General features: G+C 39.6%; 1 protein-coding gene across 2 annotated transcripts; it reads left to right on the plus strand.

The window, feature by feature from the left end:
- Positions 1–3,457: 3,457 nt before the first annotated feature.
- TUNAR (transmembrane neural differentiation associated intracellular calcium regulator) lies at positions 3,458–51,384 on the plus strand. Of its 2 annotated transcripts, none has more exons than XM_087726078.1 (3): positions 3,458–3,809; positions 15,656–15,933; positions 50,574–51,384. In XM_087726078.1, exons 2-3 carry the CDS (start codon positions 15,895–15,897, stop codon positions 50,757–50,759), a joined length of 225 nt encoding a protein of 74 aa, XP_087582204.1. In that variant the 5' UTR covers positions 3,458–3,809; positions 15,656–15,894; the 3' UTR covers positions 50,760–51,384. The 2 variants fall into 2 exon arrangements, with proteins under 2 accessions (XP_087582204.1, XP_087582199.1); XM_087726073.1 differs by having other exon boundaries at positions 15,671–15,933.
- The last annotated feature ends 20,705 nt before the right edge of the window (positions 51,385–72,089 follow it).

Here is a 72,089-nt window from a genome sequence, read left to right on the forward strand (position 1 = left end):
GTGAAGCCACCTTCTGCCACTACCTCCTCCACCATCACCTGCTACTGCCCCATGTTGAAGACCCAGCCAATGTATCCGTTGCCAGGCCTACTGGTGCCACCACTACCCCCTCCTAGGGTGCCTGAACCAGCGCCGGATCCTCCCTGCTCCCAACAAGAGTAAAACAATTTCTTCATGGTCCCCAAAGTGCCAACCTGCCTACCCCCCAGCTTATTCTTCCTCTTCTTCAGCTAGAGGGGTGTCAGGCTTCCTTCCAGTACAGACACCAAGGGAGGAGGGAGAGAGAAGGTCAAATGGGCAAGAATGTCAACATCTAAAGCATTTCCATGATTACTATCAACTTGAAAAGAGGGGAAAATGCCATGCATATGTTTGCCAGAGTAAAAAGTCTCATATTTCTGTAACTGGGAAGTGAATGCGCATGTCCACAACCCTGCTGTAATGTCCTGTTGGAGAATGTGATTGATGACTTCAGGATGAGGGGAGGAAACATGGGGGTAAAGTTCAGATGCCATTAAGTGGGATTTAGTTTCGGCTCCACAGAAGTCCGCGCCAAAATGTTAGTCCTAATAAATGAATGGGGTTTTTTGAACTTTGTCTCAAGACTTGTAAATTAATTAGGTCAGTTCTTGGAAACTTCACAAAGAACTCCCTCCCAGGTGAAGGAGGCAATGAAATGAATGACTGAGGAGGGGGGAGGCAAGCTCTTCGGCTTCCCCCTCCATAAAGGGCAGGAGGGTTTCGCTCTCCTCATCCAGAATGGCAGAGCCCGGCTGCGATTCACTCTCAGACCTGGGCGGGCCACAGTGTTACCATCGCAGCTTCTGCTGCAGGTGCTGTGGCGGCCTTACAGTATCGCTACATAATAGCAGCAACTGGAGCTGGAAGAAGAGGAAGAGGCAGTGGTGGCAGGTGAGGAGCGAGGAGCGGTGGAGGCAGCCAAGAGCCGCAAGTGAGAAGACCATACCGAGCAGTTGCTGCCATTTCCCATCTCCATATGTTTTATATATCTCCATATACATTTTATCTCTGTATATCTCTGTATGTTTTAGCCTCCAGTCCCCTAACCAGCTTTGTTGCTGTTCTAGAGTCTCAACATCTTTTTTTACATTGTGGCGATCAAAACTGAATGCAAAACTGAATACTGAATACTTGCAGTATTCCAAGTGTGGCCTTACCAAGGCATTATGGAGTGGTATTAACACTTCATGTGATCTTGATTCTATCCCTCTGTTAATTCAGCCTAGAACTGTGTTGGCTTTTTTTGGCAGCTGCTGCACCTTTTATACCTCTCTGAATTTTAAAAGCTAATTTGTCAATTAAAAGGAAAAGTATATTAGGAAAATGCTGCACAATATAGATAGATAGATAGATAGATAGATAGATAGATAGATAGATAGATAGATAGATAGATAGATAGATAGATAGATATAGATATAGATATAGATATAGATATTTATACAAAATAATCTGCAAAATGTGTTGTGTTAAAATTTGTGAAAGGTGAATACATATAATATGACAAATATTTGCATAGTAGGAGAAACATGCAATACATATTTTAATTATTATTTACATAACTGCCCAACTCACACATAGGTGAATCCAGGTGGCTTAAAAAAAATTAATTTGTTTTTACAATATTATCAAACTGGTATGATAAAGGATTAATTGCAATCATGAATAGATAACTGAAAAATTGAGGAAAATCAAATAAGTAAATTGGCCATCTTTTCTTGATTATATTGGGACTGCTCTGTTTTATCTTGTATTTCAGACAGCAAAAGGGCAATTTTGTAGTCTGATGTTTTCAGGCTGCTAACATGGTGGGATTTAGAATTTCTTAATCAATTTCAGTCTATCTGGATATTTTATAGTTATGGAACAGATAAGACTATATAATATGGTTTTCCATTCATGCATGTCATAAAGATGTACTCAGATAAAAATTATCTCCTGTAATAATTTTGTTAATTCTACCAGATAAAAATGACAAGAAAATTATCAACTGTTAGTGCTTAAGAAATAATTTTTTCTGCTTTGTTCATTGCTTTGCTAACATACCTTATAATAGATAATATATATATATTGAATATATTGAAATTCTGTTTGAATATTACAATCATTTTCATAGATATGAAAATTAGAAAAGCCAATTTGTACATTTGTAGCACTGATCCGTAGAATCCTATTGGCACAAGACTTTGTGTCAGGGGTAAAATCAACTTACCTTCGCTACTGGTTCGCAAATGTGAGAGCGTGCATACACTCACCTCGCTCTCACGTTCCACCTCCGCACAGGCGCAGGATCTTCTGTGCATGCGCAGAGCATCAAAAACAGGGCGTGATGACATCTGGGCAGGTGGGTGGAATGTCCTGCTGCAACTGCTACCGGTTTGCTTGAACCGGATAGAACTGGCTGAATAGCACCACTGCTTTGTGTGCTTGATGAGGATCAGGTTACTTTCTTCTTTCTCCTCCTCCTCCTCCTCCTCCTCTACCACCACCACCACCATCACCACCACCACCATCACCACCCTTCTACTATGAAATAATAGACTTGGGTGAAAGTTCCCAAAGGATGGGAGGGGGCAGTCTCTACAACTTTCTCTAGGCGCCTCTTCAATTTAATTTTGATAAAGGGCAAAGCTGTGTTCAATCTGGCCTCTCTCCCCCGCTGCTGCCCTCTGATATTGCAGAGGCCACTATTGAAGTAAGACTTAGCAACCAGTTTGATTGCAATACCCCTTCCAGGCCAGCCCTGCTGTGGCCAGAAAGGTTGTTAGCTCTACCAATTAGAAGGCGGTAGTGCAAACAATCGCTATCAAAAAGAGAGTGAGAGAGAAAACCAAATCATTTTATCAGAAATCATATAATATTAATTATCCCTTCATTTGATATTTCAAAAGATCTTCTCATGAACTGAAACTTTGATGTTTACTAGTCTAATTATTTTAATCATTTCATCTCAGGATAAGCCCTGTAGATATCAGGGTGTATTGAAACCCTGAGAAAGGATATTACTCACAAGCTAATCTTGTTCTTTCTGCACTAAAACTGTGAGGCTTAAACATCAGCCAAATGAAAACATGCGTTGTATAAGCTTAGCTGATCCAACCGATTCTTTTCCTTGCTGTATTTCAACAGTTTTGTTTTGTTTTAAATCCCCCCCTCCCTAAGGAGTGTAATTCAAGGCAATCACAAGATGTTCAATCTCTCCCGCTGTTTTTTCTGCTGCTACTTGTTCCTTTTCCTTGTTATTCTGAATTGAATCTCCACATAGCCATGTGTATCTTTGCCTGCTTTCTTGCCTTCTTCAAACCCATGGGCTGCCTTCCAGTTTGATGAATACAAACTGTTTGATTTGGGAAATGCCCACGCCTGTGAAAGCATTTTGCATCTCTGAAGAGTTCAGATCCATTTGCTCCTCTTCCTTCTTTTTTCCAGGCAGGCAACACAGAAGCTGTATAAATAGCCAAGTCTGTGCTACCTCCAGTTTGAGATAATCCAAGCATCTCAGAAGCAAGACATACAGCAGGCAGAGCATCGAGCAGCTTCCAAAATGAAAGATGATGTATATTTCAGACTCAATCTCCTGAGCAATCTTGGGAAGCTTGGATGGATTACAATAATACTTCAGCAAGGCTGCTGATATCCATAAAGAGCTGTCACTAACCAGGCTGGATAAGCACTGGAGAGAATGTTATTCTTTCCACATCAGATTAATTTGAAGAGCTGATATCCTGGAAAGGATAAGACCTGAACATTCTGATGGATTAAACTTTTAAAACGCTTTGTTAGTGGAATGGGTGAGTGTTAAGGCTTCTTTTAATTTGCAAGAGGAAAAAGGCATGATATTCACTCTTAACAATCCACTATGATAACACTTTGGTAATTATTTCTGAATAGATTACTGTTGCCAGAGAGGTAGTTTTTTGCTATTATATCTTAGCCATGCTAAGCAAAGGTGTTATTAAGCTGAATAAGTTTGGATACTAGGTTATTAGACTGAGATAAATAAATTAATAAAATAATTTATTTTATTCTGAAATAAATCTTACTTGATGTGTACCTGTTTTTAGGTAAAAATACATGCGCTGAGCTGCATGATTCCAAATGTATATTTTCATTTTCTTTCTCAACCTTTGTTATACCAAAGCTTTTACGTCACTGGGTTTTCACACAAATCAGAATTCCATTCATTTCAACATTCCATTATTTTGAATGTTGACAAGGGGAATGGAAGCCCCAGATTAAAATGAAGTTTGTGAATGGGATTTATAGTTAATCTGTGTTACTTGATTCATCTCCGAAACTACTGAAAGACTAAAGGTCCATACTTTAAGAGTTCATACTTTTAAATAAAAAGATCATTAGACTTTTTTTGTTAATGAAGATTTTTTTTAAAAAAAACATGCACATATTGCTTTTAAAAGGTTGTATATACTGTAGTTTTGATCATGAGAGCTATTTTCAATATAAAAAAAGAATATTTGTATTTTAATTCAATTTTCATTTCAGTACCTTTTGTCATAAAATTATTATAAAACAAAGTTACTGTAGGCTGAAGATACCATTTTAAGACTGACTCCAGAGGAATGGCTAATAAGTAAGAGGCAATGTTGAAGATAAATGTTAACTGTATCATTATAAAATGGAAAACTATATTTGCTTATAAAAAGCAATATTTTTAAAATTAGCTTATATTTTAGTTATGAACTCTTATGAAATGTGAACACCAGCCTACCAACAGAGGAAAATTATAATTGAAGTGTGTGATTAGCTGTATGCTTAATTAACAGCAGATACAATATTACATTTTCTCCATTGGATAATGATTTAGCACCTCTGCTCATACATGTTTACAGTTCAAAAGTAACTTATGAGCAGTCAAAGAAAAGAGGTGAGATATTAAAACATAAAGATTTAAAAGAATTTAGAATGATAGAGAGAAATAAGAATCTAGAAGTGAAAGAGTGTCTTTGTTTGTATGGAGCAAATAAAAAAATATAATATTGCTCTTTATCAATATGACACTACAATATGAGAGTTCTGCAGGAATTTATTTGCTATTAGTTCATTTTCCTAATTAAATAAAAAAATATGAAAATGAAATTTGTTTAGTCCTCTCAATTTTCTAATGCATGTCGAACTCTAATCACATTTCCCTGGAAAAAAATCCATCGACAACCAGTGGAACATGTTTATTTTCAAGAGATGGTGCTTGAGGGAGTTGCATCACAGATTGAGCATGTTTACTCTGGCATACTCAGTGTGCTTTGGCTTGCAACTTTAGCATCCTTTCTGCAAACATTATTAAAAGAATTCATGCATGTGAGTTTATTAAAAATAGGGTTGAAAATGTAACTGAAAATGAAAATAGTTCCATAGAACAGACAAACCATTTAATGTTATTAACGAGAGTGGGTTCTTTAAAAGTAACCTTTAAAATTCAGTTTTCCACTCCTACTTCTAATGTACAGTCAAATAATTCCAAGTATTGAGATTAACTGCATTGAAAGTCTGGGTAAGATTATTTAGGATTATAAAGAGGGATGCAAAATATTTATCTCACAATCTCAGTTTTTACAATAATTTCTGATTTTGGTGGGGGGAGGGGCACTATATAAACTGATTTCTCAATTTGAAGCATAATTTCCTTTTAATTTTCTTGGAGGCTAATTCAATGCAGAAAAAAATGGCCCCAATTCTTTATAAAATGTTTCATCTGTACAAATTGCAGTGCATGGAAGCAGATTTTCCTCTTTATAATATGAAAGCAATAATGCCTACTAATACAAACAAGTGATAACAGACTCTTATAATACTAATTCAGTACAATGTGATCTTATCCTTTAGTAAACTGATATAATTTCCTCTTTGCTTTTTCTCTTAGGTATATGTGGTTAGATCAAATTTAATATGTGGCATTTATGTAACATATATAACTATTAGTTTGCTGAAGTTATTAAAACACGTTCATCTTTTCAAAGTGTAAATTGGCTTACGTTTAAAAGGATTTGAGGCAAACAATCACTCTTGAATTCAGGAAATTCACACCCTGCACGTCATGTCATTACATGATTATAAACAGGAGGATTATTGTTTCTGTCATGAGCTTCAGAAACAAAGAAAATACACCTGTCAAATTTAGAATAATTTGATCCACTTTGGAGGTTTCTATATTGTAATCCTGCAAATTCAACTAGATTATTCTTGCAGTTTTGCATGTCCTTTTTGTTATAAATAAATGGATGATGATGATGATGATGATGATGATGATGATGATGATGATGATAATGATGACGATGATACTACCATTTGGGTGGTCACTGTGATTGCATTTCAGCCCTATAACATAGTTCTTTCCCCTACCCCTAAAGTGGAGTACCATTAGTAGAGGAAAGTTCTGTGCATGTGGCAGGAAAGAGGGCATATAGCAGAATACTATATGGATACTTCTAATGGCAATGGACACCTTTGGACACCTCGAATGGCAATTAAGGATATGAGCATTTTAAAACCAAACTGATGAAAATATCATTTTTGCTTGTTTTGCCTCTGAGAGGCTGCTGTATAAAATCTAAGAAGAGACACCTATCACTTCAGCAAGTGATTTTTGAGCATAGTTTTTGTTTTGGGTGCTGCTTTAGGTAGCTGATTACAAATGTTCCATAGATTTTAGCTAGGCAGATTAATAAATCATTTGTTTAGGACACATCCCTCCACTCTGAAACCTCACCTGCAAATTTTAGGATATGATCTAAAGCCCTTTTCCTGGAGATGTTGTTGGAGAACTGATAGCAGAAACCATCTGCTTCCCTTGACTGATAAAGAAGAGTCCATCATAGAAATAACAGCTATCCAGTAAAAATTAAATACAGTGTTATATGGATATAAGTCCCAAACTGGATTGTCTTATGGTGCAAGCGGAATGGGATTAATCTATTTCCCCATGCATCAGTTCTAAATGGAAGCTCTGTCACTAAGAATTACTATTTATTGCTCGAAAGGAAACTAGAGGCATCATGTTAATTTTTAATGACTTTTCCCATTTTATGTAAATAGCAATTCTTTTGTAGGAATGAATTAGATCCAGCCATGGAAGTCTAGTTTCACCAATAAACAAATGGAGGCAATCAGTTTGTTTGTATAAAAAAAACGCTAGAGGAGAAAAAAACTGCATGCCATTCAGCTTATTAGGATAGTGAAGATATCTGGGATGATGTTGAACCAAGATTCAACTGTCAATCAAATCCGTTTTTGTACACAGAATGGAAGAGATAGCTCCATTTTGATACCCACATTGGAAGTGTGTTTTACATTAGCCATGAATTCACACAACATTAACTACATTGGTTAAGTTCATTGTTTTACTGATTATTTTAGTTTTAAAAAACAGAAATAAAACCAAGTATCTTGATAAAAAAAAACCAGCTTCACCATTACCACTATTTTTACTCACACTGACTCACAAAGCAGTAGAATAGTGTTCAAGCTACATATCCAGATGTAATTTTAATAGCAATTTAACATCCCAGGTCAGAAACAGGTTGTCATAAGTAGTACAGATAATGTGCTGAAACATTGAAGAAATAGAATGAAATACAAATTCGCAGAACCTGGATTGGTTGGTGAGCGGAAGGAGGAATTTTGAGAAGCTCTCAAAATTTCAGGTGCTTTTACAAGTCTTTATCTGAGCATCCTGAAACAATATTAAATTTGGTGGTTCAGTAAATGTCATTAAAACACAGTTGATTTAGATGATATTTTTTTTAAAAAATAGGTCAGAACTGCTTTGCAAATATTTCAGTTCAATCTACTCATCTGTCAATTGCAGTAAAATATATACAATTATTTGCTTTTTCCATAGTGTATATTACATTATAATATAATATATCATATTTTCATAGTTTATATTATAGTATAATGGATGGCTTGAGAGCGGAATTTCACAGATGATGTTGTATATCAGTAACTTCTTTCAAAAACTTCTGGTGTATCCAAGGTATCTCTACAACCAATCTCCTTTTTCCTAAATTGTTGGGAGACTGAGCTAAACTTTTTTTCAATAAAGCAGCCATTGTACAGGACATTACAATGTTAACTTGCTGAAAAGTACACAGTTTATCTATATATTTCCTACAGACAATAATTTTTAAACTATGGGGTAACTTTCTAGCTTCTTGTAAAGTTATCCTGCCCAGGTGTCAGGGTTCCAAATAGCATCCAAAACTAAATCAAAGTCCAAGGCTCAAAGTTCCAATCTATTAAGAGAGCCATGTTGGCACATTTTGGAAAACCCAAATATGAAAGTTTCCCGGTTTTCCCCACCTGGTTGAAAGTTCAAGATCTTGCCCCACACCCACAAGTCCATCACATGGTCCAATCTCCCACTGCCATGCTGGCAGTTCCACCCATCCAATTCTGGTCAGGTGCAGAGATGCAGAGACAAAGGATGACCTTGGCTTTCTAGAAAGAATTCTGTTATGGCTACATATTATGTGACTCTTTACAACCCCTCCCCCCATTTTTCCACAATAGAAAATGCATAGCAAAATAATAGAAAGTGTTTCAGGCCAAAGACCCAAAAGAAAAGATGACTGCAGGCCTGACACCAGGGTTGTTAATTGGTTTGACTTTAATTAGAAAAGTATAGAAGAGTTAAGATAATGCAAGAAATACTCTTGTCCATTGGTATCACAGTCTGGCTTTAAGTTAACATTGAATATTTTAATCATTTATTCACACTATATTTCACCCAGAAATACAGTATAATGGATACAATGACATTTTTAACTAGTGTTTTCTTGCAGGCAATTGTAGCCATTTGAAGTGCTAAAGCTAATTAGGGCCCAAAGTCTGCTTTGCCATTTCTCAGAAGTTTTCTTTTTTTTAAAAAGTCCCTTTTTTGGCCTTATTTTCAAAGAAAATCAGAAATTCTTTTTCTTTTACCAGCATTTGTAAACTTATTTTACCATGCTATTGGTGTTCCACATTATTCTGCTACCATAGAGCTTCTCTGGCTGTCCTCAATACTCAGCTTGGAAAAAAATTCCAGTGAATTGGGAGAAAGCAGGGAGGATGCAAATTGCTGGAAAGATTATTATATAATGAAAGAGACACCATTCAGACCCACCTATGAGTCACCAAGCATTGAAGTAAGTCCAAGATCACTCTCCACTGAGAAAATTTCACAGAGAAAATTTCAAGAACAAATCAAACTGAATGAGATCTGATGGGGGAAAATGCAGGTTTATTATTTTCTGTCTAGTACTAGAGAAGTCTCTTTCCACTTTATGGCTTAATCATCTGCAAACTTCTTTGATTCTCCTTTTCTCTGGAATCCTTTCTCAGCTTTTTTTTTCCCATGTCAGACTTGCATTTGATTTTATTCTCATAAATCTGTTCTGCTGAGGTAGCACCCACTTTGTATATTTATATGTACTTAGAGATGTAAAGTATTCTATGACAAATACTTTTTGAAAATATGCAGGAATTCTCATCAGAGCAGAGGGTTTCAATGCAAATTTCAGCGAAAGCATATCTGGCAACAAATCTGGTTTTATTGCTACATCATCAATGAAGAACAAATATGACTCTCCCATCACAGTTTAATTTTAAAAATATATTATTTCCAAGTCCTCAAGTTTATCATTTGATAAAAATCCAATATTTCTCTTCCTTAATTCATCTAGCTGATTTTCTTTTTAACGTATTTTTTTAAAAAAACTATCACTTAATTCTCTATTACAATAAAATCAGTCATTATTTCATATCTGGAGAAAGTTTTCTGCTTGTGCTAAAAAATTCAGTTAAGAGTGAATCTTAGTTAAGCCAAGCAGCCTTTAATATTTGGAAAAATTGGCCTATGTTTTGATGATTTGCTATTATCAGTTCTAGAAGGCATGGACATAACCAATAATACAATGAAGAATCTTATAATGGGAAACAATCATACAGCCTTATAGGTTGCTAAATCCATCTCTTTGTTCAATAAAAGAATCTACTAAATCATCCCCAGCCACCATTTGAAAGCTTCTAAATAGGATATCCATCACATAACAGCATGATTGTTAGGAAATTCTTTTTAATGTTTAGCCTTTCTTTTAAATTTAATCTATTGATCTTTTCCCCTAGAAAAACAGTTTTCCTCTTTTCTGGAGCAATTATTTAGTCATTAAACTGAAAAATCTTCCTCTGTGGTCTTCTTTTTAGTCAAACATGCACAATTCTGTTGATGATCCTTCATAGGACTTCTCCCCCTGATTATCCTAATTCTTTAAATGTGCTCCACAAATTTTCCTTTTTAACTGTGGTCCCAAGAACCGAACACAATATTTCAAGTGCAACTGAGGTACCAAATTTTTGTTCATATACTGCTAATGGTCCACTGGGATGTCTATATTCTTCTCATATTTACTCATGCCAAACCTGAACCTGTGCATTTGATTTTCCCAACCATGATGTAGCTCTTTATATTTGTTATAGTTAAACATCATCCTGTGGTATTTGAACTGACTGTCAATGTCATTTTGAATTATGCTTTGATTCGCTAAGATGTTAGACAACCTCCTTAGTTTAGTGCCAATTTAACACAAATTCCACTCCATTCAGTAAGCCATTTATAAAAATCAGAATTGATTTAACCACACATAAGAATTTCTTAAAAGAAGGCATCAAAATTTTGGTAGAAATATCATTAGGAGATTAAGATCTAAACAACACAATCTAGATGGTAGGGAAATGGCTAATTGAACTGATTAGAATTAAAGGCTGGCTGAATAGTAGTCGGAAAGGAAATTTTTAGAAGATGATTTTTGATATGTGCTTGGTTCTGGATGAATCTATATTTTCTCCTGAAATATCTGATTCACAATTTGAAGATAAAGCTTGGTCTGATTTTAAAAGTCTAAGAGATGCCATGGTATAAAACCATTTCCATTTTTTGAGACTGGCTCTTCAGTTATAACTACATTCCAAGAAAGAGATAGCCTGGAGATATTTATTTTGCACAGTGATGATAATTCAAATCTTCGTGCAATATTAGATACTGTAATTCCCATACATTGTATATGGGGCTATTTTTGAAAGCTATGTTAAAACACAGCAATGTCTTTCAAGGTTTGTGTGATTCTAAAAATGATGCTGTTGTATCAAAACATTGCTAAAGGACTACATTTGTACCCTTCTGTGCTTCAAAGCACCTTTTTAGGGACATGAAAAGCACCTTTTTAGGGGCACGAATACAAAGCAACTCACAAATTCCATTGCTTATTTTCATTTATATCCTGTTCCTGTCCTTTTTTTTAATGAGAATCCAATATTCCCTAAAGGGGCTTTCCCTTCATTTTATCTCAACCCCAAGAGACACTTTGAGCTTAGAGAGAGATTGCAGCTCTGTTTTTGAATAAAAAAATTGTCACATTTGTGAGAAGGTATTTAGGTATTCTTTTATATACTGCAGTGTGTGGTATTTTTACAAACACAGATTCTGAGTCAGGGATACAGAGTGTGGGGGTAAGCTGAGAAGTTATTTTTATAAAGGACTGCAAAATAGGCAGTCAAATTCAATCTATAAAAAAAGAAACATCTTGAATTGAAATTAAGACTGCAATATGTGGATGAAAACAAAACTGGATTCCTCCCCCCAGTCTCTCCCTCCTCCCATACCATATAAGACTCCTGCTAAAATAGAACAGCAGAAATGTAGAAAATGCAGAAAACATTTTGCTGAAACATCAGTTCTGAGTCGAAGGCTAAAGGATGCTTAGTGTCAGTGTTTCCCAATAGAATTGGCTCCAGTTTGTCAGTGAGGGCCCTGGATAAAATGCCTCCTTTGATTGGTTCCTAAAATTGTGAGACCTGTTGGCTTGCCTGGCAACCAGAATATTAAAACACTGTCACAAAGCAGCACTGTAGCCTTTTCCTGGAAAGCCTGCAGGTGCCATTTTAATTACCTTCCAAAGCATTGTGGGAAAATAAACGTTCCTCCTCCAAAGATTCACTGGGGGAGAGTCATTAAAATAGTGACTTAAAGTTGTTTGGCGCAAAGGAAGTGCCAGCTTGTTTATTATTATAAATAAATACAAGTATTTTTCAGGGTTCTAGGAATTGTCACCTTTATACTGTTGGCGATTGAAGTGTTCTGCAGCGTGGGAATGTTCCTGAAAGTATGAGAATATGATCTCATGACTAATTACTGAGGCAGGATTTATGAGTATAACAAGTTATTTATTTGAGGGAACACATTATAGGCAAAGTCCAGAGGCTAGGTAACTACAGCCTATCAGGAAGAAAAATCAACACCATGTGCCCCATTTGCTTAAGAAGTTAAGGTTAAAAAGAAGTGACAATCTGCTAGACCAGGGGTGTCAAACTCAAGGCCTGGGGGCCGGATTCAGCCTGTGGGGGTGCTTAAACCTGGCCCAGGGTGCCACCCTGGAAACAGTGAAGGACCAACCCACAGTGCCTCTGCCAGCGATAACAGGCTCCCGAGCTGTATTTTCAGCTATGATGGCCTCCTGCAACCTCTGCAAGTGAGAGCGGAGCTCAGGAAGGCTGCACACGGCCCTCCTGAGCTTTGTTTTCACTGGCAGAGGGTTGCAGGAGGCCATTGCAGGTGAAAGCAGAGCTCGGGAGCCCGATTTTGCTGGCAGAGTGCTCAGGCCACCACAGGAACCAACACAAGAGACATTGAGCTGGCCATGCCCCTCCTGGCCACACACCCTGAGGTCAAACACTCAATGAAGGCCGCATCCCTGTTGGCACAGTTAGCACAGTTTGACACCCCTGTGCTAGACAAAGAACAAGAACAAAGGATAAATACTTAACTCTGAACATAATTTCTCCTTCCCCCTTGTATTTAGAAGGATACAAGATACTGGATACAGGATACAAGATACTGAAGTATCAGTATCATTGGCTCAACACCTCCATCATATCCACGATTTCCCTAGATTATACAATTCAGTTTCCATAAATCCCAGATAGTAGCTAGTTTAAGTTCACAGCAAGGCACAGCACATTCTAAATTCATATGCAATTGAGGGAGATGTGTGACAAATGCTAATTACCGAGCTTTTCAGCTTAGTCTGCCATACAAATACAGCACAAATGCACCCAATGAAGGTATAGTTGAACAGAAAAAAGGGCAGTTGCAGGCAGAAAGCAATCTAAAGTTCAAGTGTCAGTGAATTATACAAGAAATGAGGAAGGGAAAAGAAAATGAGGAAAAGTCCTACACATCCCCAGCTAAAGGCTTTATACCAGATATTGTAGAGAACCGCAGTAATGTTAGGCAGTATTCATTTAGATAAAATATGAGTCCCATTCTAGCTAGAAGCAAGTTCTTCTATTGCTTTTATAAAGGAAGTGGGATCATAATGAAATATGAGCCACAATTAAAAGTTTCAGATGAAGTATATCCAACCTACTACTAATATGAGTAGTTTTTCTTTACTTTTTAAAGAGGACACTTCTTAATATTTTAAATGATCCATTTCTGGAGAGAAGAGCAGGCTCCATTTTTAAGGACAAGAGCAAATAGAGCACTAGAGGTTGAGACCTTCCCTCTGTGATTGTAATCCTGACCCAGTTTACCATTTAAATAATGGGTTGCTATCGACAAATGATGTAGTGAGTTACAGAGGGGAATGCACATTTCTGTGCTTAAAATGCCCACTATGTATTTGCCCTTGCAAATTTTATACTGTGTTTTCCCCCTCTGACCTATCCATCTGCACATGTTTTCTGAAACTCTTGTGTTGCTGGCTAATTTAGAATTTGCAGTATGGATACCAAGGCTGGAGAATATTAAAGGAAGTGTCAGGATTGAAACAAACAGCTTCATGTTTATTGAAATTGCCCTCAACCTACCAGGGGTGAGGTCTGGCTTCTGTTACTGCCGGTTCACTCAGGGATGTGCTTCAGGTGCGCCCGCATGTGCGGTAGTTAAAAAAACAAGATAGCGGCACTTACAGTGCTGCTGATAGAACCGGTTTGGGGGCATGGCTGGGCAAGTTACTACCTATTCAGCCGAACCAGTCTGAACCAGTAGGAACCCACCTCTGCCACCCACTTACAGTACAGGTACAGTACTAGTCTCCCACAATGAGCCCAAATGGTGGGCCTCAGGATTTAACTGATGAAGGGGTTGATTTCACTGGGCAAATTTTATAGTCCTGCCACCTCTTTCTCCCCCTCTAAATCTTGTTTTGTTCAGACAGCAGAAAGAGAAGGTTATATATTAATGAGAATTAAGTATCTAGTAGGTGCTGAACACTTTGTACAATAAAAAAGGGAAACAATTACAGGATCTGGGATTGGAACAAAAATGTTATTTCACAACTTGAGAGAATAAATGGGAAGAGTCAGCTTGATTAAACAGCCTCAAAATACAGGTTAATTACAGGATACCATATCTACATCTATAAGGATGGGGTTCTAACTGTAAAATTAGAATCAACTATATGGAAACTGATGAATACCGAAGAACTTCAGTTGAATGACAGCAGCCTTACTATTTGTCTAACCCCACAAGGGCTTCTTAGCTCTGCCTACTGCAGGGATAATTAGATGCAAGGGGATTGGGTATGCATGTATTAAGTTCTGTGAATGTCAAAATTCTTTCATTCTTAAGACAGGCATAGATATATACAGACAGCAGGCAGAAAGGGGATTAACATTAATACATCTTCACCAACTTCACCAAAGATCAGAGAAAGAAACCTCTCTTATACACTTGGTATCTTCCTCTTCTTGGAGATATTCTGACTGTGGTGAAATTAAGTGTTCAGCAACCACAATCAGTTAACAAGCTCTGCAAAAAGATCTGGGAAAGTCAAAGTTACTACCGTGTTTCCCCGAAAATAAGACAGAGTCTTACTTTCTTTTGACCTCCGAATTAAGCACTTGGCCTTATTTTCGGGGAGGTCTTATTATTTTCAAAGTGCAGGAGGTGGTGAGTGTGGTCACTTCATGGCTGCTGTTGCGGTGTTGCAATATTTTCATGGAGGGCTTATTTTTGTGGGAGGGCTTATTTCAGCACATGCGCTCAAAAGCTCAATTGGGCTTATTATTCAGGAAAGTCTATTTTCATGGAAACAGGGTAGTAATGGGAAGAGAGCAGCCCAAAGAATCCACCCATCTCCAGATGTCCTTCCCACATTCCTATTTTTGACACCTAACCCTTTTGAAATCAGAATTAGAACCTTATCTAGGGTGGTTGCGATACGTGAATTGTAGTCTTTTTTCCCCCTCTTGCTAGGAAGATTTTACTAAGTCTTATGCCTGTTTTTCCCAGCTGCTTTCCAATACCAATGTACAATTTTGTCTGCCTATGCAAGTGCAAGTTTAGAGGTATCTTTCCATTTCTTTGTTGAGGGCTGGGAGAATATTCATTGGCGATACAAAACTGAATTGTATTTGCACAATGTGTGCCAAGTGGGAATTGTGAATGTTTGTTCATTACAAAATAATTGCCTCTCTGCAGGTAAAATGGATAAAATTGGATTGCTCGGAGTATGAAAATAGAATGCCTCTTTCCTTTTCAGAGAGCTGACAGTGCCTCAATATACATTACTAAGATCTTTTCTCTCTCTTACCTTTTCTCCCCCCTCCCCCCCGTCCCCATCTTTATCTGTTTCTCTTGGAGTCCCTCTGATGCCAGCAGAGGAATGAAGAACTTCTCCAGGCTGATGAGAAATGGCATTGCAAAGCTGGAGGAAATATTCCTCCCACTGACTGAAGTAGGATGCACGCTAAGGCTTTGACTACTGGTGAAAGATTGAAGCCTAGAGAAAACCTGCCCACTTGGCAGAGAAAGATGAGCTGGATAATCTTCACGCCTTCCAAAGGGAATTTAGTTTCTATGCTGAGTTTAATCACTGTGGCATGCTGGCAGATTTTCTCCTCCTGATGCACTACTGCATGGTAAGGCCTGGTTCCTTGCTCACACAGAATGCTGTTTGGGATACACCAAATGTTGTTATGGTTGTTGTTTCCATTTTAATTCTAAAACACGTGTAAAAATGCTCTTCCTTCCATTATTCTTCTGATGGGAATCGATGCTTACCATTATCAATCAAATGTTTATGACACTGATTTTAAAGTAGTTTCAGTGTGGTGTTTTGCAGTAGTTTGAGATTTCAGGTAATGAGTTTGTGACCCTACTATGCATTTATTTGTGAGTTGCTAATTGATTTCAACTACACTGTCTCCCCCAAAATAAGCCCTCCCCAGATAATTAGCCCAATCGGGCTTTTGAGCGCATGTGCTAAAATAAGCCCTCCCTGAAAATATTGCAATACAGCAGCAGCCATGAGGTGACCATGCTCACAGTCTCCTGCACCTCAAAAATAATAAGGCCAAGCGCTTATTTCAGGGGTCAAAAGAAAATAAGACCCTATCTTATTTTCGGGGAAACACGGTAAGTCCATAAATGAAAAACGGGGCATAGAAAGTTTTTTTTAAGTCTACTATCAGTCTAGCATGATACTTTCAAAACAGTCTTCTACAAGTCTTATTCTCCTGCATATAATAAATGATATGCCCACAAATGCCCCATGAGTAGGAAAATATAGATAATTAGATAAAAACTTGTCTAAAACTATAATAAAGTTACTTATTATTTAGGTGGCAAGATATAATGAAATATTTGACTCTGTAGGTGTAGAGTAGGAGAGGATAATTGGATTTTTTTAAAATTCAATATCAATTAACGACCATCCTCATTCATTTTGATCTCATGCATACCCGTGACTACACAAGGGAAGGAATGTGTGAATCATCAATCACACAGATGCTCTTTTCCAGCAATTTCCACAATTGCACCATAAGTTTCTTATAACAGAAATCACATAGCATCTTCAAAAGTTTCTGGAATAGCTGTATTTTCACTAGATGTTCCTCTGTTCAGTATGGTACATGTTAAAAAAAAAAAGCCACAATGAAGCAAAAGTAACTGCGGACTGTTATGTAGTAAAATAGCAATAGCAATAGCAGTAGACTTATATACCGCTTCATAGGCCTTTCAGGCCTCTCTAAGCGGTTTACAGAGAGTCAGCATATTGCCCCCAACAATCTGGGTCCTCATTTTACCCACCTCGGAAGGATGGAAGGCTGAGTCAACCCTGAGCCGGTGAGATTTGAACCGCTGACCTGCTGATCTAGCAGTAGCCTGCAGTGCTGCTTTTAACCACTGCGCCACCTTGGCTCTTGAACTTTACGCCTTTTTCTCACAGCTGAGAAAAGTGTGAGATTTTTCTCACCTAGTACTAGAATGTTAAGCAAACCTACAAAGAGGCTGAATGCCACAGAAGTTAGGTAAATTTGTTTGGAGTCAAACTGAAGGCTTCCTTTTGATAAAGAAACATATCTTATGCTTTGGTAGATGACTTTGGGTCTCTGCATATTTTTGAATTAGTAAACATTGGCAACTAGGTTAGTCAGATAAAAAGATGGCGAGAATATAATTTTAAACATAAGAAAATATGATATGTGTGAATCATTCTTTAATTTAAAAAACCTAGGTGAAAGATTGCATAAACATATTTCCCTGATAATACTAAAGGATGGGTGTTGAGAGGCACTTCATTTCTTCCACTTTTTAAAGGAATTTCAAATTTCATAGTAAGCGTGATTCAAAGGACCCATGTTAGTTAGTATGATTGATAGATTGATTGATTATGCACCATCAAGTTGTTTTCAACTCCTATCAACCACACGGATAGATTTTCTTTTCTCAATCTTGTCTTTGAAATCTCCAAAAAGTGCATTCATCATCACTGTAACAAAGTCCCTCCACCTTTTGGGTGATACCCTTCTTCTCTTTCCTTCTGCTTTTCCCATTGGCAGAGCCTTTTTCAAAGAGTTTGCCTTCAGAAAATGTAGGATAAATTAATCCTGGTCATTGGCATTATTTACTAATAATGAGGAACTACAATGTAAGCACAAGAGAGAAAGGTAGTAAGTTAAAACCGCAGTGTCCTTGACCCTCTCTGAGCTATTTTCTCACACATGTTTCATTATCAAACTAGCCCTGATGTTACCCAATTTGGTAATGAAACATCTGCAAGAAAACACAACCAAGCGCAGAGAGCACCAAAGAGACCACAGTTCAACCTTGAGCTTCAAATATTTTCTTCTTTTGGTAAGTTGAAACTCTTTAAAAACCCTGAGTTTTACTCTAAGTTGAAACCCTGAAAATGCACAGCATAAGAATACGGTCAGAAAAGAGTTTATTTGGCAAAATTAATTTCTGGATTGTTCAAAGGATGGAGGAAAAAAACTGAAAAGAAAAGATGACATGGAACAAGACACATGAACACTATAGAATTTTGAAGAGATAAAACTTCAATCAGAAAGTCGTGTCTGGGTTAACAAATTGCAGTGGTTGTACTTGTGCGAAATGCCCTTTAAAAATTCTACATGGTGGCCTGGTATGCATAGCAAACTAAGACAACAGCTATATTTCCCACAACACACACAACCACAAGCTAAGCCAATCCATATTTTTTCCAGGAAAGACAGTCCTTGTACCAGATTTCATAACAGTACTGTAAAATATTTTTGTTCTAGAAAAGTTGCACTGATTCATGCTCAGGACTCAGGACTTCAAAAGGAAGTCAAAAGTGGGGGGGGGAATCTCCTGTATATCCCTACACCAGTGGTGGGCTCTGGATCCCATCACAACTGGTACGCTGTGACGGGGCTGTAGGTCCACCTTGGGTACACACACTGTGCATGCATGCACACACCACCACCCTGTAATGCCCCAGTTGCTCAATGAGGTCGCGCAGGCACTGTAAGCTGTGCACTGTAAGCTGTGCACGTGTGCACAATTGGTCCATTTCCCTCAAAAATCAGGAAGGAACGTGGATGGGCGGGTGGGCCCAATGAACCACCATTCCGGTACGGTGGCCGCTGTTCCCAGTGGCCACTGGTATGCCCGTACTGGGCCGTACTGCCCAGAACCCACCACTGCCCTAAACACACACACATACACACACACACACACACACACATATATTCTGGCTGCCTCCCTTTCAGGAATGCCCTTTCTCCCCCAGTTTTCACCATGCAGTATCTTCCCAGCATTACTTGACAGAAGGGAGAAGACTCGCTCCCAACTCCTACCACCTGGCCACTCTTCATAAATGGGGTCCCCAGAAGAAGAAAAAATACATCCAACCTCCTTGTAGGAAAAGCAAGCCTTTTAATAAAGGAGAAAAATAGCTGCAGAAAAGATAGACATACCTTTCCATAACAAACCCTTCATAAGGTTGCCAAGAAGGAAGAGAAAGGAAACACATGTATGAGCATATTCTTTGTATGCTGGGAAGGCTGGCAAGGACTGGAAAACAAGACAGCTGACATCAGGGATGCACACAGTGCTCCCAAATAGGAACAAGGATGTTTGCTGTAGCGTCTGTCAATATATTCAGAGATCAGGTGCAAGAGGTTCTGCCAAGAATTGTTTTTTGTCATTTACAGTCATTATCTGTTATAAGCACTTACAGAATAACTGATTTAGTTGCCCCTGCAGCCAATCAGGGTTAGGAAGGAAGCTGTGTTCAGTGTCTACCAGGACTATGGTAATGAGGTCCATAACAGAGAGCCTGGCTTTTCCTGTTGCTGTTTCTCTCTAATTCGTTTCTGGGTAGGCAGGCAGAGCAGGTGGTGTAAGGCAAGTGTGTTATTTGGACAAGGCTACCATATGGTATTTATGCAACAGAGCAGATTTGCTGAAGGTGTTTTAGCCCAATATAAATTTGCAGCCATTTAAAGTTGAATCTTTTCCTTCCTAACTTCAGAGCTGAATGGTTTAGACATAAGCAGGGGCGGGATTCAGCCAGTTTGGACCAGTTGGGCAAACAATTCTGGCGATCAGTTGGCCCTGTCCACCTGCCCCTGCTCTATTCCCTCCTATATTTCCTTTGTTTGTAGCCCAGCTGATGGGCAAAACATGCACAAAGCAAACTGGTTGTTACACCGGTTGAATCCCACCACGGGACATAAGCCTGACATAATCTTACCAACTTACATGTTTTGTGTCAACATATCAAGTTAGTCAATGCACTGAGTGTCCTCCAGCAAAATCTTCTGGCATAACCAGCAAGGAGCAGAACAACTATGGAGGAGTGCCCAAAGTTCCCGTCCACAACAGAACTCATAAGGACATCACTCTCAGCTCCCTAGAAAACCAAAGTGATGATCTGGCTCCACCAGAAATAAAAGGGCACTTAAGGCTGATAATATCAAGTAGCCAATCTATTTCAATAATGTCTCATTCAGCTCCACAGTCTTCAGATCACCAACTCCATCTGGTTAAAATACTAAAGTCAGCGTGTGTTCCACTACATGCTGATGCCAGGAACCAGCTGGGGTAGATCTATAATTAATCACTGTAGGCAGGAAATTCTGAGCCAGCTATGACAAGGCAACCTCAGTGTGAACACTGAAATCCCCCGAAGGCGAAGATGGGTAATTTATACCATTCCTGAGATTAATCTAACTAGCTCAAGAGACAGCTAGCCAGCAGAGTGGACAATATGATGACTATATGCCTTCTCTTACCTAGGAACTTCCTGGACAATAGCACACACTCAAAATTTTGGAATGTAATTGATTAGAGCATCTAGTTAATGGAATTTCCATGTGCCAGGACTCTCATCTCTCTTTGCCTTCCAGTTTTAAGATTTTATTTTATTTTATTATTATTATTATTCTTTTTTATTAGTTTCAAATGAGATTTTATATTCTGTAAGCTGCCTTGAGTCACCATGGGCAAATAGGCGGCAAGTGTTGTGGCTCGTCAATGGCCAGCAGAGCTGTTGGCAGACTCAGACAGTGAGGAGGTTGGGGAGGAACATGGGCAGGGGTGGGTTTCAACCGGTTTGTGGTGGTCCCCGCGCTCCTTACCGGTCTTTGAAGGCTTCTGCGCTTCCACGCAGGCGCATGGCACATACAGCGCCTGCACGATTCTCTGCGAGCAGCTGGATGGCACATACAGTGCCTGCGCGATTCCCCCCAAGCAGCTGGAGCATCGCGCAGGCGCTAAGACGCATGTGTGAACTGCACGCATGCACGAGGACGCCGCCGCTCCCGTTCCAACCAAACCGGTTGGAACGGGATAAGCAACTGAACATGGGCCAGTTCTGGAGTCTGGGGAAGGCTCTGATGAGTGCTCTGCGTCGTAGGCAGAGATGGGGCCAGAGCCATCCGTCAGTTGTCAGCTGCCTTCGGAGTCAGAGATCAGTGGGGCAGAAGAACAGCTAGAGCCTGTTCTCAATGTGCGCATGTGCAGAGCTGCCAGGAGAAGGGAGCAGTTAAGGAACAAGGGCCAACTTGGGAGTAAAGGCACATGTGAACGGTGAATGGCCCCTTCCATAGGAAATAAAGAGGAGCAAAACAAGAGTGGAGTTTGCAGGAGACAATTAGTTTGCTTAATTAGTGTGAAGATTTGTTTGCAGCCTCAAGTATTGGCAAGTATTTTCTTGTATACAGCATTGCATTTGGAAGACATTGGCCTGGCAGCTCTCCAAGCCGGTTAAAGTCTGTGTTTGTAAATTTACCCTTGAAAGACTGTTTGCTGGGACTTTGCTGGATGTGAATGAGAGGAATTCACATTAGCTTAATAAAAAGGGGTTTTGTCGGGACAAGGAATCTGCTTTGTGATTTTGTGAAGTCTAGGTCAGAACAGCAATATAAATTCAATAAATAAATAAATACTACTCCATAGTGATTTACAGCCCTCTCTAAGCATCAGCATATTGTCCCCAACAATCTGGAACCTAATTTTTCCAAACTCAGAAGGCTAAGTCAACCTTAAGTAAATCAGAATCAAATTGCTGGGAATTGGCAGAATTAGGCTGCAATACTTTATTCTAACCACTGCCTCACCACTCCTCAATTTATGGTTTATGGTTTAGCAGCAGTTGATCTGGCATTGAATAGGTTGGAAGAGCCATTTGGTTATCATCTTAACTCCCTTGGTTAGAAAGGAAGTAAGACCATACAGCTGTCAGTCCTGCTTTCTCTACAATGATTGGTTGCAGCCTCCTATCCTATCTCCCCCTGTCCTTTATTACTTCAACACTCTTTCCCAGACACTTTTCCATTCTTTACTGTTCCTTAACTTCTGATTCTTCTCTTAGTAAGTTCCAATAAAAGCAGCAGCCCAATTTCCTCCATCAAAAACTGTACCCATTTGTGATATACATAAACATGAATATTCAGAAATAGAATACGAAAAATGCTTTAAGAAGTAAGGCCTCTCCAAGGAACTCTTGAAAAGTAGACCCCTTTGATGTCATTCAGGGCAATAGTCTTTAAAATCAAAACTCCATAAGGTTAACTAGACAACCCATGTCTCATTGAGTCATTGTTAGAGTTATTTTTTCTTACTTAAATAGAGAAACAGAATGACCACATGTGAGTTAAAAAGCAGTGGTAATGGGAACAATTTCTGACTTCCTGCCAGGTTCTCCATTGAGTTTCCTTGTGGGAAGCTGGCAGGAAGCATCAGAAATTGCCCTTCCTTCCTCCCCCTCCTTCTTTCCTTCCTTCCTCCTGCCCCTCCCTTCCTCCAACCCCCCTTCCTTTTTTCCTTCTTCTCTTCCTTTCTTCCTCACTGGTCTTCCCTCTTCCTTCCTCTCCCCCTCCCTTTTTGTTCATTCCTGTTCCATCTCTCTTCCCATCTCCCTTTCCCTTTTCTTTCCTCCTTCCTTTCTTCCCTGCCTCCTTTATTCCTTCACACTGTGTCTCCCTCCACCTTCATTCATTCTTTCCTTTCTCCCTCTCTCCATATTATTCTGTCTTTTCCTTCCTTTCTTCTGACTTTCTGGCCTTCCAGCCTTCCTGCCTTTGTCTCTGTCCCTAAAATTCCCATCAGCTTCCCCATTTACTTTAATTGTGGGAAGCTTTCCTGGGGAAAAAATCAGTAGGGAAGCCAGCAAAAAAGCATCAGGTTCAAGTTCAGAAGGCAGGTAAGTGTTTGCTGCTGGTGGGAGAATGAGAAAGGGTTTGTGGGGGTATGGATTAAAAAAGGGACATGGGGCTGTGTGATAGATGTCACATTGTTTGAGAAAGAAGTGTGGATGTTCCTAAAAGATGCCAAACAGGATGAGAAGGGCTTCCTTTTAGGCAAGCAGAGGTTGGGAAAGTTACCTGGGTGTGCTTGGAAGTACACAAGAGGCACCTTGCAGTGTAGTGTGTGTGTGAGAGGGGATTGAGCATAGATTGAGAAGGGTGTATGGGGGTGCTTAAGGGAAGTCACAAAGATCATGGAAGATACAAAAGAAGGGGTGGGTTATGGAGAGTGCATGGGAATGCACATGACATGCTGCATAGGTCAGGGAAGGTGCATGTGTATGATGCAGACCAGGGGAGCACACAGGGAACAGCATTGGCTGAGAAGAGTATGTGGGGCTGCCTCCCCCCTTACTTCTACCCTTCCTATTCTTCCTTCTCTATTCCTTCCTTTCCCTTCCCTTCCTTTCCTTTCCAAGCAGGCAGGTAAACGGCTATTGCTGGGTGGGGGAGAGAGAAAGAGATTGTGAGAGTCGCTGGGAAATGCAATATTCAAAATGAGCATCATGTGGTGGCGGTGGCAGCAACCGCAAGCCAAGTGCAGCAGAGCTAATAGCACTAAAGCAGCCACAACATCCCCAGATTTCATTCTCTTGGAAATCATGGGTCCTGGATTTGGGACACATTCTGAAAGTTAGCCCATTTGAGGTACCTTGGTTCAAAATTTGTTGCCCTCCAATGCATTGTTTTTAACCCAGTTAAAGATCATAACAATGAGGGTTTTAGTAGCATACAGATGAAGTTTTGAGCCAAGTCAAAGGAGAAGACAGTGCTCTGTGGAACACAGGAGCAGTTTGGAGCTGCATGCAAACATTGAGATGGGCAATATTCTATCCCTCACATCCTACCTAAGTGAAATAGTTCTCTTCTTTTCAACCTCCGTGGAATCTAGTGGGGGCAGAATCAAGCACATACTTGGGCTTTGCACAGATCTAGTTAATGAGGTAAGAAGGTTTAATATAGCAGGTTAGACTGCTTCACAATGGAGATCCTTCTCTTCCAACAGTAAACAATACTGTGTATATTAGGACACACAGAAACATAGGTACGGATAAAGTTTTTTGTGCTCCTCTGAAGGTTTTCTTAGAATATAGAGTACACACATAAATAATTGGCACGTGTCATTAGCATTAGCAACCACGTATATCATGAAGAAAGATCGTTTAACTTTATATATATTAACAATAGGTAAGTTCTTAGATGGGGACTACTAGGAAATCTCTTTGTTTTGTGACAGACTGGAAAATTAAAAATAAAATCCCACAGGAAGATTGTGATCAGCTATTTTTGTGCTCTAGCCAGGAAAACTACATACCATCAGGATACTTTCTTTCTTTTTTAAAAATGCTTTTTATTGATGAGATTAACAATATTAAACGTTAATAAAAACTGAAATCAGAGAGAGAAAAGAAAATAGAAAGGAAAAATAAAAAGTAGAAAAAAGGAAATATATGTAAAAATAAGAATATTTTTAAAAATCTTGATCCTCTTTGCAACACATGCAGTCAAATTTAATATTTCCAGACTCCTTCTAAGTTTATATGCATAATTCATTTCTTCCCATAATTCCTCCATCCATTCACAAATCCAAAAATTGCTGTTACTTATGTCAGAGTATTGGCAAAAAAAAATCCATGAAGGATTTTCAGAATCTTATACAAATATTTCATATTTAAAGCCTGATCAAACAAGTCTGATCTGTTTTTAACAAACCCATGCTGGCTACTAGTTATAACTTTATTTGTTTCTAGATTTTCACAGATCTGCTTTTTTCATATTTCCCCCCCTCTATCTTCCCAGGTATATTAGCTGATTAGTCTGTAGTTTCCTGGGTCTGGTTCCCTCCCCCCTGGCACATTATTTTTTTTTTGAAGATGGGAACCACATCAGCTCTTTTCCAATCCTCTGGTAGTTTCCAGATGCTCCAGGACTTTTAAAGATATGGTACAATGATTCTGAGATAACATCTGCTAGCTCTTTCAGAACTTTGAGATGTAATCCATCAGGTCCTGGTGATTTATATTCATCAAGATCAGGCAGATGTTTTCTTACAATTTTCTTGCTCATTTTAATTTTTATTTCTAGTCTGTCTTTTACAGTTACATTTTTGGTTGGTTGGGCTATAGTTTCTTTTTCCATGAAGACTGATGCAAAGAATGAGTTAAGCAGCTCTGCTTTCTTTCTACTCCATGTTACTTCCTTGCCATCTTCTCTCTTCAGTGGACCGACTGTTTTCTTGACTGTTATCTTGTTATTTATATGCTGAAAGAAACTTTTATTATCTTTGACTTCTTTTGCAAGTCTTTGTTCATTCTGAGCCTTTGCTTTCCTGACTTCATGCCAGGAAATGTTCAACGAATCATCTCTTTCTTAATAGACTGAACTATTCATGGTCCCACGAATATATTTTATTATTTAGTTATTTCAAAAATCTTAGCAAGAGCACTAATATTCCTAAATCTTCTGACCCCTTGATTGGTTTAAAAGTTTTCAAAATTAAATTCTTAATTTCGCTTTTTGCCATTTATTATATTCTTTAAATGTTTTAAGCTATTAAGTTTTGTTCTATTTGGGATGACGTTTTTTTTTTTGACCAGAGTTCTTTCTTGGTAGAACTCTTTTAACATATATATATATTAAAAATGTTTAGAAAATAATGTGGACAAACCTAGTGCCCTTAAAGGCTCTGCCATTAGTAAGAGTTTGGTGGCTTCCCTTGTCTCCCATGGGCCAACCAATGTCCTGCAGTCTCCTTATGAAGAGTGGCAGTCTGAAGCACAAGTGGGCAATCTCTAATGCTCTCCTTATATGAAGAAGTTCCCTTGGACCAGGCTTGACACTACTTACCTTTGCTATCGGTTTGCAAATGTGAGTACGCACACATGCGCAGGACCTTCCATAAATGCGCAAAGCATCAAAAATGGAGGTGATGACATCCAGGCAGGTGGGCAGAGCCTGCTACTGAGCATGCCTGCAAAGGTAAGCAGAACAGTGAGGGGAAAAATCTGCTGTGCCACCCAACTTAGATTGGCTAGAAAGCAGGAAATCCTGCTTTCTAGCTAATATAAATCGCATGTCGCAGCCAATCATCGAAAATACCAGTTCACCCAAACTGGTAGCATTTTTTTACTACCAGTTTGGGCAAACTGGTCTGAACTGGTAGCATTTCATCCCTGGGTCAATGATACAGGATAATATTTGTAGCTCAAGACTGAAATGAAGGGTCCTTTGTGCTCTCCGAGCTTGGTTGTTTTCTTGAAGATGTTCCATTACCCAAACTAGGTAACATCATTATCAACATCATGATCATGTTATCTAGTTTGGGTAATGAAATGTATGAAGAAAAATAACCAAGGTCAAAGAGCACCAAGGACCCCTTGATATTTTAGTCTTAGTTGTGTTGTCCTCTTCACATCATTTAGCTCATCATGCTCATCCAGATCTTGATGGAACTATGAATTCTGAATTGTACCAGCAAATTCTACAAAAAGAAGTTGTCTATGAACTAAAACACAAGAGAAAGTGGGTCACGAAGCATGATAATGCAAAAAAGCAACCAAAGAATGTGAAAGTGGTAAAAAGTTAATGTTTTAGAATGGCCTAGTCAAAGCCCTGACCTTCATTCTAGAGCAGTGTTTCTCAACCTTGGTGACTTTAAGTCCTGTGGACTTCAACACCCAGAATTCCCCAGCCAGCTGGCATAGAGAAACACTGTTTCTAGAGAGATGTTGTGGAAGGATAGTTCGTGTGAAGAAGCCCACCAACATTCCTGTGAGGAGGAATGTGCTAAAATTCCTTCAATGTTATATTCATGACTGATTAACAGTTAACAGAAATGTTTAGTTGTAGTTATTGCTGCCCAAGGGGACACACCAGTTTTGTGTTTTGCCATACACAGAAAACAGAATAACAGAGTTGGAAGAGACCTTGGAAGTCTTCTAGTACAACCCCCTGCTTAGGCAGGAAACCCTACACCACTTCAGACAAATGGTTATCCAACATCTTCTTAAAAACTTCCAGTGTTGGAGCATTCACAACTTCTGGAGGCAAGTTGTTCCACTGATTAATTGTTCTGACAGGAAATTTCTCCTTAGTTCTAAGTTGCTTCTCTGTTTGATTAGTTTCCACCCATTGCTTCTTGTCCTGCCCTCAGGTGCTTTGGGGAATAGCTTGACTCCTTCTTTGTGGTAGCCCCTGAGATATTGCAACACTGCTATCATGTTACCCCTAGTTCTTCTTTTCATTAAACTAGACATACCCAGTTTCTGTATCCATTCTTCATATGTTTTAGCTTCCAGTCCCCTAATCATCTTTGTTGTCTTCTCTGCACTCTTTGTAGAGTCTCCACATCTTTTCTACATCGTGGTGATCAAAACTGAATGCAATATTCCAAGTGTGGCCTTACCAAGGCATTATAAAGTGGTATTAACACTTCACGTGATCTTGATTCTATCCCTCTGTTTATGCAGCCTAGAACTGTGTTGGCTTTTTTGGCAACTGCTGCACACGGCTGGCTCATATTTAAATGGTTGTCCACTAGGACTCCAAGATCCCTTTCACAGTTATTCCTATTGAGCGAAGTACCACATATACTGTACCTGCCCATTTTGTTTTTCTTGCCTAAATGTAGAACCTTACTCTTTTCATCATTGAATTTCATTTCATTATATAGTGCCCAATGTTCAAGTCTGTCAAGACATAAATATGTAGCTTTTGATAATTTTCCCCAATAAATCAACAAACAAGTATGTTTTTAATTAATTGTAATTAATTTGTTTAACTGGATTCTTTTTATCTAGTTTTAGGACTTGTGTAAAGGACAGACTACTTTTTTGATCATATTTATGCAGAAATATTGAAAAGTCAAAAATGCGCAGGTACAGTATATGTGGTACCTGGCACAATAGGAATAACTGTGAAAGGGATCTTGGAGTCCTAGTGGACAACCATTTAAATATTGAAAAGTGAAAAAAAGTTCACAAACGTTTAAGCACCACTGTAGGAAATGAAATCTCATAAAGTTTTTGCCATATACAACATAGCATATTCTTCCTTCCACCTTTTTTAAATGTAATTCTTGTTGACTGACCTTAACACTGAGGCACAGTGACTTATGGCACCTATTTAAAAGAGAACGGAAGGGAAGATAAGAAGTGAATAAAAACAACTCATGTGGATAAAAGTTTTGTCAAATCAAGCTCTTTGATTGTCATGGCAGCAGAGTCATTAAAGCTTGGGGCATAATTCTGTTTCCTCTCTTCCAAAGTAGTTCACTTTAATAACATTATTTTTGCTCATATAAATCTTCTTTACTATATGATTACAATAAGCAAACTAGGTCAATAATGGATATCTCAGTATTTTTAAGTTCAAGAAAAAGCATTTTTAGCAGGAGTCAATTTTCACACTGAAGAGCTTGCTGCTAACACAGGATCAATGGCATATGCAAATAAATTTCTGTAAATCTTAATAAATTGTATAAATGGTAATAATTCCTGCATCTTCAAAATAAATATATATTGACACAAAGGAAGAGGATCTAAGCTGGAATGGATTACTGTGAGTTTCCCAAATTCAAAATTACCATAGTGGATCATTGTTTAATTACAGCAGAATGTTAGAAGTATTTTGTGATTTAGTAGTGAAGCTGCTTTGCTATGTAGAGGGCTGAGTTAAGGACTCAGCAGACTTTTCAAAAGCAGCCAGACCAGCTCCTTTCTTTAGCAGTAACAATAGCACTTAGACTTATATACCGCTCAGTGGTGGGATTCAAATAATTTAACAACCGGTTCTCTGTTTTAATAACCAGCTTGGTGATCATGTGACTGGGTGGGGGTCACTCAACGTCATTCACGTCGATGGGCGCTTTGCCTTAACTGTTACAATGTAATAAGGGTTAACCAGAAAGGCAGTTTCTATAAGCAGGGCAATAAAGATTAGGCTAGAAACAACACCAGAATGTTTCATTCCTGCCTTCCTTACAGGATTAGGCGTCTAATGTGGGGGGAAAAAACCAAAATGAGATGTCTTCCAACAATTGGTTCTCCAAACTGCTTAGAAAGTTAACAACCTTTTCTCCCAAATAGGTGCGAATTGGCTGAATTCCACCACTGATACCCCTTCATAGTGTTTTACAGTCCTCTCTAAACAGTTTACAGAGTCAGTGCATTGCCCTGAATAATCAGGGTCCTCTTTTTACTGACCTCGGAAAGATGGAAGACTGAGTCAACTTTGAACCAGTGAGAATCGAACTGCCGAACTGCTGGCAGTTGGCAATCAGCAGAAATAGTCTGCAGTACTGCATTCTAACCATGCATCACCACGGTTCCGCTTTAGAACATTTTGCTGACAGGCCCCAAAGCATTTTTACCTAAGAAGGCCTGTGATGTAAAAAAACTCAGGAGGGAGGATGCTATCAGTGTTTTAATAGTGTGATCATTATGTTTTGTTTTTTGTATTGATTTATTTATTGCTTACTACTGCTGTATTGTTTTTAATGGGCTGTTTTCTTTGAGCTTCTAATATTGCTTGTATTATGCTGCAATTTATTGTTTAGCTTTTAGTTTAATTTATTGTTTCAGGGGTTTCTTAACTTTGTTAAAAAAAACCTTGTACCCTGGTGCAAAGGCAGAATATAAATTTAATTTAAAAAGAAAAAATAATGCCTTTCATTATCTTTGATATCTAGTGAATGTTTCCCATGATTTTACTTGTGGTTTCAAAATGAAATGCAGAAGGTTGAAAATCAACCTAAATCAATGTTTCTCAATATTGCCAATTTTAAGATGTATAGACTTCAACTGACTGGCTACTGAATTCTGGGAGTTGAAGTCCACACATCTTAAAGTTGGCAAGATTGAGAAACACTGACCTAAAGGCAGGTATAAGAAGTTGGAGATAAAGAAATAGAGGAGAAAACACCACTGCACATGAAGTGCTAATGTGATAATGCAATTTTCCTGTACTGTATGCAATTGTAACCACTTATTAGACAAAGGTTCTCTCCTTTTCTTCCTTTCCCTCTTGGTACCAATCCTAGAAGGAAAAAATAGATTAAAAATCTACAATCAAAGATGGCATTCAGCAGGTTCTGACCAGTTCTGGAGAACCAGTAGCGGAAATTTTGAGTAGTTTGGAGAACTGGTAAATACCACCTCTGACTGGCCCGGCCCCATCTATTCTCTGCCTTCCAACTCCCAGCTGATTGGGAAGAAATGGAGATTTTGCAGTAACCTTCTCCTGGAGTGGGGAGGGAATTGAGATTTTGCAGTATCCTTTCCCTGCCATGCCCACCAAGCCACACCATGCTCACCAAGTCACACCACGGCCACAGAATCGGTAGTAAAATTTTTTGAATCCCACCACTGTCTACAATGATTTAGGGAACAGGCCTTCACCAACTGCTCTTATTTTATAGATATATTTATGAGGGGAGAACTTCCCAGCTCCTGCTGGAGAAGCATCTCAGTTCCACTAGAAGATTAGGCCAACCTATTTTGGATGTATTATGCTATGGATTCTGCAATTGTCACTTTAAAGGTAGTGAATATTTTTCGTGACCCGTCAAAAGCGCGGACGGCAAAAGCGCGATCGACAAAATCGTGCCTTTGACGTCATCACAGCGCGACGAAAAAGATCGAAAAATTCAAATAAAAATTAATAAAAATTAAATTAAAGCAAGCCGATTCACATAAAGGTAAGGGTTAGGTTTAGGGTTAGGGTTAGGGTTAGGTTAAGGGTTAGGGTTAGCTTTAGAGCGTTAGCGTTAGCGTTAGGGTTAGGTTAAGGGTTAGCGTTAGGTTTTTCGTTACTTTAACGGTTAGGTTTAGGGTTAGGTTTAGGGTTAGGTTAACAGTTAGGTTTAGGGTTAGGTTTAGGGTTAGGTTTGGGGGGCTTAGGGTAAGGTTTTCGCTTTATTTTTACATTTTTCGAACTTTTTCGTCGCGCTGTGATGACGTCACAGCGCGCTTTTGTCGAGCGCGATTTTGTCCTACGCGCTTTTGTGGTGGAACCATATTTTTTACTTCTTTTTAAGCCTTTTCCCTGCCCAAATATAATGTCAGATTAGTTATAATAAACAGCCTTTGGCCTTAATGTAAATACATATCTGACACTGATTACTTTGGTAATATAGGATTGGAGTGGGTTTTTAAGAGCTTTATAGCATAAAAAATTAGTTTGTTTTTATTCTTTCTCACTTATTTTTCTTCGTTGTCTTATTGGTTTAGACAGGACTAACTAAATGCAATAGATAGAGTAGATAGAAATCGATTACTATAAAATCATAGAATTATAGATTGTTTAGATTAGTGGTTCTCAACCTGTGGGTCACGACCCCTTTGGGGGTCGAACGACCCTTTCACAGGGGTCACCCTGTGAGAGACCATCCACCTCCACCAGCGTCACCCATACTCAGGAGCACATCCTGAAGTGGCAGGTGCATGAAGAACACCGGGTGGCAAAGCAGCCTCCTCCCTGCTCCGGGCGCAACCCAGACACCCCCCCCAACCTGGTCTCCACGCCAGGGAAAAGTCTAGGCACTGAAGGGGGAGAGAGACAGGTTCTTCTGGGTGGAGGATCAGCCTCGGCGCTGACAGACATCTGAAGCGAGCACGGTTGGTGGTGCCGCTTCAGCCCAGCCCCCTGCACAGGGGATCGAAGGTGCCCAGAGAGCAGGACACCGGCATGGCGGTTGGGCCACCCAGTTCAGCTGGTGATACAGGCTGTCACCCAGGCAGGCACATGCAGGGATTCAAGCATCCTTGGGCCTGGATGCCGCCTTTGCCGCTCCCGCCGCCAGTCCTGTCCTGTGGGCTAAACTGAGCTCGGAGGCTCTTTGGCCCCCGGGAAGGGCTAGCAGGAGAGGTCAAAGGGGAGGACAAGCCCCGCCCACCCATTCCTTCCATCCCGAAGAATTCCACTCAGGACAGAAGCACAGTTCAATGGAGCTTAAGCCTCTGTTTAAAATCCCATTTAAAGGGCAACTTCGTAATCTGTGTTAAATCTATTGCTCACGTGAATTAACCGCTTTGTGCTCCCACGCCTGGTTGTAACGATTCTTGTGAAAAAAAGAAAGAAAGAAAGAAAGAAAGAAGAAAAGGGAGGGAGGAATGGAAAGAAAGAAAGAAAACTGGTTGGCGGGGAACGGAATGTAAAAAAAGTAAACTTAATAAAGTGAAACTCATGTAAAACCACAAACTGCTGCTGGAGGCAGGCAGAGAGGTTGTTTTATCTTGGAAAATCCCAGCCTGGCTGATCTTCTCCTAAACCAAGATTGGCAGATTAATCACTATGCTTTAATTATGTTCAATTTGTAATAATGAAAATACATCCTGCATATCAGATATTTACATTACGATTCATAACAGTAGCAAAATTACAGTTATGAAGTAGCAATGAAAACAATTTTATGGTTGGGGGTCACCGCAACATGAGGAAGTGTCGCAGCATTGGGAAGGTTGAGAACCACTGCCCTAGATTCTCCTCTCAATCACTGCCCCCAACCTATATCTCTGTATCTGTATTGAGCAGCATCCTGTTGCCTTTGCCCCATTGATAAAACTGGATAGGTTTTTTCTGAATAAAGGTTTTATTGTATAAAGTGCTGGTGAACTTGGGTGTCATCTGCAAATTTGATAAGCATGCCTTCTACTCCTCCCCCCAAAGAGTCACTAGGAGATGAGCTAAACCCAAAGGAGAGTTAATCATACTTATTTTGTATTTATGCAGGTATTTGAGAATACTAATAAATAAAGTCAATGTGATAATGAAAAACTATCCTGCTGAGAAATATTAAAGAAAAGCTATTTATTTTATGAAACTGGTGCAGAATATTAATAGCATTATTTGTGCACAAACTGAGAAGATGTGGCATGGGTGGATAACTGATGGCTTTAATAAGGAAACTAAGCCTTCTATATTTTGAAAGAATTGAAAGGATTGGGGATTTTTTTTTGATAGTGATAAGAAAGGTTTCCCAGTATAAATCATAACATTTTTCTTAGATGAGAGACAATTTTCATTGGGAGTCCTACCTTTTCAGAAACAGAATTTTATACTGTACATGAATATAATTAGCAGTTTGAAACTGCTCTCTATATGAATTGAAAATACTGTTTATTGACAATTTAAATAATGGCTCCAGACTCCAGCTGAATATAACTAGATATGAAATTATTAGAAAACATTAATTAAATACATTGTTCTTGGGTATATGTCAATACCTGATATATAATCAGGACTTGAAAGAAAGAAAATATAAATTCTTGTTTTGTTCTTCTAGCCTTGATATGATCTTGCTGGTTTAAGAGATTTGGAGATGGTTATTTTCTCTGTTCCACAGTGAAATAAAACACTGATTCCTCCTTATCTCTTTATTGAGGTATTTATTATGGGAAGGGGCCAGGGGTGGGTTCCAGATGCTGCTACTGCTGGTTCACTCAGGGATGTGCCCCATGTGCCTGCATGCTTTGCGCACACATGCGCATGCACAGTACTTAAAAAACAAGATGGTGGTGCCTATGGCACCGCCGAGACAACTGGTTCGAGGGTGTGGCAGGCCAAGTTACTACCTACTCACCCAAACTGATCCGAACCTGTAGAAATCCACCTCTGGAAGGGGCTAACTGTAATTCCAGGAACCATGAAAAAATACCCTTGAGATCATAATACCAATAAACACATTTATATTACAAAGAAATATAAAAAGCTCAAATGATGCAGTCAAATGTCTCATTAAAAGATTGTCATTGACTTCCATTTCCTGTACTCTCAGAATTGGAACACAACTCACAGAATTCCAGCTATAGCCATTTTCCCAGGGTGGCAGGGAGCAAAGGGGGACAAATTATGAAATGTACATTGTGACACAAACCATCTGATTGTATGTACATGAACATTGGGACACAGATATGAAAAGCCAAGATTTATGTTGTGATATTATGATGTACATTTTACCATTTTTTCTTCATTCCAGTTTGTACTGGACACCTATGATCTCTGCACATTTAATGTATAATTCATAACTCATAAGATCTATATATCATTGTGTGTTCTTTAATATAGACCATGATTTAGTTGTACTGACTGTTAAACCTTCTTCAACTATAACAAAGTAACTCGCATCTCCCTACAAAAGAATCTTCAAGTAATCCTCAGCTATTTTTTTATCATACTTTCCCATGCAAAATATTGAGGCTGTTTGTAAGCCTGATGAGGCTTCATTATGTGTGAGCATCTCTCCATGGAGTATTATGAAAGTCAGGCAGCATAGTTGATCCAGAAGTAGAGAACAGTGGTCTGCCTATGTGGCTGCATATATACATCTCAATAAATTCTGAGATGATTCTACTCACTATATTGTAATGCAACTGGTGAATTACAAAGCTGTTACATAATTTTGCTGTAGTATAAGATATGATGGAGAATTTAAATTAGTTCTGAAAGGGGAGTGAAGATTGTTCAGTTTTTCATTGGTCCATGTGTGAACAGAACTAATACCTTATATCTAGAGACAAAAAGAATAAAGCATGTTTATTAATGAGTTCTTGAGTCTATAATGAGGTGTGTGTGTGTAAATCTTATCTGGGTACAATTAGAAGGCAACAAAGAGATTAAAAAAAACTCTTTGCTGTCATCTAATGACCTCCCCGATATTTGCAGCTATGATATCCTGTTAATTAATACAGGTTTTTAAAGAGTTGGCAAGTTTTCTTCGAATGCAAATGGAAAATAGTACTTTAAAAAGGAAGCACATTGGGTACCTAATTTAACCTCCATTGATTCAAACCTGAGAGCTGCAAACTTTAATCAGTTTACTTAGTCAATTAATCTTTGGAAGATTATTTCTTTCAGGACATACTCCCTACTAAGTTTAAGATTGCATTTGAACATTCCAATTCTTTGTGTATTTTCTTGGAATTCAATCCCATTTTAGTGAACTATATTAACCCTCAGATAAGAATATATAGAGTTATAACCTTAATGGGTTGATGCATCTGGCTTTTTAATCTTAATCATTGGAGGTCAGTATAAGGGCCCAACTCCACCCACGATTTCCGCTAGCAGTTCAAGTGAATCAGTCTGAACCAGATGAATATCACCTTTGATCCTTATACCATTTGCTCAAATCATACCTTCTGACAGTCATCTTTACTAGAAAACTTAGTATCATCTTTCTAAAAGTGGGAAGTATTCTTTTTGGCTTTCTCACCTGGCAAGGTAACTTCAATTGTAGAATAAACTCTTAATTTTGAGGTAAAGGTAAGGAACAAATGTTTTGTATGCCTGCAATTGCTTGTTTAACTTAAAGTAGCAATCTTACTCGAATGCAGAGCATCTTGCAAAATCCTTTTCACTTAAGTGCCATTCTGAGACTTTTTGCGACAGAAAACTAAAAGGCAAAGACAGGAGATGAGCAACGAACAAACTTCTTTAACCATGTATCTAAAGATATTTTCCTATGCTGAATGAGTTTGTTCCGTTGAATTGATTATTTTTATAACATTTACTTATATACTTAAAAATTACTTCATATTTCATCTGCCAATAATAAATGTTTAAATAATAAACATAACACTTTATAAATTACATCATAAATTTTTAATATTAACAATAATATTTAAAATGTTTATATTGTATACCATATGCCTCAAATAAATGGCCATAGTTGTGAGTGATATTTTTATTATATTTGTATCTCCTTTATGTTAACTGCTTCAAGTTTTGTACTGGGGTTTTACAGGTAGTTTCCTAAAATGTGTTCAGATTCCAGATTTGAAATCTTGTATAAACAATAGTTGCAGAAGCAGGCAGCTAATAGATGATTTTCACAAACTGTAGCAGATTCCCCTGTCTTTGTGTCATCCAGACACAATGAAATATCATTTTCATAATCCCCAACCATAATGGTCATTTGGGAAATATAAACTCTAATTTGTTGACAAACAATCCTTTGGATTGTCCAAACTGGAAAATAACCAAGGTAGAAGTGAATTGATCTATTACAAGTTTCTGGTGTTGGGTTGTGACAGTTTTCTGAGTTTGATTTTTCATTTATAGGCATTTCATTATTCACCTAAGTCAGTGCTGGCAAACTTTTTGGTAGCGAGTGCTGAAATGGGAGAGGGCAGGGGAACACCGGAAACCAGAAGAGCAGGTCCCCGGCATGCATATACGCCATTGGGAAGCCAAGCTTCCAGTTTCAGGCATGCACATGCACGCTGGTCCCCTGGTCTTCCATGTCTGGCAGGCATAGGTGCACAAAGACCAGCTGGCTAGTGCGCATGTGCGTGCCAGAAACCGGAAGCTCAGCTTCCTGGCACACGCATGTGTGCCAGGGAGCTGTTCTTCCATTTTCCAGTGCTCCTGCACGCATTAAGACCACATGCGTGCCAGAACTCAGAAGAGCAACAGGCAACAACTGGTGTGCCCAGAGAGATGGCTCTATGTGCCATTTTGGGCACGGGTACTGTTGTGACTCAGCAGACATCTTCTGTGAGTCTTTTTGGGATGGAAGATTAACGATGCAGCTGGGGTTCAGTGGGGTTCTGGAGATAAAAGGACGGATGGTGCCACGCCCTGGTTGCAGGAGACAACGTTCCTTCATTCATTCAACATTCATTGATCAACGGTCGTGGTTTATTTGAGAGCACTTGGAGAAGTGATTTGCTTTCTGTAAACCCTGATTCAAGGAGGCACTTGAAGAAGTGCATTGCTTTGTAAGTGTTTTTGTTTTGTATTCTGTTATCTTCTTGAAAGAGACTTTATTTCTGTTTATTTTTGGGCTCGCAGCCAGTCTGAGCTGAGAACTGATAAAGAGAGTTCCTTTTAAGTTTGTTTGCCTGTTGTCTGATAACGAGCGGAGAAGGGGGGACAGAACATGTACCAAAGGTTCGCCATCACGGACCTAAGTAATATCTTCAATGCTAGTTTATAATGTTTAGGAAGCTACACTAGAAGGTAATGAAATGTTTGCAAAGAAATGTCAAGCTCAAGGTATTCTAAAAGCTTGTTGGCTGAGCATGAGGGAGATCAAATCTAACATAACTAGAAAGCCACTGATTGGAGAATGTTAAACTAAATTCTGATTTCCACTGGAAAATCAGCTTAATTTGTGTGTTCGTGCAGGAAAGAAGCCACTGTTTTTTAGGGAGAAAGTGCTCAAGCAACAATTAGACAACAAATAGACAAGCCAATTTTGCACATCCCTGCAGATAGTAGAGAGCGGATAGATCCTTGAACATAGCAGATGGTTCTAAACCTGGCCTCCTCACAGCTAGGCTGATGTACGTTTGCAAGGACTTTTTCCCTCTTCACTCTGCGCACAGAACATATAACAAGGCAGCCCATCTAATTACAGCACCGAGTGGTCTTATGTATCCCAAGAGAGGCCTTCATGAAACAAAAGCAATATATATTGGAGGAGAGCTGTGAAAGGAGAGCTCATTGCTGGATTCAACAGACAAACAAATATTTAAAATTGAATTGCTTAATTCAGTGGACAAATATTTTTTAGGGGGGGGGGGAAGTCTCCAACCTAAATTTCAGCCCTGCTGTGATTTTAAATGAGTTTGTTTGGCCCATGCCCTAATTTTTTTTTATCTAAAGACTGAGTTGGGAGATTTCCCCCCCCTCCTCTTATATGCTGCTTAGGCTTTTTAATAGAGCTGTTCTGCAAATCAAGACATTTAATGCCTGAATTCCTCTGTCAGTAGGGGGTTTTGTTCCCCCTCCTTTCTTCTGACAGAGAAAAAAAGCCTCCAGCCACACTGCAGTCTTATGCAGTTATATTTGGCAACAAATGCCAGTGAACTCTCTGGCAGTTATTTCCAAATAAAGAGAGGCAGGTTTCACTTCTGCATCTTCTATACAACTTTACGTAGGTGTAACTACTAACAACAAGCCCTGAAGTCTTAATTTTTAAAAAATACAAAACCCTGCATTTAAAAAAAAAATTGAGGAAGCAATGGCATGAAGTCTGCATTCAGGAAATCATGAAAACAAGATTTTTCTTTAAAATACAGCACATTATGATATCCTTCCCAATGTTTCAAAGGCCTGGTTTAAAGGGTTAACGTTTCATGACCTTCTGCTTAAGAGAGCGCCTGAGTCATTGTATCATGCATACGTGGCATTAAGTTGTAAATAATCTAAGGTGACAGAGACCAAGCCAACCTTTCCAAAAGAAACAAATTGTGATACTTTTTGTTTTATGTACAGTCACAGCTGTAGACTTTATACTCATCAGCCTACCAATTGCAATCAAGGGAAACTAGAGCAATTGAGTCATCCTAAAAGGAGCATTGGTGGGACGCGGTGGCTCAGTGGCTAAGATGCTGAGCTCGTCGATCAGAAAGGTCAGCAGTTTGGCAGTTCAAATCCCTAGTGCCGCATAATGGAGTGAGCTCCCGTAACTTGTCCCAGCTTCTGCCAACCTAGCAGTTCGAAAGCACGTAAACAATGCAAGTAGAAAAAAATAGGAACCATCTTTGGTGGGAAGGTAACAGCGTTCTGTGTGCCTTTGGTATTTAGTTATGCCAGCCACATGACCACAGAGATGGAGATGAGCACTGCCCCTTAGAGTTGGGATCAATTAGCATATGTGTGCGAGAGGAACCTTTACCTTTATTTTAAAAGGAGCATCAAATTTTGAATTTCTAATATAAAGCAAGCATTCTACATCAAACGTAAATTCAGTTTTTACATCACTCAAACACAAAACGTTTATGGTAGTGAGACCAGGATTGTAGAAATGTTAATAGGAGGTAAACATCTGTATTAATTTCATACAAGAAATCTTGGTTTTCTTTCTGTTTTGCACAGGATATGGTGATACAACCTATTACAGGTACTTCTCAACTTCCAACAGTTTATTCAAAGTTACAATGGCACTGAAAATGTGACTTATGACCATTTTTCACACATGACTATTGCAGTATCCCCATGATGACATGATCAAGATTCAAATGCTTGGCTCAAATTTATGACTGTTGCAGTATCCTGGGATCATGTGATCCCCTTTTACAACCTTCTGACAAGCAAAGTCAATGGGGAAGCCATATTCATTTAACAACCATGTTACTAATTTAACAACTGCAGTGATTCACGTAACAAATGTGGCAAGAAAAGTCATAAAATGGGGCAAAACTCAAATGGGGCAAAACTTAACAAATTTCTCACTTAGCAACATAAATTCTGGGCTTAATTATGGTTGTAAATTGAGGACTACCTGTATAATCTTGAGATAACTTAACAAATTTCTCACCTAGCAACATAAATTCTGGGCTTAATTATGATTGTAAATTGAGGACTACCTGTATAATCTTGTGATGACATGGTTTACATGTTGTCTTATACAGCATCTTAAAATATATCATTTAGACTGGAACCCACCATTGCCTGAAATCCTTCCGAAAAGTCTTGGGACAGAGAAACTTTATAGGAAATCATCTTATGAGATCACAATTGCTTTCATGTCTTCTCTAGATTCTTTTTCCTTATTTTACAGTCCCTTCTGGTCTTTTATCCATTCTGTGACACCTAGAACTCTATATTAAAATTGCTACTCATATATGAATGTGATTGGGCAGAAGTTGGAGCGTGATTTTCATAGTATCTGGAAGATTATGAATTTCACAAGTCCAATGAACTCTACACAATAGGGAATAATACCTGACTGAATTTGTCTGCATTGGGAAGTGAAGCGAAGCTGAGTTAAGCCTGCACAATGGGAGACCTAAAGGGAATATCAAAACTGTAGGCTAGACTGAAAATTCAAAAAGTATCAAGGAAGAAACAGTGACTAACTATCCAGAATCACAGGAGTCAGGAGGTGTAAAAAATCTAATAAATAAGCCTTTATATTGTTGCTATCAGTGTTCCCACAATAAGGGCCAACAAGAATAGGGATTTCCCAGAGACACCAAAACACCTCAGTAGGCATTAAATATTTATTTTAAATTAACAATTGTTACCATTAAACATAATTGACTATTACTGAAAGGGTTTGGCAATCTGGTACAGAATTCATACCTCTCATATCTATGGAGTCTTTCGTGGTCTCTGAATTTGGTTGTCTGCTTGTAGTCATTACATTACCTAACTAGGTAACGCTATCAGTGCTAGTGAGTGTGAGGTTTGCATTCTGAAAATGGTAGTTACACATTACACCACATGCAAGATGTGCATTTAATTGAGAATGAATTGATTGAGCTAATTTTAAAATTTGATCATACTATACAATTATTAGTGGAGCTTACTTTCCCAAGTTTTTAAGCATCAAGACTAAGCAGAATTTGGAATTAGAAAGGTAAGAGTCGACAAAATAAAATGGCAGGATATACTAGTTTTGTTACATGTTCATAAATTAAAAATATCTTGGTCTTTTTCACCCTCCTGACCTCATTTATATGTCTGGCAGCAACATTTACCTTCTTCAGACATTTAGTTGTACTTGTGAAGGGCTACAAAGTGTGGGGATTACAAGGCATGCTTGTGGCTTCTACCACTTTTTCTCCCTGGCCACCAAATATCCAGCTGCAAGTCTGAAGATATTACATGTTCCTAATTGTCTGGAAAGCTATTGATTAGGGTATTGAATTGTGCAGAAGTCTGTGTTGCTGAAGAGGCATATAGTTTTCTAGAATTTGAGCTATCTGTGACTATACTACGTGTACACTATATTGTCACTGTGTGTTGTTCTCTTGAAAACCTCCTTGTACATGTAAAAGCCTCATTGAAAAATATAAATTCAGCAAATGAAGCATTTATTGTAAACTAATCTCCCTGTGGGAGATGTTTATTTTCTAGTTGTTATGCACTTTTAAAAGACTGATGGACAACAAAGACTACCATGTTTCCCTGAAAATAAGACAGGGCCTTATTTTCTTTTGACCCCTGAAATAAGCGCTTGGCCTTATTTTCGGGGATGTCTCATTATTTTTGAGGTGCAGGAGGCGGCGAGCATGGTCACCTCATGGCTGCTGCTGTGTTGCAGTATTTTCAGGGAGGGCTTATTTTTGAGAGAGGGTTTATTTTAGCGCATGCGCTCAAAAACCCGATTGGGCTTATTAGAGGTTTATAGAGGTTTATTTGCATTTGTAGGCCGCCCTTTTCCCTGAGGGGACTCAGGGCGGCGCACAGAAAACCAGGGAAGGGGGGATACAACGTTGAGACAACAACACATAATAAAATAATGAACAACATGCATACAACATTCGGGCGGGGTAGCAATCCTTATCCCCAGGCCTGACGGGCGAGCCAGTTCTTCAAGGCTGTGCGGAAGGCCTGGACGGTGGAGAGGGTACGAATCTCTACGGGGAGCTCGTTCCAAAGGGTCGGGGCCACTGCTGAAAAGGCCCTCCTCCTTGTAGTTGCCAGCCGACACTGGCTGGCTGATGGAATGCGGAGGAGGCCTAATCTATGAGATCGTATAGGTCGTAGGGAGGTAATTGGCAGAAGGCGGTCTCTCAGGTATCCAGATCCACTGCCATGTAGGGCTTTATGGGTGATCAATAGCACCTTGAAGCGCATCCGGAGATCGACAGGTAGCCAGCGCAGCTCGCGGAGGATAGGTGTAATGCGGGTGAATCGGGGTGCACCCGCAATCACTCGCGCGGCTGCGTTCTGTACTAGCTGAAGTCGCCGGATGCTCCTCAAGGGCAGCCCCATGTAGAGCACGTTGCAGTATTCCAGCCTAGAGGTCACAAGGGCCCGAGTGACTGTTGTGAGGGCCTCCCGATTCAGGTAGGGTCGCAACTGGCGCACCAGGCGTACCTGGGCGAATGCCCCCCTGGTCACAGCCGCTATATGGTGGTCGAATGACAGCTGTGGATCCAGGAGGACTCCCAAGTTGCGAACCCTCTCTGAGGGGTGTAAAATTTGACCCCCCAGCCTGAGTGTTGGATTATTGGCTATAATTATTATTATCCAGGGAGGTCTTATTTTCAGGAAAACAGGATACTCACTACAAAAAAGAGAGTAAGTAACAGATAATAGGGAACTAATGAAGCCAACCAATTAAAAATGCTGTGAGCGGCCCTTGTACCAGAAAAAAAATGATGGTGGGAAGAAATACTATTATCACCCATTAAAGGCATGATTACGATAGTTAATTTAGAAAGCAAATGCTTTATTCAGTAAACAGAGCACATAGCAGAAAGGATACCAACCATGTAATATATTAGCCTTGAAAACCCTCTGGCCACAGTTTTGTTTCACTTTCTACCACTTCACTGTTATCACAGCTTATTTTCTTCATTATTTTAGATCAATGTTTCTCAACCTCAGAGATATTAAGATGCACTTCAACTACTAGAATTTCCCAGCAAGCAATTCTGGATGTTGAAGTCTACACCTCTTAATGTTGCTGAGATTAAGAAACACTGTTCCAGATAGTCATGTTAAATAATTAAAATATTATTCTAAAATGAATAAATATAGGAAACAAAACAGCTCACAACACCCACAAAAATAATAAATCAAAATATTGAAAATAGTAATTGATATAGATCAAAGTGGATTGTGCTAATATTTGGGAGACAGTTAGTAAGGAATTTTAATTTTGTTAAAAATGCTAGTCCTACATCAATTTGTAGGTTCTAGGTTTTTTTAAAAAATAAGCTTTATTCAAATTCCATATTTTCATTTATGTTTCCCCACATGTATCATGCTATGAATTATTCTCCTATGTGTTCATTTTGTGGGTAATTTTACTTAGTGCTAACATGCATTTTATGTACATTTTCACTTATACACACAATTTTGTGTGCAATTGTCACTAGAATATGCATTTTATGCATAATTCTCCCAAATACACAAAAAAGCTTTGTACATCTTTTTAAATTGGAGGAATCCATCCCCACATTCTCAGAACTGCAAAACCCCTTTAAAGGAAAGTTTTATTTTTATTTACATTTTAGTTCAAGAATTATGAATTATATTGTCTTGTATTAAAAAGCAAATGAAATAAATTGAAAAACTATCCAGCATCAGTCCAGTTCTTTTTAGGCTTTCATGAGCCATGGTGGTGTAGTGGTTAGAGTGTAGTACTTTAGGCTACTCCTGCTGACTGCCAGGTGACTGCAATTTGGCAGCTGACATTTCACCAGGCTCAAGGCTCATGGTTGACTCATCCTTCTATCCTTCCATGGGTAAAATGAGGACCCAAATTGTTGGGGGCAATATGCTGACTCTGTAAAACCACTTAGAGAGGGCTGTAAAGCACTATAAAGTGGTATATCAGTCTAAGTGCTATTGCTCTTCCTATTTCAAGCTTGGGTGTGATGGAATGTAGTTAGGAGGTGCATCCCCTGAAGGGATCCCCTGTAAAGCAGTATGAAGTGGTATATAAGTCTAAGTGTTGTTGCTATTGCCATTAATCATGCTTAACTGCTGATTTGGTAGAGCTACTTGTTTTTCTTTTAATGAGTGCCTTTCTGTTGGACTTTCCGGACTTACTGGAAGAGGATTAATGGCTAACTCTTTACCTTTTCTCTAAACCAACCCCATAGCAGCAATGTATTCATTTGCTCAGAAATGGCCAATAGTGAAGGATAAATACTGTACTTGAGTCACATTGCTCTCATTGGAGCAAATCATTTTGAGAGAAATTCCTGGCTCCTGAGAGGCACATTGGATAAGACTTGTGTGGTTTCCCCTGGCTGTCCCTTTCAGTCTCCCACCAACTGAAAGGGAAGGTTAAGAGTAGAAGAGACATTGCATGGGTCACCTAATTACCTTTCTGTTCTTCAACAACTCCACTGAGTGAGGCTTATACTGGAAAAGACTCCAAGTGAATTTATCTACTCAGGGCAATACATGAATTGTATTGAGATTCATTCACTCTTGCGCCTGTAGATCTCTACTCTCTCTCATCACTGCCCTACTTATCTTCATACATGGCTGAGTTGGTCAATGTTGCTGGGTCTCAGCTCTCATTTGGTTTGGTCAAACAGAGGGCGCTGGCACTTCACAACATGCATGTGCAGGATACAAGCAATTCACTGGCTAGCAAACCACAGAGCCTAGCCAGAAGAAAACAGATGACAATTCCTTGTCACTCATTGTGCTACTTCCTGGCTAGCTGAAAAGTAAATTACTGCTATGAATTGGGAATCTTTTGTGAAGATTCCAAGGGGAAAGCAGAAGTTTTCAAAAGAAAAGCATCATGACTATTACAAGTGGCATTTGAAGGGTATGCATTTGTGCTTATTTCACATACAAGTCACATACTGTAACTGCCGGAAGTAGTAATGCACTTTGATTTTGTTAATTAGCTGCTTATGTCCATTCTGTGCAATAGTTAGATTTTTTAAATGTTGAGTTTCAGGATGCTTTTATATATGATTGTGTCAACTTCAAAGGCACTCTGAAAGTTCCACAACCAAGAGCATAAGTTCTTATGTGGAGCATAAGAGCATAAGCTATAACTCAGGAAACCATCATACATCTCTCACCTAGCTCCCAAATGTTATAGTGATGGTTTGTTTTGGTTTGATTGACTCTTTCAGAGTTTTTAACTTTTGTGTTCATCTTTGCCATCTGTATTTCACCCTGTTTTACCAGGTTTGTTGTGGAGACCTCGGAGTACAATTAAAAATGCAAAATATGACACACTGGTTGCCTACTAGGCTTAAATATAGGAATATGTATGCTATTCATAAGGGATGCAGTGGCTCAGTGGCTAAGATGCTGAGCTTGTCGATCAGAAAGGTCAGCAGTTTGGAGGTTGAAATCCCTGGTGCCGCATACCGGAGTGAGCTCCCGTTACTTTTCCCAGCTTCTGCCAACCTAGCAGTTCAAAAGCATGTAAAAATGCAAGTAGAAAACTAGGGACCACCTTTGGTGGGAAGGTAACAACGTTCTGTGTGCCTTCATCATTTAGCCATGCCAGCCACATGACCACGGAGATGTCTTCGGACAGCACTGGCCTTTCGGCTTTGAAACAGAGATAAGCACCGCCCCCGAGAGTCAGGAACGATTAGCACATATGTGCGAGGGGAACCTTTACCTTATACTATTCACGCCTTGATATACTGTGCATGTAGTTGATAGTGAATTTTGCTATAAAACTCTAACTAAAGTTATTAGTTTAGCCTGTTTATTGTCATTTTTTTTCAAGTTTAAAAGAATTTTGCAAAGCAAGGGTGAATGAAGGATTCACAGTTACTACTGAGTTCTTGAAGATGTTAATGCAATTGGCACTTAAGATACAAATAATGACAGCCAGTCGGGAATTTTTGTGTTTCTCAGGATGTGGGCTCTCTTCTTGACAGCAGCATTCCTACCTCCCTGCCTGCCTCCCTGCCAATAAATAAATGTAAATTTTCAAATGAACTTTAAATATTAGGTTCATGGTAGATATTACATGTTCCTCTCTCCATTTAATAAACAATGAAATGAAATGAAATGTCTATGTGCTGCCAAGATGTCCTTCTTCTTTGAAGAAGGTGATTTGCTGTTTGTATATCAGATGAAAAATATAGAATTAGCGGCTCTGTCCTCACATTCCTTTCAGTTAAAATACCTATAAAACTAGGGCGAATGGTTGCTTTATATTTAGGTAAGATTATGTTAATGCTACTGGATCTATAAGAGTTTAATGTTTTGCAGCCCAAGACCCTTGTTCTGAATCCCACTGTTTCCTTCCTCCAGCCAAAATATCTATTTTAAGTTTTGATTTCACTGAGACTAAAAACAGAATAACAGACTTGGAAGAGACCTTGGAGGTCTTCTTCTTCTTTTTTAAAAAAAAATATTTACAAACATGTAAAATACACATACACAAAACTTAGACGTACACCACATTTACACAATACAATAAGAACAGGAACTTCCTGTTCTTTCTAATAGCACTTGCCAATCGATATTGCTCACCTTATATTGTTTCCCCTTCTATTATATTTCATTTGTATTTCATCATTCTTAACCCTCTTATTTTACTCATCTGTCTGCTATATTGGCTGATTGCCTCTAGTAAGTTTAAACCACTTGGATACATATATATGTGTTAATTCTCCTTAACTACTATTTTTGGGTTTTATTGTCTTCCTTCATTGATCCTTGTTTCTTTCCTCCATTTACCTATACCATTTATCCCATATCTGGTAGTATTCTGTTTCTTCTTTTCCCTGGATTTATTTTGTTAATTTGTCCATTTCAGCACAATCCATAACCTTTCTTATTATTTCATCTTCACTTGGAATTAATTTGTTTTTCCATTTCTGGGCAAAGCCAATCCTTGCCACTGTAATTATATGCAATATTAAATATTGAATTTCTTTTTTATATTTCACAGTCATTATTCCTAATTTAAAAAATTTCAGGTTTCCATTCTATTTTAACACCTGTTATTATCTCTAGCCACTTTTTGATCCTTTTCCAAAAAAATTTAGCCTCCTCACAGGTCCACCATAAGTGGTAGTATGTTCCATGTATTGATTCACATTTCCAGCATTTTGGGGAGGTATTTGTTGAGATTTTAGCTAACCTTGGAGGTCTTCTAGTCCAACCCTCTGCTCAAGCAGGACTCCCTATATCATTTCAGATAAATGGTTGTCCAATCTTTTAAAACCTCCAATGTTGGAGCACCCACCATTTGTGGAGGCAAATCTTTCCACTGATTAATTGTTCTCACTGTCAGGGAATTTCTCCTTAGTTCTAGGTTGCTTCTCTCCTTGATTAGTTTCCATCCATTGTTTCTTGTCCTGCCTTCAGATTCTTGGAAAATAGGTTGATCCTCTCTTCTTTGGGACAGCCCAAACTATATTTCAACCTTTGTTTCTGTTAAGCTATAGCCAGCATAAAAGTTTTGGAATGAAAACCTTTGTTTTGAGTTTGAATTTTGCATAAACTTGTATTTGTTTATTCTTAGTGCACATGTATTGTATATGACTGTTCCCATTATGATTTTTTTGAAAACATAGCAATGTGTATAACATTATTACATCTACTTTTATTCCTTTAGTGGTGTGAAGTTCAGCTTTAGCCAGGGTGGTTCTTTCAGTAATTGTTTTTTTTCCAGATATACTTGTGAACATAATTAGGACATAACTTAAAATTCTCAAGGAAACATCAAGAATCTAATACTTCTATGTTACTTATTTTAGGAAACAGCCAAAATGTTTTTCAGTTATATAGTAAACAGCAAAGAGATGGACCAGATGCCTCCAAAGACCATTCTCGTTCTAGGATTTCAAAAAAATAAATATAATAATTATATAGAAAATACCTACAAAAAGTACCCAACTTCTGATTTCGAAAAATATTAGTTCTCTGGCTGAGGCTAAGTATTTTGGCGTGACAAAATCTGGCATCCCAGCACAGTGTCACAATAAATATTTAACCTAGTAGCTTGGGATGTAGGCTGAATGCCTGCATTTCAAATATCATTGCTGGAAATATGATAAAAAAATCATTTTATTGTAACCAAAAGAATTTCCTGAAAACAATGACTTTTTGCCATTTATCAAACTGTCCAGGCTACACATGTTTTACTTGATATTCAGGGTAGATAATAAAAGAGAAAATCAGTTAATGATCCTGTTTTTATTGTGCCTGTGTGTGTCTGTGGGTCTGTATGGAATTCTGGTGTGAAATTCATGCCCTGTCCAAGGAATGGTTTGTTACAGCTGTTTTCCAGGCACACATGATTCGTTTTGGAGTTGAGCACATGCTAGATAGAGCAGGTGACTTGGGAAGCAGGGCAAGATTTGTGGGAGTTTTGTTATGGCAGAGGGAGTAAGAACTTGTGATGAGCAGAGGGCAGAGGGAAAAGCAATGAGAATCTGGAGCAGAGGGTGAGCAGAGTGATGAGCAGAGGGAAAAGCAATGAGAATCAGAGGGAAAAGCAATGAGAATCTGAAGACAGGTCACTCATGGAGCAGATAAAACTTATTTTTGAGACAGATTCCATTTGCTAGCTCTCAGTAAATGTATTTGGTCACTGGGTCCTCAGTTGTCCTTCTCTCCAGCTGTTGCTGCTAAACACCAGAACAATTTATAGAAGACTGTTTTCATCTGTCACCCCTGCTGTAAGATCTAACAGAGTTCACATGATTTGAGCCCCATTTATGAAGCAACATCTTTTGCTTGGACTGAGGAGACATGCCTTCTCTGTCATGACATCTTCTCTCTGGAACAGCATCCTCCAAGATATCTAATGAGCTGCAATTCTACTTTCTTTAAGATGCACCTAAAGGCAGTGTGTGCTTTTATGGGTTGGTTTTGCTTTCTTTGTGTTTGTTGTTTGTTGATTGCTCAGCTATCTTTTTTTTTTTTACAATTTTGATTGTTGTTTCAGCTTCTTGTGGTTTTTATGTCTCTGCCTCTCAGAGTCAATTCAAGTGGGCAGCACATAAATGAGAGAATACTTTTTTTTTCAAGTTCCAAGTCTATAGCTCCAGAAATTCTAGGCAGAGAATACTGTACAAAGAATAACCAAGACTGTCCCATCTTTTTGCATGTCTGCTCCCTTCTATAGATGCTTCTGACACTGAAGCGAAATTAGTTATTGGGGAATATGGCTTATATCTAATCCTTTCTTAAATATGAATGTCCATAAGACAAAGCATCTAATTTAAACAAATCCTTGTCAGTCTGCTTTGACCTAATATTGGCAAAGCTCATGACCACATTGCCTCACAAATTACATCCATGGTTCTACCTATGGGCTCTGAGACAAGAATTTGTAGCCCGGATTTATAAAATATCGTGCTGAGAAGGTAGACTATCTTCCCTAACAATGTGCTTCTCTAGGGAAATGAATGCAGTGGGTTATTTCAGGAAAGTCTTCAAGCTTAATTTTTCCTGTTTGCAAAGTCTAGCTGTTTAGCTTGTGGGTTTGACTTTCTGTTTATTGTCTGTCCCTTTTTAAAGCTGCACAATGGACTTGTCAATCAGAAAGGTTGGCAGTTTGCCGGTTTGAATCCCTAGTGCCACATAACGGAGTGAGCTCTCATTACTTGTTGCAGCTTCTGCCAACCTAGCAGTTCAAAAGCATGTAAAAATGCAAGTAGAAAAATAGGAACCACCTTTGGTGGTTATTAATCATCCCTGGACCAATGTATTCATAGAGGAATGTCTTCAAGGAGATTTAAAAACTTAATATGCCAGCTACAACCACACCTTTCACCTTTTCATGGGCATCAATTGTTCTGGTATTGTCATGATTGCCCACCATCACCCTGATATCTATAACTATGCAAAAAAGAGGAGAAACTTATCTTAAAAACAATTGACTTGCAAGTCCAACAGAAGAAATAAGCCAAACCATGACTAACTAGCTAGCTAGAAGATAGAATAACGTTATTGTCGCTTTGAATCGGTATACATTAAAATGAAATTTTGTTGCATACAACTCCCAAAGGGTCACCACCTCCAATATACACTACATAAACATGACAGAATAAATAAATATAAAATGATGCATATATCCACATATACACAGAAAAACAACATGGTCTAGTTTGGAGGTATACATATATATGGCAAGAAAAACGAATCTTGCAAGTTCAGCAGACAGATGGCATAAGGAACAAAGCTGTTACGGAATCTGGTAGTCCTGCTAGAAATAGCTCGTTTGTTTTTTTTCTTGGCTGAAGGCAAACCTCTACAGTGGGAGTATAAGCCTCCAAGTTTGTTTGTTTGGGGGAGGTGTCCACCACCTCTTCTGCTAGAACTTTACAGGATACACATTTTTGAAATGGAAAAGTAGGGCTACATTTGAAAAGCATTTTGAAATGGCTGCTGATACAGAAAATAGCAGTTCAGTTAGCTGACCGGAGCAAGCTATATACCCTTAATTGGCTCAAAGGACCTAGGTAAAAATAAAGATTCCCCTTGCACATATGTGGTAGTCATTCCCAACTCTAGGGGGGGTGCTCATCTCTGTTTCAAAGCCAAAGCCAAAGAGCCAGTGCTGTCCGAAGATGTCTCTGTGGTCATGTGGCCGGCATGACTAAACACTGAAGGCACACGGAACACTGTTACCTTCCCACCAAAGCGGCCCCTATTTTTCTACTTGTATTTTTACACACTTTCAAACTGGTAGGTTGGCAGAAGGTGCAACAAATAATGGGAGCTCACTCCATTACACGGCGCTAGGGATTTGAACCACCGAACTGCTGACCTTTCCGATCAACAAGATCAGCGCCTTAGCCAGTGAGCCACAAAGGGCTTAGTATTTGTATTTAAAACAGAGGCAGATAACCTGAGCCTCTGTTCTAGTTTCAAACATCCCTGCCTGTGTATCATTTCTGCCTTCTCCGTGCATTTAGGTCTAATCTATAGCAAGAACTACAGATGCTCACTCAGATGAGCAGTAAGAACTCCATTTAATCTGGGTGCAGAAGATAGTCAGATCTAAGAGTGTGATCCTAGTTTGTCTGGAAAGCACCAGGGTGGGGAAATGTGTTGCCATATTATCACAAATTCTGATTGCAAATGGTCAATTAGCCTTCACTCTCTTTTTCTCTAAATTGTAGGTTACTCTGAGAAGAACGTTTGAGAAACTGGTGAACAAGATGGTAATTATTAATGGAAATGAAGAAGAAAAAGGAAATCAAGAGAAGGAGAGCAAGGAGGAATCTATTCTTGCCCTGCTGGGGATTATTGGAACAATTCTAAATCTTATTGTAATCATTTTTGTGTACATCTATACAACATTGTGAGTTGCTGATGCAAACTGCTGATGACATTTGAGAAGAGACCTTGGCAAACCACTTAATGAGAACTGACTCTTTAGTATATGAAATAGTAGCAAAAGGATTGCGTGCAGAGTGATAGCTGAAGCACATTAACTGAGCCAGTTTTTTTCTCCCTATAGTTACAAGGAAACTTACTTTTTTCTCTTTCTCTATTTTCACTCATTCTAGAGAAATGTCTGCAAATATGTAAATATCTGATTTGGGGAGCAGCATTTCAATTCAGCCAAAGACTGGACACTACCATAATAGTGACAAATGTATAGCATTTCTATGCCAAAATGTGTACCACAGATAGCTAGATAGCTTTCTTCATGTTTCATCTCTTTGGGGTTCTAATTAGGTTGTGACAAGTGGGCTTTTTAGCTTCAAGTGAACTTGTATGGTGCAATCACAAATGATAAACAGGGAGGGAAAGATGGATTCTGCTGAGTTACTTGAGCAAACAAAAGATAAAACTTTGAACAAAGTAAGTAGCATCCCTTCTTTTTCATTTTCTCTTATTATCTTGACATGGGTATCCATTCATACCAATGTTTATAAATATACGTATATTTTTAATAAATGTGCTATATTTTTAGCATGAAGTAAACTCATTGGCCAGGCTTACATTATTTGTTCAACCTCAATCTATCCCATGAAATAACTGCCATCCCTTCCACAACACATTTTTCAAAACTGCAGGTGTAATGTTCTTTATCTCATGCCAATGGAAATCAAGGAGTGCAATGAAAATTGACCTTAATATGCTGTAGCCCCAAGGTCTTCAAACTTGGGAACTTTAAGACTTGTGGGTTTCAACTCCCAGAAGTCTCCAGCCAGCTATGCATAGTCCACAAGTCTTAAAGTTGCCAAGTTTGGGGACCCCTGCTGTAGACTAGCATTCAATTGAGTAGCCATGAAGGCCTTGCAAAAGATATTCAGATTCCAAGGTGGGTCTATACCAACAAAGATCAAAACCGTGAAAGCAATTATGTTCCCTATGACATTCTATGGAAGCAGAAGTTGGACTTTGGAGAAGCAAGATGAAAAGCACATTGACATTTTTTAACTTTGGCATAGGAGAGGATTCCTGACAATACCATGGATTTTGTACTGATCTATTTATGTTTTTATGTATGTTTTTAGCATATATAGAGTTTTTATTCTTCATGATTGTAAGATGTCCAGAGTTACCTTGAGGTAAAACACGTGGTCTATAAATTTTATAAATAAATAAATGAAATGGTAGTCAAGGAAGCCAATAAGAACAAATCAGAATTCTCACTTGAGGCAAATGGCTACGTTCAAATGATCATATTTTGGACCAGTTATGCAAAGTCCTATTTCCATTTGAATGGTCAGTTGAGTATTCAGATATTGTTGAAGTTCAGTTCCCATCAATCTTCAACCAGCATAACCAATGGTGAGAAATTAGATAAAGACATTTTGTCCAATCTTTTCAGTGGTTTTCATCTCAGAATCTTTTTTCAATACTATTGTTTCCAAATGATAATAGCTTTTCAGAGACTGAAAAGGACAAATTTCCTATCCTTTACTATCTAAGTCTGTAAACTAGAACTTTTTGTTTGTCACAGTCAGTTTTAGACAGATTAAACCTATAGAACTATGCATTTGAAATAGCAAATTTAGATTACTGAGCTATAGCCAATGATGTCTACACAGTAGGGAAATCAGATAGGAAATATGTTAGATGTGGAATTGGGCTCCGAGCCTTGCTGCTTTTCTGGATGCTGAAAACCTGCACATTCCAAAGGAGTTGGGTTTGGATCTGAACACCATGTCCTTCCTCTTGCCTATTTTGACCTCATCTTGAAAACACCGTTGGTTCCATTACCTTGCTTATTCCCAGCAGATGGTCTCTATCCATTGCTTGAACAAATTTAAAGAACAAGAAAACACCATGTCCCTTATTTAATAGCCTCCACTGTCAAACTTAATATTAAAACGTTTGAATCTACCTTCCTAACTTAAAATTATTATCCATCCTCTGCAATCAAAAAATAGAGGGAATGGTTTCCCTGTCATCTGTGGGGCATCATTTGACCCTTTGAAAGAGGGCCATCATGTACTCCTCAGTTTTATCTTCTCGGGATTAAGTATATCTAGCTCCTTCAATGTCTCTTCATTTTAGTTTATAATCCCCTGATTATTCTCACTACAGTTTACTGAACTTGTTCCAGTTTCTCTGAATCATTCTGCAAATGTGATGCCTAGAATAGGATGCAATAGTTTGAGGCTGACCAATGCAGAATGCAGTGAAGTGATTAATTCTTTTGATCGGGAATCTATATTTTTGTTGATACTACCTAAATAACATTTGCTCTTTTTGCAACTACATCACAGTTCTGATTCATATTTATATGCTGTCTTTTTCAGGTGCACTATTGCTAAGCCAAGTATCCTCCACATTATTCCTGTTCATTTAATTGCTTTTTTTCCCTAAGGGATGAACTTTGAATTTGTGTCTATTAAATTTCATCCTGTTATATTCAGAATATAACTTCACTCCATCAAGATCATTTTGAGTTCACTATATATCATAATCAGTTTTGTGTCATCTGCAAATCCTTTCCTTTATCACTCCATCCAAGTCTTTAATAAAAACCCTGAAGAGTCAAACTCAACTTTGTGGCAGCCCATTCATTCAATTCCGTTCTTTAAATTGATAAGGGATCATTGAAATTATTGAGTTGTCATGCCATTAACTTGCTAAAATCCTAGTCTTAGACACATCTATCTGGCATTTTAATTAAGTTGCTAATCAAAATGGCATGGTGCACTCTTGCAAATGTTTTACTGAAATCAAGATATAGTGTATCTATGGCTTTCTCTTAATCCATTGAAGTAGTTACAAGAACAAAAGATGAGATTTTCCAGTACTTTGAAATCATGCTGATTTCTGATAACTACCCTACAGTTTTCAGAATACTGTAATGGGGTGTTAGAATGACCTTGGGAGGAAGTGGAGTTGCAGAGTTGGTGAACCTTTTCAGCACCGAGTACCGAAACGGCAGCACGTGCATGCATACCAGAAACCATAAGAGCAACTGCCCGGTGGGCATGTGCACCCCAGGCAGCTGGTCTTCCGGTTTCCAATTTCCAGTGCACACATGTGCCATCTGATCTTCCTGTTTCTGGCACACGTGCACGCACAAAGACCAGCTGATTGGTGCGCATGCATATTCCAGAAATCGGAAGAGCAGCGAATGATGCACGTATGCGCATCAGCGGCTGCTCTTCTGGTTTCCAGTGCTCCCATACCCTTGAAGACCAGCTGGCCGATGCGCTGGAACTCAGAAGAACAATGGGCAATGGCTCACGTGCCTGGAGAGATGGCTCTGCATGCCACTTCTGGCATGCATGCCATAGGTTCACCATCACAGGACTAGACAATAGTCAGAGAGAGATATTTTAGCCCACAGAAAGAATGTGGGTGGGGAAAGCATCTTGGAATGAATCCTCCCCAGCCCTTTGGAAAGTAAAGGGAAGCTTATCTATGAATATATAGTAGGTTCCTCCCTCAGGTTTTTAAAAGAATCAATATATCCTGTCTGTACTCTGTCTGTATAAGCCCATCGGCAAATAAGGAAACCCTCAATTTTTCCCATATTTTAATTTTCATGATTTAATTGTGGGTGACACATTTTTCATGTTTTAATTAAAAATTTGAGGGTCAGTTTATCAGCAGGAATTATACCTGAGTATATACAGTGATTTGAAATATATCTCCTGACCCTGATATTCTGGGCTTCTTGGTGATGCCCATGTATGCCAAAAACCTATCTAAAGGAAATCAATCTTTGAGGCCCCAAAACTGGATTGACAAAAGTCCATCATTCTAATAGCATTTATTATATTAAAATAATGCAGTATAATGTATACTATTTCAAGTAAATTAAAATTGTTAATAAATAATCATGCTATTAAAGAGTCTACTAGAATTAGGCAGCCAATAAATTTAAATGGGACTTTCAAATGCAAACAGACAGATACCTAGCTCACAATATACCTGACATCGCTATTGTGGAAAATAAAAAAAATGCTGGTTCATTGATATTGCAATACCAATGCACAAAATGAGAAAAAGCTATAAAAAAATAACCAAATATCATGAGTTGCCAATTGAAGTTGACGATTGTGGGGGAAGAAATCAATGGTTGTTGTACCAATAGTAATAGGAGCCCTTGGAGCAATACCAAAAGGGCTGCCTAGATACATGGAAATTTTGAACTTATTAGACTTGAATTTCCTGACCTTGAAAAAACAACAACAACACCCCACCCTATTCAGAACTGCCTATATACCCAGAAGCTACCCAGAAGCTACCTGTTTTAAATATTACGTGGGAATTGTTAGAGTGGATAAATGAGAATGTTTGACTCGGAGGGCCTGCCGGGGAAGGCGGGGGTCAGTGGGGTGGTTGGGGGGACTACTGTCACGGGAGTGGGTCGGAGCATTACGGTCATTACGGGGAGGGGCAGATATGGCGGGGACTCTAGGGCTGGCCATTACCGGGGAAGGAGGGTTCGCTACATCACAGAGATCCCTCCTTCCGGCCCTATGAGCCTCACTCCAAGACCAGATGGCGCGAGTAGTCAGGACCCTGGTCTCAGGCTGTTGTCGCTAAATGCCAGGTCTGTTGTACACAAAGCGCCTCTCATCCGGGACTTAATTGTTGATGAGAGGGCAGACCTGGCATGTATTACTGAAACCTGGCTGGGCACAGAAGGAGGAGTCCCCCTTGTAGAGATGTGCCCAGAGGGATTTCAGGTGCTTCATCAGCCGAGAGCCCAGGGAAGGGGTGGCGGTGTGGCTATTGTTATCCGGGAGTCTCTGTTACCTCGTAGGGTCCCTGCTCCGGAGCTTGTCGGGTGTGAGTCCCTGCTGATAAAGTTGGACCTCAAGGGTCAAGTGGGTTTGCTGCTAACGTACCTGCCTCCCAACTGCGTTGCAGCATCCCTCCCCTCGCTCCTCGAGTCAGTAGCCGAGCTGGCAGTTGAGTTCCCCAGGCTTATAGTTCTGGGGGACTTCAATTTGCCATCGCTCGGTGAACGCTCTGATGGGGCGCAGGAGTTCATGGCTTCCATGACAGCCATGGGCTTGACCCAGGTAATTCGGGGGCCAACCCATGCAGCGGGTCACATGCTCGACCTCGTATTCCTCTCGGAGCAGTGGATGTGTGATCTTGGTCTGAGGGGTAATGAAATCATACCCCTGTCGTGGTCAGACCACTGCCTACTGAGGCTTGACTTCCGGAGGCCAAACCCCCACCGTAGGGAGGAGGAACCGACCAGGTGGTTCCGCCCCAGGCGACTTATGGACCCGTTGAGGTTCCAGACGGAGCTTGGGGTCATTCCTGATACTCTCGCCCACAGTTCGGCGGAGACTCTGGTTGCCGCCTGGCACTCGGCGGCGTCGGAGTCTCTTGATCGGATTGCGCCACTACGGCCCCTCCGGGTCAGTGGATCCCGGAGGCCTCCTTGGTTCACCGAGGAGCTCCGGGAGAAGAAACGCCGGAGGAGATGTCTAGAGCACCTGTGGAGGTCCGATAAGTCCGAGGCGAACCGAGCACTTCTGACTACCTGCACCAAGGACTATGTCCGGGCATTAAGAACTGCCAAAAGTTCATACATTTCTGCCTTGGTTGCGTCCGCCGAGTCACGCCCAGCCGCCCTGTTTAGGATAACCCGCTCCCTCCTGAACAGGAGGGATGCGGGAGACCCCTTGCAGGGTAGGGCTGAGGACTATGCTCAATTCTTGGCGGACAAAGTAGCTCGGTTTCGGTCGGACTTGGACTCCACCGCAGTAGATCCAGCCGAGACACAGGAGGACTACTTGGCAAATCATCTCTGGGTTGAGTTCCAGGATGTTGCCTCTGGGGACGTGGACAAGGCCATTCGAGCTGTAAGTGCCTCCACCTGCATTCTGGACCCGTGTCCCTCCTGGCTGGTTGCCAACAGCAGGGAGGTGACACATGGCTGGATCCAGGCGGTCGTGACCGCCTCCCCTCGGGAGGGGCACTTCCCCGCCGTAGTTAAAACGGCGGTGGTGAGACCCCTCCTGAAGAAACCATCCTTGGATCCAGCCATTTTAAACAACTTTCGTCCTGTCTCCAACCTCCCCTTTATCGGGAAGGTTGTTGAGAAGGTGGTGGCCTTCCAGCTTCAACGGGCCTTGGAGGAAGCTAGTTATCTTGACCCCTTCCAGTCTGGCTTCAGACCTGGTTACAGCACAGAAACCGCTTTGGTCGCATTGACCGATGATCTCTGGAGGGCCAGAGATGGAGGCTATGCGTCCATCCTGGTTCTCCTTGACCTCTCAGCGGCTTTCGATACCATCGACCATGGTATCCTTCTGCGACGACTGCAGGAGGTGGGAGTGGGAGGCACTGTTTTGCAGTGGTTCTCCTCCTACCTCTCGGACAGGTCGCAGTCGGTGTTGGTCGGGGGGCAGAGATCGTCCCTGAGGCCCCTAACATGTGGGGTGCCGCAGGGTTCGGTCTTATCCCCCCTACTATTTAACATATACATGAAACCGCTGGGCGAGATCATTCAGAGGCACGGGATAAAATACCACCAATATGCGGACGATACGCAACTGTATCTGTCCGCCCCGTGCCAACTCAATGAAGCGGTGGACGTGATGAACCAGGGTCTTGAGGCCGTTAAGAACTGGATGAGCGCTAACAAACTGGTACTCAACCCGGACAAGACCGAGTGGCTGTTGTGCTTCCCTCCCAATAATTTGGCTAATGTACCAACACTTAGGCTGGGGGGTCAAATTTTATACCCCTCAGATAGGGTCCGCAACTTAGGAGTCCTCCTGGACCCACAGCTGACTTTTGACCACCAGCTGTCAGCTGTGACCAGGGGGGCATTTGCCCAGGTTCGCCTGGTCCGCCAGTTGCGGCCCTACCTAGACCGGGAGGCTCTCACAACAGTCACTCGAGCCCTTGTGATCTCTAGGCTGGAATACTGCAATGGTCTCTACATGGGGTTGCCCTTGAAGTGCATCCGGCGACTACAGTTAGTCCAGAATGCAGCCGCGCGAGTGATAGTGGGCGCACCGCGGTTCGCCCACGTTACACCCGTCCTCCGCGAGCTGCACTGGCTACCTGTTGGTCTCCGGGTGCGCTTCAGGGTACTGATGACCACCTTTAAAGCACTCCATGGTAGTGGATCTGGGTACTTGAGAGACCGCCTTCTGCCGATTACCTCCCTTCGACCAATTAGATCGCACAGACTGGGCCTCCTCCGAATCCCATCTGCCAGTCAATGCCGACTGGTGACAACACGGAGGAGAGCCTTTTCTGTTGCAGCTCCAACCCTGTGGAACGATCTCCCCGTTGAGATCCGTACCCTCACCACCATCCAGACCTTTCGCGCAGCCCTCAAGATCTGGCTCTCCCAGCAGGCCTGGGGATAGGTTCCCAATTCACCCGCCCGAGTGTTGATTGCTGAACGAAAGTTGTGTTTTATTATTTTTCTTTGTTCACATTTTGTTTTGTTTTTTGATACTGCACCCCCCTCCCTCGTGATTGTAAGCCGCCCTGAGTCCCCTCAGGGAAAAGGGCGGCCTATAAATTTTAATAAATGACAAAAAAAAAATGACAAATACCTTAACAGCTTTTTGGTCCTTTGTTAGAACTTAACCTTTTACATTTTTGCCAGTCCCAGACTGTGAATCAAATTGGAGATTAACCCTAATAATAATATTAGTAGTAGCTCACATCCTGAAATACCTTTAATACATCAGACAACAACATCTGCCTATCTTAGGTCCTTGAGGACTTAACAGGTTCATAAAATGCCAAAGCCAGTCTAAACATCTGGCTGACTGTGCAGTGAATAATAACAATAATGACTGCCCAAGCTGGAGAGAAGAAAGGCATCAGATTTTCCCTTCCTTGTGTTCTTCATAACTCCTCTCCAAGTCTTCGACCAAGGTGGCTAGGAATTCTGAGAGCTGAAATCTAACATTTCTGAAGAGAACCTAGATATGGAAAGCAGATTGAAGCATTACTTTCTATTAGATTTAAACAACCAGTAAATAGAAAATAAATTCATAACACTTATCTCAAGTACAGCTGAGGTTGGGCTGCAAAAATCTTGAGAACAAGTGCATTAAGATGTTCAAACACTTGCTGCCTTAATGAATTTACTAATAAATGAATACCAAAGATTCCTACTACAGTTTCCAAAATTCTGTACTCTATAATTTTTGCATTAAAACACCTCATCAAGTTCTTTGTATTATTTGCTTCTTAATCATGCCACACTGTGAAGGGCTTGACAAGAATTGGATCTGTGGTGTATCTACTTACTTTCTTCTCATTACTGTCTTGAGTTTGGGAGCCCTAAATGAAGCATAGAACAAGATTGAAAAGCTTCTACCAAGAAAGAACACATTTCAACTTTATTTCTTGTGTCAAATTAATGCAAATTGAAAGATTCTCCTATTTCAGCTAATGGATGAGGTTCCAACATGTTCTTCTGTACATCAACCTTACTCCAATTCAAAAGTACAGAGTATTTTAAGAGCATTAATTTTCAAAGAAGAGCCTCTATGTCAATGTTGGCGAACCTTTTTGACACCATGTCAAAACGGGAATGTGTATGCGCACGCATGCTGCAAACCAAAATATTGGCCTCCCAGTGCGCATGCGTGTGCTGGGAAGATGATCTTACAGTTTCTGGCATGCACATGCACACTGGTCTGCTGGTTTTTGAATGTGCATGAGTGCCAGAAACCAGAAGTTCAAGTGGCCAGCGTGCATGCACATGCCAGAAACCAGAAGATCAATGTACCGGCGCACACATGCATGTCGGGTGGCTGCTCTTCTGGTTTCTGGCACTCCCATGCACATTGAGACCAGCTAGCCAGTGCGCCGGCACCTGGAAGAGCAACGGGCAGCGGGTCACGTGCCCAGATAACTGGCTCTGCGTGCCACTTCCAGTATGCCTGCCATAGGTTTGCCATCACAGTTCTAAGTTATTGTCAGTTCACTGCTGAGACAAAGTGACCTGGTCAGAATTAGGAACTTTTCACATGAAAAATAGAGAAAATGTATGAAAACATTGAAGGCTAATAAGCTGCAGGACTCTGGCCTGCAAGAGGTCTTTTCCCTTCCATTTGTTTACTAGGTTTTATTTTCTGTTTTGACTGAGGGACAGTATATAACCTCTTTGAGCAACTATTTTCTTTAGTGATATCCCCATTGGTATATTTTATTTTTGGGGAAATCATGCCTACAGTAAGCACTGTACACTATTCTGTAATCTGGGTGTAAACTTGTGTCGAACTAGGAATCATATTGCTTCCCTGCCTTGGGAAACTACTCTGGCTTCCAGGTGAGACTCTATGGCTGATTACACATCCCTGAAGGAGCAGTGATGGCCTTATGGCAGAGATAGGTGACTAGATGGCAAATTCTGGCCAGCACAGCCTTTTTAGGTGAATAAGAGATTGTGAGATCGCCCACTTGCCCTCAAGCCAGTGGCTGCTCATGAGGAGACTGCAGTAGCTGTGATTTTTGCAGTTGATTTGTGAATTGAATGGCTGAGAATTGAAGGATTTCAGTCAAGCTTACAGCTGTAATGCAGCCAATATAACACAAGGTTCACACAAGCGTCACTTTCTTAAATGCTTTTTAATGTAATTAAATTACAGCTAAAGAGAGATTTTCTGAGCAGAAGAATAAGAGACTTCCACTTGGTAAGTGAAAGGAAAAAAAGTTTAAAGGTTTTAAAACTTTTGGCAAAAAGCTTAAGAAGGGGTAGATGGGAGAAGTTTAAAATGGATAAAGGGGATAATTATTCTGAAACTTTTTGGGGGGAGGGGGCAGAAAGCTTTGTATTGGAATTAAAATAGAGAAATGAACCTGACCTTTGTGGGAATGTTTTCTGTTTACTAATGAAGACAATTGGTGGAGCTTGGTTAATGTGAGCCAGATGTTGACTATAAGTACAGTGTGCCATTTGAGATAAAAGTGTTAAGGTCACAAGAAGACAAAACGGGAATGGGGAGAGACAAATTGATGATAAAGTGGAACCTTTGGAGAGTAAGACAGAAGTCATGGACAGAAAGCTAGAAAGATAAAGAGAAAATTTGCTATTACTGGAATTGAGAAAGAAGGAATTTTTATTTGAGATTTAGAGCAATTCCAGAAGAGTCTAGTGAAGGTATACAGAAACAGTTTTTACAGCTTTGGCAAATTATATGGATTGGGTTGAGAAGAATACAGAAGCAGAAATAAATAAGGTATACAGACTAAATAGAAGATTTGCAAGAATAAGAAATGTTTTCTTTGATTTCATGGATAGTTTAAGTTTATAGATATATAAAAAGGTAAAGGTTCCCCTCGTAAATATGTGCTAGTCATTCCCGACTTTAGGGGGCAGCGCTCATCTCCATTTCAAAGCTGAAGAGCCAGCACTGTCCGAAGACATCTCTATTGTCATGTGGCCACCATGACTAAATGCTGTTAGTTTAAAGAAATTGGCTACTGAGGTTACTAAAATAGAGACGTTACCAAAAATTGATTTGGAACTCAAGTACAGCATTTAATAAAGGTTATTTTATACAATATAAAAGTGAACTCAAAAAGAAGAGTCAAGAGAAGATGCTAAATATTTTGAATGAGAGAAAGAGTTTGAGTTTGAGTTTGAGTTTATTATTTATAGGCCGCCCTTTTCCCTGAGGGGACTCAGGGCGGCTTACAATTTATAGGGAAGGGGGGGTACAAGACAATAAAACAATAAACATGAAAACAGTGCAAGTAAAAAATAAAACACAACATTCATCATTCGGGTGGGGGCAGGTTACGATCTTTATCCCCAGGCCTGACGGGATAGCCAGGTCTTGAGGGCTGTGCGGAAGGTCTGGAGGGTGGTGAGGGTACGAATCTCCACGGGGAGATCGTTCCAGAGGGTCGGAGCTACTACTGAAAAGGCTCTCCTCCGCGTAGTTGCCAGTCGGCACTGACTGGCAGATGGAACTCGGAGGAGGCCTAATCTGTGCGATCGAATAGGTCGCAGGGAGGTAATTGGCAGGAGGCGGTCTCTCAAGTACGCAGATCCACTGCCATGAAGGGCTTTATGGGTGGTAAGTAGGACCTTGAAGCGCACCCGGAGATCAACAGGTAGCCAGCGCAGCTCGTGGAGGATGGGTGTTATGTGGGCGAACCGAGGTGCGCCCACGATCACTCGCGCAGCCGCATTCTGTACTAGCTGAAGAGAAAATATGATTTAAAGACATTTCCAGATTATTTCTCAATAAATTAAGTTTTTACAACAACAGTTATCTATGCTGACAGTACAAAAATGGAAATAAAAATGAACCATGTCAAGCAAAAACACTTCGAGTTTTCAAACAAACCAGGAAAACGGTTGCCATATGAATTATGAAAAGAAAAGAAAATTATATTAAAGCTACAAGAGGGAGATAATGTATTGTTGGCTAGCCATTTGTCTGAAACAGTATAGGGTTTCCTACCTAGGCAGGGGGTTGGACTAGAAGACCTCCAAGGTCCCTTCCAACTCTGCTATTGTATTGTATTGTATTAATGGATGTAAAAAGCATTTTATCATTATTATTCTAACTGGTATAAAGCAAGTGACATCTCTCTTGAAAAAATAGATGCCTATCAAAAGAAATACAATTTGTTAAGGATTACAAAGAAAGATTTTAAGTGGACCTATGATATTAAGAGAAGATTCTGAAGATATAAAAAAACATAAAACCAGGAGTGATGATCAGGTACTTATTTTAAATGTTTTGAAAATCGACTTTTACAATCTTTATAAAATACAATGAACTCTAACCAACAGACAGGGAAGATGCCAGTAAGTTGGAAAGAACCCAAAATAAAGCACTAAAACCTAAAGAGGGGGAAGATTTGATTGTAACAAGAAATTATAGGCTGATAACATTATTGAATTATGTTGTTTTACAATGATTCTGGCTGATAGGTTGAAAATAATTAGGTAGGAATTTATTAATGAAGATCCATCTCAGATTTCATTTAAAATACAGCAAAAGAACACTCTTAAAATGTCTTTTGAATATTTTGAAATAGTTGGAGCAACATAATGAAAAACTACCCACATTGGTTTTTTTAAATGCAGAAAAGGCCTTTTGCAATTGGGCTTTCCTGTTCAAAGTTCTGGAAAATATAAATTTTCAAGAGAACTTTATAAAATGGGTAAGATTAATGTATATTCCACAGAAATTACAGTTTGTCCAAGTTCATATCCGTGGAAAATACTCTGCTAATTGGAGATAATTAGTTGTTTTGGAACCTGTCCCTATGACAGGTACAAACTTTGGTTACATTTTAGAGCTGAGAAGCAACAGCAAAAATATTATAATTTGGTTTGTGTTTACCTTTTGTTCTCTGCATGCCGAGGGAAAGGCAGTTAACCTCTCTTCAGTTTGGATAAGAATGCATCTTTTTCTCAGTGGGGTGTTAAGAAGCTTAATGTTGAAAAAGCACTTTGTCAACCAAGCATGGGGAAACTATCAAAGGATACAATCTGATGACTGTGTGGCTTTGTTTGCTATTTTGTGATTCCAAGCATGCTGCAATGCAAAATGCACAACAAAGGAAGACTATCTTAGCCAGCCCAGATTCTCCCACACATAAAAGGAACTAGTTTTGCCCCACAAAAGGACTAGCACTGGTACATTCATCATGGGATGGCTGCATTGTCACACAATGAATGGACTATTACAGTTACAGCCCCACAAACAGATAAGCAAGGGATGGCAGGCTTGCTCCTAGATAATGTTGCTAGCTAGATAATGTTGCAAATTTCCCCACATATTTTAAATGGGGGGGGGGAGTATGAATAAAGAATGAAGGGAGGAAAGAGTCTTCTATTGTTGCTTTATTTATTTGCCAAACAAACAAACAAACAAACCATGCACAGCTTTGTCAGTAAATTTACTCTTCAGAGACTATCGAATCATATATATGAAATATATGAAAATGTTGAAAACCCTTCTCCTAAATCATTATATTGTCATATCTTTTGTCTTGTAATATACCTGTGATAAGAGATAGAGTTGCAATGGGATCTGAACTGTGAGATACTAATATTGTACTGTTTGTTCAAAGGCAACTAGCAAACTTCACCAACAAAACAGGTCAAGTGACACCAATAGATTTTATTCCATTACTTTCCTTGTGATTTTGTAAAAACTCGGGAACCCCAGGGGAGAAAAGACTTTTGCAATTTTATTTAGCTCCATCATCACTTTGTACTACTTGGACTGAGGACCTTTGCCAGGCAGAGGTGAAAATGTTGAAGAGAAGCTCCCTTGTGAAGTTTTCCTTTGGGGAATCACCCTGAAATCTTTTATATTGAAAATGCGATAGAAAAAGCCCAGTGGGAGAAGTTCTCTCTTGAAGTCTTTCTTTGAAGTTTTAGGAAAATGCAGAAAACCAGGGAAACTTTGTACTGCTAGAGAGATGGTTGTGTGACTTTGGGCCAGTCACTTGCTCTCAGGCCAACCCAGCTCACAGAGTTGTGGAGAAAATAAAAGGAGGAAGGTGTGTTAGGTATGTTTGCTGCCTTGAATTATTTGTAAAAATAACCAAGGTAGGATACAAACAAACAAACAAACAAACAAACAACAATATGCCAAAGGAAAGACACTCCTTGGTCATCTTGTCACATACTAAGGATAACCACGCAATACTTTACCCGTATTAATTTTATTAAAATGCTCTTATGCTTTGAAATAATTTTCAAAAACAAAGTCTGTTTAGCACAGGGGTGACAAACTCAAGGCCAGATGCAGTCGGGTGCTTAGATATAGGCAGTGAGGCTGCCCTGGAAACAGCGAAGGGCTGGCCTGTGATGCCTCTGCCAGCAAAAATGGAGCTCAGGAAGGCTGCATGTGGCCCTCCTGAGCTCCATTTTTGCTGGCATAGGTTGCAGGCGATGATCACAGCCAAAAACAGAGCTCGCGAGGACCATGAGAGGCCCTCCCGAGCTTTGTTTTTGATGGCAGAGGGTTGCAGGAGGCCAGGTCACCCGAAAACAGAGCTTGGGAGCCTGTTTTTGTTGGCAGAGTGCCCCCAACATGAGTGACATAGAACTGGCCACACCCGCCCTACCTATGCCCACCCCAGCCCTGCAAGGTCAAACACAACCCTGATGCGGCCCTCAATGAAATTGAGTTTGACACCCCCCTCCCACCCCCACCCTGGTTTCAGCAAATTGAATGAAAGCTAATAGAACAAAATACAAGGGAACTTCTCTGTGTGCCCCTAATTCTCTCAGCCAATATGTCTGCCTCCCAATTGCGATCTAACCAATGTTATTTACCATATAGCATACTATTCTTTCTGTACTTCCTGATCTCAATTTTTGTTCTTCATTGTAAGAGATAGTCTGGGACTCTGTGTGCATTTGCATCTCATCTATTTATGTATTGCTGATACCGAATAAGTACAAGAGAAAAACAAATCAGTCTTGAACTGCACCACTTGAATATTAATCCCAGTCTCTTTTAATTTTACTTTTATTTACTAACCTTCATTGGAGCTATATTTTTAAGCTGAAATCAGTGTGAAACATCTATTTTTTTCTTCTGAAATAAGAGACACTTTCCCACCATTTTAGGGAGTTCTCTTGGTTTGTAGTTGATGTGATTTGTGTATGCTTACACATACAGGTTTGTCTGTGTGTATGTGTGTGTGTGTCTAGCAGGAGGCAGAGGAAGAAATTGAAAACACACAGAATGAAAGAACAAGCCTGAGGCTGAAAAATCAAATCAAGACTTCTCATAAATTTGGGTGGAATTTTTAGCAAATAATTGGCAAATGTGCTATAACAAATGATCCCACCCAGATGGGTGGAGAATTGCGTACTCTGCAGTAAATTGAAATCTTTGAAATATGGATCCCTAAATCCTGGCTTCCTAGCCCATATTTCAATATTAAAATGTGATATATATATTTTTGGGATGCCTGAAGCAGATGACACAATCTGGATTCAGTTTAAGCTTATGATCAGGCTGTACTATATCACTCCTATCTTGCATACAGCTCCAAGCAAATATCTATTTTGTTGAAATCTCTTTATGGCTGCCATTCCTAGGACAGTCTAGTCTATGAATAATCAGATCTGTCAAACATATAGGGTCACTATGTTGAAAATGGCCGAGAAGTGAATTTTAATGTACAGAAACTATGGTCAGTCTTTTCCAAAATGACACTCTCCTAATGCATTTGAAAGAGGGTTAGAGTTAGATAAAGCACCATCAGAAGCCATTGTTGTCTATACCAAGTGACCACCTAAACAGAAGATTAAATAGCCCCAGATATCATATTATCATGAATCCTCTTTTCTAGAGACATATTTTATCCTTACATTTGGAATTTAATTGAGAAAGATAATTATTTGATTATTGATTGATTATTGATTGATTGGAGCCACCCTGTTTAATTCCGGCTCTGGAGATATCCAGATGAAAAGCAAATATATATCTAAAAACAAAGAATGGCATAACAGTAACTAATTGGAGAGGGGTAGGGGGAGACAAGCACACTTTAACCGAAACATACACAATACACTAGATGGGCACACCGGATGAACTCATTCCAGAACTTGACTCTAATTTTCAAAATTAATTTAAAAGTGAGCAAGGGTGGGTATTATTCCAAGTAGCAGATACCATGACAGAGAACATATATTTTGTAGGTCCTGTCAGATGTTATTATTTAATGAATGGAACATAAAACACACTCACACAGTTCGAACTTTTGGGATGTTCTGAAATGATGCAAGAGAAGTAATCCCACAGCTAGCCAAGCCCTGTTCTATGAAGGACTTTATAGGAGATATCAACACCTTGAAGGTCACTAATAACAGTGAAATTCTCATACCAGAAATAATGTTTGGGCACAGCAAGATGCACCCATAACTGTTTGTATGGGTGCCTCATGTAGCTTCTGTAAGGCATCCCCTTATAAAGTACACTGCAGTAATCCCAAAAAATCATCTTTTCACTAAATCACCTTTGAGAATTGAAAATTTCAACCTAACCATAATCAAACCTGCCCACTCAAAGATGCCTTTTGCAGATGCCACGTTCCACCTTGATTCTATTCTTCTTATATTAGTTTCTGCTCCAGCACCATTCATGACATGTCACTTTTTATCAAGCTTTTCGATCTTATTGCCAGACTTTGCTGGATAATTTTCTGGATTCTATTTATTTATTTTATTTTAGTTAGTTAGTTTGTCAAACATGTATGAGATAACAGGTATAAGTATAAACATAGACATGAACACAGGAAATGGATACGAATAAATGAGGATAGAAGGACAGTGACAGTAGACATGCTGGTGTGCTTATGCACGCCCCCTTACAGACTTCTTAGGAATGGGGTGAGGTCCACACTAGACAGTTTAAGGTTAAAGTTATGGGGGTTTGAGGCAGGGGTGAAATCCAGATTATGACAGGTTCTGGAGAACCAGTAGCAGAAATTTTGAGTAATTCAGAGAACTGGTAGCAGAAATTTTGAGTAGTTCAGAGACCTGGCAAATGCTATCTCTGACTGGCCCCAGAGTGGGGAGGGAATGGAGATTTTGCAGTATCCTTCCTCTGCAATGTCCACCAAGCCACGCCCACCAAGCCACACCATGACGCTACGCCCACAGAACCGGTAGTAAAAAAAATTGAATTTCACCACTGGTTTGAGGATGTAATAACAAGAGTCAGGTAGTGCATTTCAGGCATTGACCACTCTGTTGCTGAAGATGTATTTTCGGCAATCAAGTTTGGAGCAGTTTACCTTGAGTTTTTATCTATTGTTTGCCCATGTATTATTGTGGTTGAAGCTGAAGAAGTCATTGACAGGTAGAACGTTGTAGCAGACAATTTCTGCTAGGCGATTCTGCTAGGGTTTGCCTTTTCCCAGAGTTTCAATAGGTTCAAACATTTTTTTCAAAAGCAATCCCCCCAAATTAGACCCATACCCACTAAATATGTTTAAAGTTGCCTGTTTTTTTTCTCTCTTGACACACAGTGGAACAGAATGAAAATAGCCTCCCTGGATCAGACCAAAGTTCCAGAACTTTGACCATAATGAATCTAAATAAATCAGTGACAAAAACTAAAAAGTAGTATCAGATTTGTTATTTCTCACCAATCTTCGATAATTAATCTTTCTCTGAATTTATTTTCATCTAATAATACACTCTTCCTTAATAGCACAATTTAATGTGAGTAATCTATATAGGTCAAGCAATAATACTCTCAGCCTTACAAGGTAGTGCAGACAAGATGAACAAATTCTATTTCATTTAACATTACCATATCTGAATCTTGCAAGACTGAAAGTGCATTTCTCCCTTGTCACCTCTATAGCCAAAGAAACTAGAGAAACCCTAACCCTTCTGAGATATCCAATATACGCAAACTCACCAATTGTTTTTTCTAGATCCAAAACGTAATTTAAATTTTTAAAAAAGTCAAAATAAATATATCATTGAGGAGGGGGAATGAAAGACTTTAAATCAGTAATTAGGTAATATTTCAAGCATTTTTATGCATGTTTTATTGTATTTTGTACTCAAACCTACCTATATTAAGTGGCAAGCAGAGGGCAGATGAAAAGAAATAATGATTTATTAATCAAAATAAATATAGTGGGAAGCCAAGTCTAAATGAAGTCCAAGGTCTGCTGTGCAAGCCCCTCATTATGCATCCATAAGTCTAACTCAGATGAACTTAGATGCAATCTCTCTTCCTAGTAAAAACCAGATTCATTTTCAGTTCTTCCATGCATCCACATACCAGCCTGTCACTCTCCAGAAGATTCACTCATGCTTTTGTTCAGCTTCATAATTTTATAACTCACTGGAAACAATTAATTCTAGTGCTGGGATTCCACTGCCTAGAAACTAAATAAAGAAGCAATCAATAAGCAAGTGTTTTTCCATCACTCAGCTCTAGGGTGACTGAGATTTGAAGTGCATGTAACCATAAAAACACTAGTTCTGAAACCGTACACATTTATTTATAGCTATTGTTTCTTAAAATGGAAGGCACATTCCCCCCCCTCTTCATCTTAATCCCCATCCCGGCTTTTCCCTCAAGCCCTGCATATTAAAATATAGTAGAGTTAAAACAAAGCAACAGAAGAAATTACAAGTAAATCAGGGGTGTCTAACCTTAGCAACTTAGATTTTCTGGATTTCAACTCCCAGAATTCACCAGCCAGCATTCTGGAATGCTGGAAGTTGAAGTCTGCAAATTTGCCAAGGTTGGACACCTCTGAAGTAAATGATAAATGTATTTTAGATTACTTTTTTATTCTCCAAGGTAGCTAGAAAGAACAGGCAGCCTAGACTCAAGGGCCATTCCCAATGGTGGGATGCAACCAGTTTAACAACCGGTTTGGTGCACATGTGCAGCATTCAAAAAATGGCCTTTATATGGTTTTATAATGAGAAGCTGAGTTTAATGTTAGAGAGTATATTGACTTCTCTTTCTTGGGGGGGGGGTCCCCCCCTTTTTTTTTCTTTTTATTATTCTTTTCTTTTTTGTTCTTTATTTTTTATTATTTTTTATTATTTTGTAACTTCTAATCTATTTGGTTTCAATATACTCCAGACTTTGCTTGATAAAGAACGATGCCGGGAATGGGACCTGGGAAGTCGGAAGGGGGTCAGGGAGGGGGGTTCAGGGGGTGGGTGGGGGGGAGGGTGGAAGTATAGAATCAATTTTCAGAACAATGAATGCACTTGGATACTGTTGCTTTTTTTTTCTTTTTTTCTTTTCTTCTTTCTTTTCCTTTTATTTTTCTTTTGTTTTAGTACAAAACAAATAGACCAATGAATACTAGAAATACACCGAAGCGAGGTGTAGAGGGAAAGAAGAGGGGGGAATTAAGAGGGAGTGAGAAGGGAATGTAAGGAAGGTGAGATGGTGGGAAGGGGAGAAAGGAATGGCTGAGGGGGAGGGGAAGTAGAAGAGGGGATTGTTGGAAGGGAGAAATGAAAGTTGGAGGGGTAGAAGGAAGGGTTTATGTAGGATAGAAGTGTTATGAGTTGTTTATTGCTTCTTCTTTTTTTAACTGCACAGTATTTAAGTGATTGTATAAAGGAAAATGAAAATGTAATAAAAGAATCTTTGATTAAAAAATGGCCTTTTAAAAAACTTTAAAACTTACTTTCTAAGTTGGCGCCTGTGAGTAAAACAACTGACAGGTGGCAATCCGCTCTGCCGTGTGAATCAGCTGAGCTAAAAGACAGGGAAATACAGGACAGGAAAGCTCAGGGGCAGGTGGACAGGGCTAAATGCTCACTGGAACTACCAGTTCGCATGGACCAATCCGAACTGGCTGAATCCCACCCCTGGCTATTCCCCAATGGCTGCTTCAATTGAGTCCTCTCTACATAGTTTTAGCTGGGATACTCCAGGCTTAGGAGTATCTTAGGGAGATCAGTGCTACAGTAGGTTTCACCTTGCATCACAAAAAGACTTCCTCAGCATCAAAAACAAAACAAAAAATCCACCCAGACTATAAATCCTGCAAGGTGGTCCCTATTTCTGAAGAGTTGTGCTGAGCAAGATTCACTGGAATGCTGCAGAAATGTCTGGGACTATCCAAGCAAATGGGAGCAGAACAACTGCAACACAATTCATGGAGACAATCCAGGAGGAAATCATCGTGGTTATTTTTATCAAAAGCTTCTGAGAAATCAAGCAGAGTCAAAATAGTTACATTTCCATTGGTTCTCTCCTGCAGCAGGTGATCCATCAAAATGACTTTCCCTGTTTCTGTCCCAAAGATAGGCAATAACCCAAGATGAAAAAAATAGAAAATTTGTCTCCTCCATGAAGTTCTGCAACTGGATCAATGATATCTTCTCCAGCATCTTTTTGATTAGACAGTATTTGCAATTTAAGTCTTCTGGCTTAAGGGAGAGTTTGTTCAAGAATGAGCAGATTATTTCCCTTCAGGCCAGAGCAGAGGTGGGTTCCTACCAGTTCGCACCTATTCGGTAGAACCGGTTCGTCAAATATACCGAACCGGTTAGAAGAGGTTCCACCAGTGGACCCGGAAAGCAGGCCACACCTACAGAAGAGGTTCCAAAAATTTTTGAAACCCACCACTGCCACAGACAGACAGACAGACAGACAGGCTGACACAGAGAGAGAGAAAAAGAGAAAGAAAGGAAGAAATAAATAAAGAAAGAAAAAGGAAAGAAAAAGAGTGAGAGAGAGATGAAAGAAAAAGAAAAAAGGGACAGAGACAAAAGGAAGGAGAGAGAGAGAGAGAGAGAGAGAGAACACATGGCCGGCAAGCCACTCCCACCAGGTCACATGGCTGGCAAGCCACTCCCACAAAGGAGGCCACACCCACAGAGTAGGTTCCAAAAAAATTTGAAACCCACCACTGGGCCAGAGGTACTTTTCCCTCATATAAAAATGTGTTCACCTCATGATAGATTCACTGAATCCATCCCCATTGACTAACTTGAAGAAGCCAAGATGAACAGGGATCAAGATAGCACATAGTAGACTAGACAGCTACAAGTATGAGAAATCCATATCCACAAAAACTGAAAGTTGCATACGATTAGACTAAATACTGCGTTCGATACCTTAGTGTACACTGTATCAATATTTGGTTCAAATCAGCTAGATGATGAAAAAATTTACCTTCTAAGTGCATCACAAATCTGCTATTACAGAGCATATGATAGTAACAAAAACAATAACCAATCTTTAGGGCTTGAATGTCATAGATTTACTATTAAATCTGTAGACAGCTACTCACAGCTCAGGCAGCCATAATTCACAGCCATCTTTCTGACAATAACATTGGATATATGTCTATTTTCAAGAGCATCTTTGTCTCACTTTTTTGTCTTACCAATTTTGTTATATTTATTTTGTACAATGACAATAAAGGCTATACTACTCACTCACAGTTTACAAATTTACATTTAAAAATGTATCCTTCAAAAAAAAATCAGGAGGAGGGGGAGGAGGAGGAGGAGGAGGAAAATATAGCTGGGCAGTGTCCTAGCATTCAGATTCTTTTCTCTATTCCTTCCATGGCAACATCACAGATCATAGATCATAATTCAGGAATCTCAGACAAAAGCTAAAAGATTGCCTTGAATGTTTTTCATTTGCTTTCCTCTGTGCAATAGAGAAATTTCCTTCTCTGTTGTTATCTTCGTTTTAGAGCGTACCTTACCATTCATAACTTATAAATCCTCCTTTGCTCTTATTTTCCCAGAATGGAAATGTATTGAAAACGTC

The sequence above is a fragment of the Thamnophis sirtalis genome, unplaced genomic scaffold (assembly GCF_051295495.1).
Source record: "Thamnophis sirtalis isolate CommonGarterSnake01/CBP01778 unplaced genomic scaffold, rThaSir2_p1.2 scaffold_1, whole genome shotgun sequence".
Lineage (NCBI taxonomy): Eukaryota > Metazoa > Chordata > Lepidosauria > Squamata > Natricidae > Thamnophis > Thamnophis sirtalis.

Excerpts from the sequence above, each read along its gene's own strand:
- TUNAR (XM_087726078.1), top strand. The coding sequence starts at position 15,895 with ATGCTGGCAGATTTTCTCCTCCTGATGCACTACTGCATG. Across the intron at positions 15,934-50,573 it reads TCCTGATGCACTACTGCATG|GTTACTCTGAGAAGAACGTT; the intron begins GTAAGGCCTGGT and ends TCTAAATTGTAG.